Here is a 66,297-nt window from a genome sequence, read left to right on the forward strand (position 1 = left end):
CAAGTTTATTTCTGATAACCTCATTGAATCCATTATTGCCAATTACTAAGATTTCAGTTTTCTCTTTATTTAGTTTGAGAAAATTACTATTCATCCATTCAGAAATACCAGTAAGACATTGTGTTAGTGAATCGAAAGAGTCGGAGTCATCAGGTGCTATAGATAAGTACAGCTGTGTGTCATCAGCATAGCTGTGGTAGCTCACGTTGTAACCTGAGATAATCTGACCTAACGGAAGCATGTAGATAAGCATGTAGATAAGGACAGATAAGATTTTGAATGGAGAGAAACAGGCGATGAGAAGAGATGAGGTGAAATAAAAGGCAAGGGTCGTACCTGGAAAAGACAGACAAACAAAAATCGCGTTCAATATGCAAACCAAAAATCAAAGTCTATAAATCCAGAAAAATATTTGTTCATAACCAGGAATAAAGAAATCAAACTAAAGAAGTGCACATCAACAAAGGAATCCTAATATTGGATAGTCTGGGATAGAATATGCTGACCTTTATGCTGGTGCTCTGGATGACGTCCACTGGCACGTACTTCCGAGTGATTTGGGGAAGGATTGCCATGGTGACTATCTACATGAAACTAGCAATGGCCAACTCAGACAAACAAAATGGTGAATGCAAAAATCATATCCCCTGAGGTCCAAAACTGAATATTCCATGTAGATTATGTACTCAGAACTCATAGATCAAAGAAGGAAAAGAAACTTAAGTATATTTCAAACCACATGGTATAGAAAAAGAACCAATTTCAGCATCAAGTAGTTTGTTAAAAAATAGCATTTAGACACTGACTTGAACAAAGCCAAAATCATACAATTCAAAATGTCTGACATTGTATCTATTGTTACTGATGAATCCACATAGAGTCACATACTGAATAGTTTCATTTTGAACATTTATTTGCAAACATTAATTTGAAAGTCAAAGTATTTGAAACATTGCAGCTTCAGTTAGTGAGTTACTGCAGGGAGAATAAGGAACTCTTAAAGCTTACCCTGGCTGTTAAAGTTCTCAGTTAGTAGGCCATCAGTGATACCTGAGAACTTAAAAGAGACGACTCCTGTAACTGAATTGTTATAAAACATACCATCTAAAATAGAAGCAGTGCATTATTCAAATATATGTAACAAATCAAAACCTATGCAAGAGGCGTGAACAATCCAAATAAATTGTACCTTAGTAATTTAACTTGCATGAAATGAACATGACCCAACACTTCTAGAAAGTTCTACATTTCTTCCTCGAACATGTCATTTAATTAGACATGAAAGTCATGGAAGGTGCTATAGCCTATCCCAGCTAGAATAGGGCACAAGGAGCAAACAAACCCTGGGCAATGTGCCACTCCATCGCAGGTCGAACAGACACACCGAAAACACACACACTAGGGCCAATTTAGCAACGCCAAATCACCTAACCTGCATGTCTTTGGACTTTGGGAGGAAACCCACACAGTCGCAGGGAGAACTTGCAAACTCCACGCAGGGAATACCCGGGACAAGAACCCTTGTCTCCTTATTTCAAGACAGCAGTGCTACCACTGCACCTCTGTGCTGCTATCCTCAAACATTTGAAAAAATTAAATACATACAGCCAGTGACCCACACTTTTTGAAATGTGTTATGTTGCACTTCTGAGAACTATAGGCACATCCTTCAAAATTCACAGCTACTTTCCTTCCAAGATGATAAAAGGACACACGTACTCTGTCAGAGGTGTAGTGTGCTGCAACAACTGTGAATACATGTATGCTACTCAAATATCCAGTTGTTGTTGAAGTGAAGGATTAGCCTCCTATGCCAGATCTGAACCACAATACGCTGCACGAAAATTTCAAAGACAAACCCCTGGAAAGAATCAAGGAGATCCTCGTGACACCTGCATGCTGTAAATATCCAAAATCTTTCATGACCAAACTGTGCAAGCTATCTTTGATCTTACCAGACTGAAAAATGAAAGTAAAATTCTTCAGCATGCATGGATTGTTTTTGCTGACTACACAAGTAGGACACTTATTGGAAGATTGTGGGGTGATCTCCCCCTTCACCACAGTAACCCAGCTATCAGTGAAGCATTTCTTAGTATTTTCAAGCTCCAGACTACACAAATCATGAAAAATACCAAAGATACAATGCATATCACTATTATCATATGATATTATCTGAAAGCAGGGCCGGTGCTATCATTATGGTGAATTAGGCATTAGATCATAAGGGCTGGGGAAAACCTAGCCGCACGGTTTAACAGTCGGTTGGCACACTAATAAGCTTGACCTAGGACACAAAATAACCTAACATTGGCACTGCATGAAAGAATACGCCATGAACATGCATTTGGTAAATAAATTTTGTATTTCATAAAACTAATTTCTTTCATTTACCAGCAAATATACTGCATATCTGTATGTAAATGTATGTGTGTGTTTGTAAAGTATATATATATATATATTGTGGAACGGGACCTGGACACAGACAGGCGGACATCGTTGTTTCACCACACACACGTTTATTCACCGCAACTATATACAATATTTACAAGTTTTTAGTGCACATCCCAGTGCCTCCAGCACTGATCCCCCAAAAGTCCAGGCCTCACAGTCCTTTGTGCCTCTTTTTCTGGCCGCCTCCAGTCCTCTCTCCAACTCCGTCCTTCTTCCACCCGACTTCCGCTCTCGAATGCAGGGAGGCGGCCCCTTTTATTCCACCCCGGATGGGCTCCAGGTGTTTCCCGGCACTCCTCTTTGGACACGCCCCTGTGTGGTGTAAGTGCCGGCTACGCACCTGGAAGCACTCTGGGTGTCTCCTGTCTTCTTCTCCCCAGCACTTCTTTGTGTGGCGGAAGTGCTGGACTCCAGGATTCTTCAGGCACTGGGGTGCCGCCTGGCGGTGGCCACGGGCCCCCACAGGGTTGGGCTTCCAAGCCCCCTACCCGAGGCCACCAACAAAACCAAGGCGGTCGCCCCCTCGTGGTCGGGAGGAGGCACCAGCCCTCCTCCGGTCCCATCGGGCGTCCCGGCTGGGCTCCACCCCCAGCCGCCTGTGACAATATATATATATATATATATATATATATATATTGTGGAAGCTGGCCCGAACACAGACAGGCAGACACGTTCATGTCACTCACAACACGTTTATTATACAATATTTACAAGTCAAAGTGCCACACAAAACCCCAAAGTCACCAAAAGTCTTGGCCACAACACCAATGCCTTTCTTCAGACCGCCTCCTTCTCTCTTCTCCAGCTCTAGTCCACTCCTCACCCGACTCCAGTCTTGAATGAAGGGAGGCAGCCCCTTTTATAATCACCTGGATGTGCTCCAGGTGTTTCCCGGCAATCTTCCACCGACACGCCCCAGTGTGGCGAAGTGCCGGATGCATCCCCAGAAGCACTCCGGGTGTCCCTGCTCTTCTTCCCCCCAGCATTTCTGGGTGTGGTGGAAGTGCTGAGGTCCAGGGCTCCAAAGGCATAGGGGTGCCCCCTGGTGGTGACCACGGGCCCCCACAGGTTGGAGCTTCAAAGCTCTGTACCGGTGGCCCCCAAAGGTCTGGGGAAGGTGCAAGGCCTCCTCTGGTCCTCCTGGGCGTCCCAGCCGGGTCGCCACCCCAGCCATCTCTGACAATATATATATATGTATACCGTGTTTCCCTGAAAGTAAGACCTACCACAAAAGTAAGACCTAGCAGTAATTTCTGATGTACCGCTAATATAAGCCCTTCCCCGAAAATAAGACTTACTGCTAATCCGCCATTTTTACATCTGTCTTGAGAGCTGCTGTATTTAGCCTAAAAGCTGCCCTGAATACACTTGACATTGCAATAAACAAGCCATTCAAGGACCATTTGCAAATAGAAGTCAATGATTACATTGAAAACAGAATGGATAGAAATCAGCAGGGGAACTTTGTGAAGCCTAAGCTGCAAGTGGTGCTGGCTTGGGTGAAAAATTCATAGGATAAAATCATTGAAAGCTGTGTTGCCAATATACTATGAGCAGGCTACCTGGACAAGACGTTTTCATTTAAGGAGAGCAGTATTGCTGCACATGAGAGATTGGGGCCATTAATTCTAAAGGAATTAGAGTCAATAGAAATCCAGGAAGGAATTGCAGGTTCAGATATGGAGAGTTATGATGATATTCTAGAAGAAGATGACATGATTGTATTTGAATAAATGTAGAAGCAGTTAACATACAGTAGCTTGTATAACATGAATACATGTTGATTGTTAAACCCGAGTTAACATAGGAATGGGTGCCCAAGGGAGTCCGTGATACTGGTAGCGCTGCACTGGCCGGGGCTTTTGGGGTGCACATTTTTCCTGCTGCGGTGGGTAAGTGTAGAACAGCTTTCAACCTCCTTTTTTGCTTCTTCTCGTTTTTTGTGGTCAGCGTGCAGCTGTGGGCTTTTGTTTCCTGCTGGGGAGGGGTGCTGCATTTCACCTTTATTTAGGCGAGAAAAATCTTTTCTCGTTTGGGAAGGGGTGAGGTGCGGCATTTTTCCCCAGCGGGAAGTGGGGGTTCGCGGCCACGCACTGGCTGCAGGGATCGAGAACGGCAGGAGACGGGGTTGAAACTTGGGACACTACCACGGAGTAAGTTGTTCTGCGCTTGCCTGCCGTGGCGGGGGAGGTGTGTGCTCCGGGGGACTCCATCCAGTGCTCTTGCAGATTCTTTTGGGTACCCCCTCGTACAGTAGTTTCTAGAACACAAATATCATACATGTTAATTTGATTGTTGAACAGGCGTTAACATACCAGTAGTTTGTACCATATAATTGTTGAACAGGAATAAATGTACTTTACTTTTTTGAACTTCAAGAAAAAAAAGACCTACCTGAAATTAGGCCCTAGTGCATTTTTTGGACATAAAATTAATATAAGATACTGTCTTATTTTCGGGGAAACACAGTATATATATATATATATATATATATATATATATATATATATATATATATATATATATATATATATATATATATATATATATATATATATATACACACTAGGGGGCTGTGCCCCATACTCGCTTCTCTCACCCACCCCACAAACCCCACCCCCAGGAGCATGCTTCACGCTAGCCACTTCGCGTCTCTGCCGCTCGCGTTGTGAAGGGGGCGGGGGGCTGAATGCACACTAAAAACGGATCAGCTGCTGGCTTGCTGCTAGCTGCTACCGAGCTGTGTGATCTGCATGTTGCGCTGCACGTCGATCATTTAAAAGCCTGTGTATCAGCTGCTACTGCCGTGCTATGTGATCTGTACATCATGCTGCACGTCAGTCATTTAAAAGTCTGTACAGCAGCTGCTGCTGCCGTGCTGCTGTTATTTGCATGCTGTGCTGCGCAATGATCATTTAAAGGCCTGTAAAACAGCTGTCCTTTTGTCTCACTTCCTTGTCACGTGGGACATTAAAGTGTCTCAGAAAAATTGTTTGTAAGTAGGGTGTGATATGCAAGTGATAGTCTCGCGGGACTTCAAAGTGTCTCTCTGAGATGATCACATCTCGACCAAATGTATTTTATATAATAGATAGATATATCTACAGCATTATATAAAAAAATCTTGGGACGAGATGAGAGTTTTTCAGAGAGACGAGGCGTGACTTTCGGGAGTAAGGGAGTAAGAGGAGAGATTAATAATGTGGAGGTCAGAGGGTGTAGGTCTTAAAGTCTTATTTAACTGGCGGATGTTCATTTTTTTGAAGCTTGCATATGCTGGGTTCATGTTCAAGTGCCTGTTGATGGCATTTTCCTTTGATAGCCACGATTCAGCCAGCTCTCTGGCACCTTTAGTATTAGCCTTGAATTTCACTTGCACAGTGTCCCAGTTAAACATGTGGCTATTTGAACTTGTATGTGCGTAAATCAGAGACTGGGGTATTGTCATGCACAAGCTTAAGGACCCAACGTACATCACGACAAGTCATGCCAGGGAACAACGGCAGGGTACTAACCTCTCTCTTTTTGTTTCCTCAGAAAGAACGAAGCACCGCCACCATAATCTCGCCCAGACCACTAAAGAACCGTGGCACTTCCGGGTCTCTTTCTACTCTCTCGTCCCTGTTTGATGACATCAGTCACCATCCATCACCATGAATTTTGCCCAGCATCCCACTGTTTAACCCTATAAGTTGTCCGTCTGCCTGCCTCATGTGTCTGATGATTTTTGAGTTGAAAATATCTGACCTTGATTTACAGTATACAGGGCTAAAAACCCCCAATCTTTATGCTTGTTTTGTACTTTTGTACTCTCTTTTCTGTTTCTTTTTCCGGTTTCTTTGTGGTGGTGGCCTGCGCCACCACCACCTACTCAAAGCTTCATGATGCTCCAACAATGATGGACGGATTAAAAGGCAGAAGTCTACGTGACCATCATCATCATCAAGCCCTTCCGTGAGAATCCTAAATCCAAAGAGGACTGTTTCATTTATGTTAGGTAGAATGCCCAGAGGGGACTGAGCGGTCTCATGGTCTGGAATCCCTACAGATTTTATTTTTTCTCCAGCCGTCTGGAGTTTTTTTTGTTTTTTCTGTCCCCCCTGGCCATTGAACCTTACTCTTATTCGATGTTAATGTTGATTTATTTTGTTTTATAATTGTGTCCTTCATTTTTCTATTCTTTAATATGTAAAGCACTTTGAGCTACTGTTTGTATGAAAATGTGCTATATAAATAAATGTTGTTGATGTTGTTGTTCTTTATTACAGTGGCGTAGTCGGCAGGATAGAGGCCCGAGAAAATGTCAGAAGGGCAAGACTTGAACGCTGTTCTTATTGCTTTAGCAAACGATCTCCAGGCTGTCAAGCTGGACAAGGCAGCCACGAAGATGGAGTTGGTGGAGACCAAGAGACAGCTGGCGGCGGAAGCAGTAAAGCCGGAGCCCACACAGCCTCCACCAGCTCCTATTGTCCCGCTTTCTGAGTCGGACGATATTGAGTTCTACATGTCGATTTTTGAGAGGACTGCCTCTCCGAACCAGTGGCCGAGGGCAGAATGGGTGTCCATACTGGCACCATATTTGAAGGGCACTGCGCAGCAGGCCTATCATGATCTCCGAAGTTTTCAAATGCTACAGTGTAACCTCCGGCCAGCAGGTGAGGGAATGGTGGCAGTGGAAATTTGAACCGACCGCCTGGCTAGAGCCAAGGCGTTCAATTTCTGGGGCAAGCTCGGGCACTGGCTAAGGCCAGATGTCAACTAGGCTCGCCAGGTGGTTGAACAGGTAGTCTGTGAGGGGTTAGTCAATGCCATGCCGGACTATCTCACCCAGCAGGTCCGCAGACACCCTTTCAAAGATATGAATGGTCTTCTGAAGGTCCTAGAGCAACAACTGGCAGTGACCAAACTTAGGGGGTCAGAAAAGCTGGCTTGCGGGATCCAACAGGGACGTGTCACAACCCCTGAGCCCACCTGTCATGCTGCGGAGGATCCGGTGAAGCCAAAAGACAGGGTACCCGCCCCGCTGCGTTGTTTAAATACAGGAGTGGTGTTGATAAATGAGTACTTGGTTATGGCATTTTTTGACTCCGGGAGTAACATTACCATTGTTGCTCACCATTATGTTCTACTGCGACAGTGGGTGACTCAAAGAGCGAGCGTAACTTGTGTGCATGGGGAGACCAGGTCTTACAGGTCCACAAAGTGCTTCATAACCTGGAAGGGGAATCCAAAACAACTGCTCGTCACTGTGTTACCCGAGCCCCTCTTTTCGGTTATACTGGGAAAAGGCTGGTCGGAAAGTAAGTGCAGTAGAGAGCAGCGACTACTCCTAAACCTAGGTTGGGTCTGATTATGGATGGTCAAGGGGCCCTCCCAGCTGCTCCCACGACGTGCTTCTCAGTGACTATAGATGACATTGGGTGGTTAGGGGGAGCCCTCTTCAGCGATGGACCTTGACCCGGAAGTTCAACTGGATGAGGTTCCAGGTTGGATGGGTGCTACCCCAGGCCAGACACCTGACCCGGCATGGATTATCAGTTTTGGTCTATGCTGGCGTCCTTTAAAAGAGAACAGATTTTCTGAAGTTTGCCTGGAATGCCATCGTGTCTGTAGACGACATATTGTCAGTAGATTCCACACCACCAGGACCCTACTTTGTCATGGAAAATGATCTGCTATATCGAGTTACGGAACATGAAGGTAAGGTACGGAAGTTGATGTTAGTCCCACGGACCTACTGGTGGGAGGTCTGCGAACTAGCTCACGCCCACCTCTTAGGCATCCACCTCGGGGCTGAGAAGACATTGGAGAGACTGAAGCTTCGGTTCTATTGGCCCGGGATCAATGAGGAGGTCTGACATTGATGTCAGTCTTACCCAGTCTGTCAGCTATGTCAGATACCCAGAAGAGATCGCTCCTCTAGTCCTGATTCCCCTTATAGACGTGCCCATTGAGACGATCTGTGTCGATCTGGTAGGATCTTCGGTGCAAGGCCATAAATACATATTAGTTATGGTCGATTATGCAACTCGATATCCAGAAGCGGTTCCCCTGCGGGCCGCTAATACAAAAAATATTGCATGGGAATTAGTAGGGCTTTTTTCCCGAGTGGGCATACCCAAACAAGTCTTTACAGACCAATGTATACCCTTTACTTCGGATACGTTCAGGGAGGTTGCCAAGTTACTCCACATTAAGCATCTTAAAACGTCGTCTATCATCCTCAGATGGATGGGTTGGTGGAAAGGTTCAACCAGACCCTCAAACAGATGCTCCGCAAGGTAGTCAGCGCGGACGGTAGGAACTGGGATCAACTTTTACCCCTAGTGCTTTTCGCTTACCGGGAGGTGCCACAAGCCTCCACAGGGTTTTCCCCTTTTGAACTTCTCTATGGGCGCCAACCCCGGGGTGTTTTGGATGTGCTAAAAGAAGGTTGGGAAGGGGAGGCACTTCCCTCCTCTAACATCTAACAGTTATGCGATAGATTAGAGAAAATTCAACCCCTGCTTAAAGAACACGTCCAGGGCTCAAGCAGCGCAGGCCCGGAACTACAAAAGAAATTCCTCCCTGCGCGAATTTCAGCCAGGAGACCCTGTAATGGTGCCAGTGCCCACTTCTCATTTGAAATTGCTGACCCATTGGTAAGGTCTGCACGAGGTTAAAGAGAGAAAAGGGCTCGTTGACTATTTGGTGAGTGAACCAAATCATCGGCCGAGCAAGCGGGTATATCATATTAACTTATTGAAGCCATTGAGGGACAGGGAAGAATGCCCTCTTCCCAGCCCTACCCTTTCCCTTTTCTCAGATAAAGCCAAACTTAACCTTTGCCACAATTTAACCCCCCACCAGCGACAGGAGCTTGAAAGTGCGATCATGTCTGTCCCGGAAGTGGTCAGTCAAGCACCGGGCTGGACCTCGCTGATTCAGCACGACATAGTGACAGACCCGGGGGTAGTAGTCAAGGAACGGCCCTATTGTCTCCCAGAGGTGAAACGTGCTGAGGTGGAGCTAGAGGTTCAAAGGATGTTGGACATGGACATCATCGAAGAAAGTCATAGCCCCTGGTCCAGTCCCATCGTCCTGGTATCTAAACCAGATGGGTCGTGGAGATTCTGTAACGACTTTAGACGTCTTAATCAGGTCTCCAAATTTAATGCCTAGCCTATGCTCCTCAAGAGGCTGGGGACTTGACTACTCTTGACATGACGAAGGGATACTGGCAAATTCCCTTAACAGCATCCCCAACAGAAAAAACGGCATTTAGCACCCCTAGTGGACACTGACAATACAAGGTCCTTCCATTCGGGTTGCACGGGGCACCAGCAACCTTACAGCGATTGGTAGATAGAGTGCTAAGGCCCCACCAGTCCTATTGTACCGCCTACGTTGATGACGTTGGAAGGAACATGTACTTCAGGTTTACGCCATCCTCCTAATAAAAGCCGGGCTACATATCAATCCCTGGAAGTGTTACTTCGGTTTGAACAAGGCCAAATTTTTGGGCTCCCTGGTAGGAGGCGTACTGGTTAAACCACAGCACTCCAAAATAAAATCCTTGAATGGCCTAGTACGATAGTCAAGAATCAAGTGCATGCCTTTTTAGGAGTAATGAGTTACTACTGCCAGTTTGGATCTCGGTTTTCAGAGAGGGCCGCTCCCTTGACAGATTTGACAATGAAAAGAGCCCCTTTGCATGTGATATGGAACGATTTGACAGAATGGACATTCAGTGACTTGAAAATGGCCCTCACAACGGCACCTGTTTTGAGAACACCTAATTTTTCTCTTCATTTTCTTCTCCAGACTGATGCTTCGGACACAGGTCTAGGTGCCGTGCTGAGCCAAAGCATCAATGGTGTCGAGAACCCCATAATTTTCCTGAGCTGGAAACTGTTGGACTGTGAGACAAGGTATGCAGCGGTGGAACGTGAAACCTTGGCCATGAAGTGAGCGGTAACTCACCTGCGGTACTACCTGCTGGGCCCGGAGTTCATCCTGGTGACAGATCATGCTGCCCTCCAATGGATGGCACTTCACAGGGACTTGAATCCTCACGTCACTAGGTGGTTTTTGGACTTGCAACCATACAAGTTCACCGTCACTTATCGCCGAGGTAACCGCCATGCCAATGCTGACACTCTCTCATGGGTTCACGACCTCTCAGTTTGTGCTGCCTGACCCGATGGGTCTGGGCTGAAGGAGGGGCGGGGTCATGTCACACATGAGCGTATGGGGAGCAGTTTAAGGACCCGTCGTGCACCGCAACAAGTCGTGCTAACCTCTCTCTTTTTGTTTCCTCAGAAAGAACGAAGCACCGCCGCCATAATCTCGCCTAGATGACTAAAGAACCACAACACTTCCGGTCCCTTTCTACCCTCTGGTCCCTGTTTGATGACATCAGGTACCCATCCATCACCACGATTTTTCCCAGCATCCCACTATTTTCATTTCCGGTTCGACCCCATAAGTTGTCCGTCTGTCCCCCCTAATGTGTCTGATAACTTTTGAGTTGAAAATATCTGACCTTGATTTACAGTATACAGGGCTAAAAACCCCAAATCTTTATGCTTGTTTTGTGCTTTATTATGTATTATGTACTGTATATATATATATATATATATATATATATATATATATATATATATATATATATATATATATATATATATATATATATATATATATATATATATATATATATATATATATATATATATATATATACATATATAGGAAACAGGGGTATATACAGAGCTGCCCTTACCTGACACAAGCAGGCAGAGGCATAGACTTTTACCACACACCATGCAATTTTATTATTCATTCTTGTGGGAACCACTCCACTTTATTTCCCACTGTTACAACAGTGATCTAAATTACAGTTCAACACAACATAGGTTGTCTTCTGTCGCTATCCGCCACCACTCCCTTTCTGGACTCTCACTCCCAATTAGCAGTAGCTGACTCCTATTAAACAAGTCTTGGGAGTGTTCCAGGTGATTCATCAGCATTACCTGGAATCACTCCCAGGTGTAATGGAAATACTTTGCTGGACTCTGCAACTCCCCCAGCAGCCCTGATAGGAACCAACGGGTTGCATGAAAGTCTCACTCCCTGTATGCCCTGGAGGAACCCACGGTGATACCGCTGCCCAGGAGAGCTGTCCTCCATAATCCCAGGAGAGGTAACGCCCCACAGGTGCTCTCTCACCAGTCCTTCCATCTCACTCGTGTCTATATAATTTAATTTCTCTTTGGGAATAAATAAAGAATAATCTAATCTAATATCTGTGTATGCATTATAATGGTGTTGATTAATTGCATCAGCCTGAGGATATGTCTCCAACAGTATAAGATGGCATTTTTATCAAGCAAGTGACCAGTTTCAGAGCCAGCTGCAGAGCAGCCTAGAAAAACAACAATCTGCCAAGGTCGCATGCATGTTCTGACTAGATTGTCAGCAGCAAGCAGATCTTTAGGAAGAATAAGCTACCTAAAGCAGCAATATAAAACGGCAAGAATCCATTTGGACAGAAGTGGGGATCACTGGCACAGCACTACCATATCATACTATGCATATACTGCATACATTGGCATAGCAATGGATTGTGCAGATTTTGCAAAGCACAAGGGCCTACAAGCTTGGGGGGCCCACTTGGGGCCATATAGATTTAAAAAAAAATGTAATAACTGAACTAAAACAGCTATTTCACATTTTTGATGCAGTGTCTTTAAAGTTCAATGTCTTGTTCCCATCAACTCTGACCTGGATGGCTGACTACGAATTGTATGCTGCTGCCAATCTTTTCATTGAACGCTATAGTACCAACATTTCACCAGCATTTTGCACTCAATTGTTGTCATTTCGTGCATGTTTTCAATCCATTCTGTCAACCAAGTTGACTGTTTCTGGAGTCGCTGAACTGTTGCTCATAGACCACTATGCACTGTTGTCCACTTTCAGTGATGTTTGCATGGCTTGTACGTTATTGCTGACTATACCAGTGACTGTTGCTGCAAGTGAATGATCATTCTTTAAGTTAAAACCCATCAAAAAGACAGACTTAGTGCTTTGACTGTACTGTGAATCAAAAAGTGCCAGACAACTTGACATGTCAAATGTTGTTGAGACTGTTGCGCAATAGAAGGCACACAAGTGATATTTTAAAGTAGTAGTGATTTTAGAAGTACAGTAATCATTCGCTATATCGCGCCTCGACTTTCACGGCTTCACTCTATCACTTATTTTAAATGTAAGCATATCTAAATATATATCACGGATTTTTCGCTGGTTCGTGGATTTCTGCGGACAATGGGTCTTTTAATTTATGGTACATGCTTCTTCAGTTTGTTTGCCCAGTTGATTTCATACAAGGGACGCTATTGGCGGATGGCTTAGAAGCTACCCAATCAGAGCATGTATTACATATTAACTAAAACGCCTCAATGATATAAGATTTGCTTCCTGCGCGGTGCTTGATTGTTTGCTTTTCTCTGTCTCTCTCACTCTCTCTGATATTCTCTGCGCCTGACGGAGGGGGTGTGAGCAGAGGGTCTGTTTGCACAGAGGCTGTTTGCTTAGAAGATACAGACGCTCCTCTAAAAAATGCCGCTTTATCGAGGTGCTTCGGCATACTTAAAAGCCCAAAAGCATGTATTGATTTTTTGATTGTTTGCTTTTCTGTCTCGCGCGCTCTCTCTGACATTCTCTGCTCCTGAAACGCATTCTTTGAAGAAGAAGATATGTTTGCATTCTTTTAATTGTGAGAAAGAACTGTCATCTCTGTCTTGTCATGGAGCACAGTTTAAACTTTTGACTAAAGGGTGTTATTTCATGTCTAGAGGGCTCTAATAATGTTAACAGTGTGGGAGAGTTTATAACGGCTTAAAATATATAAAAATAACCATACAAACATATGGTTTCTACTTTGCGGATTTTCATCTATCGTGGGGGTTCTGGAACACAACCCCCGCGATCGAGGAGGGATTACTGTAATATGTTTAGTGACTTGTCAGTCAGTTCCATTTTTGTAAGCTTTAACAGTTTAGCAAATCTGTAATCTGTTTTATTGTGTACCTTAGTATGGCTTAAGTGTATTAGTGTCATCACCGTGAGGATTTGTGAGCGTGAACACTTTATGATGTCCATTTTCTCAGAACTTGTGTAAAACAGGTCGACTGTGTAGTAATATCCTCCCATTTTATTAATTTTATAGCACAGAATAGTTTCTACTTTTTAGCTTACATCATATTTTAATCATCTTCTTTCACAAAGTTGTCTTGGAAAAGTAAGCAGGTCAACATTTTACATATGTACTAGTACTACTACCCACACCTCTCATATTCCATTTCCACAATTTATTTTATGTTTGTTAACTTACAGCGGCTGTAATAAAGAGATTTAAAACGTTATTACAAAATTTCATTTAGAGAGCTGGTTTATTTGCCACCAGTATGTGATAGAAACACGGTCAAGGATGCCACTGCCCAGCCGGCCCCTAGGAAGTAGTTGCGAATAAATCACTAAGAGTTATACTAGACAGGAGGGGCCCACCTCAGAGCACTGTACAGGGGCCTTCAGCAAGCTAGCTACACCACTGCATATATATGATGTGAAACAGTTTAAGGATCCAACCAGAAGAAAACGTTTAATCACCAGATCTTGCTGCCAGGAACATTTTAACAATTTGTGGTTGAGTGCTGCAGTTTGTCACCAACAAGCCATGGGATGGGATATGATCTTCTCCTTTAAGAGTACCATTTGCTTGGGCTGAGGACTGATGCTTGAATGAGAACACTGTCAGATGACATGAAGCTTTCACTGTTTGTAGTCCATAAGGGATGAGTCAATGGTAGAGTGTCAGTGACAGCAGTCCTTTTCTGAGCAGTGTTCCTCCATTCTAGTGAAGAAAATGGAAAGTGTGCTAATAACAATTCCATGAGCAGGTGCTCAGTAAGAGACCCATCACTCTCTCATGTTTGTCCATTTATTTAATATGTAAATAACATATACGGTATCTGCGTAAACTATATTTATACATGTACAGTATGTACTGATAGTGTATAGTCTTATATATACAGTATATGTAGGGTGGCTTGAATAGAATAAGGGCACCAGGAGGAACAGACACTTAAACAGTCAAATGGCCAAATACTCACTTGAGCTGACTGAAATACATGATTTCTGCACTTGATGTGGGGTAAGTTCCTAAATTTGGGTCCTGGCTTTCCTGTGGTATATGTGTTGGGAAGTCCCTCTTATCAGCTAAGAGAACTGGATCACAAACACACACACACACACACAAACATATATACAGTAAATACAGTATATAATCACGACTAATTGCATATTCAGATCTGGCACAGACAAGCAAAAATACTGTATTATCAGGTGATACTTTGGAAAAGGACAATGGACAAACCTGGCCAGACTGGTTTGTGTCTTCTTGCATTGAGAGCTGATTTTTTTTCTTTCTCTCTGCTGCATACACCGTGTAGATTTTATCTGGTTCCGCATAAGCCGGATCCCACTTTCCAGGTAAGCTGTTGCACACGCACACACACACGCTCTGAAGGGGAGGGGCGCGCGACGCCGCCCCAAGTGACATGTGTCTCTTAGTTACTCAGCAGGCAGGTGTGATTTTTTTTTTGGATGGGGAGGAGGAGCACCGAGGCTTTTAGATGCAGACATCTAACCTTGATGCCATTGCTGTGATCATCCACCATACCACTTGCCAATAAGCTGCCTGCTCGAAGATGGACGGTGCGCGGAACTTCAGCAGCTTCTCTTACTCGTCCCCCTTAAATCGCGCCAGTCGCCTGTACAGGACGCCGTCTTCCGCAGGGATCCTCGTTTCTAACAGCCCCGCTCAACAGATTGACCCAGAGATCCACGAGATTAAAAAGCAGGAAAAAGAAGAAATTAAAGGATTGAATAACCGATTCGCCAATTACATTGACAAGGTCAGTTGATTAGTTGGCTTGTCACTTACATCGCATCATCGGTAGCTTGAATTGCTTGTTTAGTGCAGTCGGACAGGTGGGAAAGCAGGATGCTATGCTGTCGAACGAGTGTACGAAAGCAGATTTCTAGAAGCAGCCGAAAATTCAGTTTAAAAAAGTAGTCTCTGTTGATATGGGAAATTCTGTAGTGCGTCTGTAATTGCTTTTAAGGTGCAGTACATCCCTGACATCTGTGCATCGGGTTTTTTTTTATTTCGCTTGCGTCTAAGTAAAGTCCAATACGGTCACCTTGACTTGCCGGCTGTTCACAGTCAAGTAGCGAAGTGCGAAGGATAAGGGGCGGCGGAGGGGGGATTTGGAACCGGGCAGTTTCGCCTGATTTGTGTCATCAGAGCTACTTAATGTCGTGTTTACTGACATTTTTAAACACCTGATCGTCTAAGGAGCCATGAGTAATATTGGTTTCCTCCATCACTTTTTTTTAACACAAGTAAAATCTTTCGATTTTGCAAAGCAGCGTCTACTGGAGTTTAGGGTTACGGGCTATCTTAGGTGCACTTTGTGAATTACTTAATGTGTTATTTAAAAAAAATGTGCATGCTAAAAAGGCGCCTACGTGTTTATTCCCATTATAGTGTGATGTATGAGTAATTTAATTAATTTGCAAATAAATATGACTCTTTCTGTGTGGTTATCGAGCCACACCTTAACTGATTTAAATGGCACCTGAAAACATTATCTAATGTGGCAACTCGTCTCCCAATCCAGGGCACCTCCGTGGTTCAAAAGCTGGCAATAAGACCTTATTGCAGTGCGGAGTCATTTTTCTTCCTGCAAATTTAGAGCATTTTATCATATTAGAAAATATACAGGGAAACGCACTGGCACATTGCTCGGATCTTGTTGACTTGCTTTTCATTTGCATTTCTATGACCAGTTGTAATTTTGCCTTGCACTCTGCTTCTTGTGGCACAGTCGCCAAGTCGGTACGATTTCACATCGCGATTGTTAAGGTCTTTACTTAGCGGGTGACGTGACATAAAGAATTGTTCTCAATCCCCCTTTACATTAACCACGATCACGAGTGGCAGCACAGTGCAGCAGTCCAGCACTGGAAACCCACGCGATCACCGGGAGGACAACGTCGGTCTACACCAAAAATCACAGACACCATGGCGACTGGCCAAAAAAGCTCGTAAAAATGTTAGTTTTATTATCTTAATGGCATCGTCTTTATATTATTTTAAAGTGAACATTGAAAAACATCGGATATTAATTAAGTTACCACAGATCTCTGACGTGTGTCCGTGTGTTAGTAAAAACTAAATTACTAAGGATTTGAAAATACTAACGCTGTTCAGTTCATAAATGACCATAATATTAATCCAAAAATGATGTTATGCATAACATTACTTTTTAAATTACCGGCTCTTTGAAATATGAGAGTCTGTCTAAAGGTAAACTATTTACTTTTTAGCATTAAAGCGACTAAGTTTATACGAAAAAAGGACATGTGTTAGTAAATTTTGTTGCACATTTTTATTTGTATTTAAAATATGGTGTCAAAACTCTTAGACACTCGTGAGAGGAAGTTAAAGGGAGTTACCTAATATTATTTGTAATTATTGTTATATTATTAGATATTATTATTCATATTTAATATCAAGTATTGACTAGCTCTGAAAATCGGGCATTACTGCGAGTTTATTAAATGTATCGGTAATACAAGACATCTTAACATCAAGCTTTTTAAAATAATCGGGTTTGTTTGGAAAATAACTAATAAACAAATACAATGTGTAACACACAATAATTTTAACAAATCCGTTAGTTCCGATCATAAATTTATTAAATCTGTCATATAGAAAGTAAAATATTTTAATGAAAATGTTAAAGCCAAGCAAGTTTGCATAAAACAGTTTAGATTAAATGTAAGTTTAAAAGCGGGTCGTTTGATTTAGAAAGAAAGAAGAAGGAAGATAAACTGCTACTTCGGTTTTACCTTTTACAGTTTTTGCTTTTATTTTTTCTCTTTATCGGGACACATCAAAGCACTCCGATGAGCCATTCTTGAAACTTATTCCCAGTTTCTTGGGCACGTCGATATCTAGAAGATGGTTATTTAGCGCCATCTACTGTAAAAAATTGGGATTGAAATGTCGACGGGGATTAACGCTCAAATCTGAAGCAATTTGAAATACTGTACCAATGAACAAGAAGAGCTTCACCGTATATGCACTCACTGACCACTGTGTGTGTATATATATTTTTTATTTAGTTTTTATTCTATCTTAAATTCAATATAAGATATGTAACTCATTGTCCCCCTTTGTGGATTTCTAGCTACTAATATATTATATATAGTAACAAAAGGAAAAGAGAGGCAGAAGGTTTGAGGGGGACCACCCCATATACTTGAAAACAAAACTGCAAAGAAATAGGCTTTTTAACAAAATGAGTAGTCACAAGGACTGTGTCCAATACGAGTCTGTCAGGGAGAGGGGGCTGGCAGGTTTTTATAGGCAGGAAGGGGGAAGAGGTGTGTCCTCTGCTGGAAGTGATGTCAGAGGTTGTGGCCAGAGGTGGAGTCTGTAGAGGAACTGGAGGAGGAGGAGTTAGAGCGGTTTCCCTTCTGGGGATCTGTATGGGATCGAGAAAGAGCATTAGTGCACCCGATCAACCTCTTTCTTGGCATACAACACTCAGTTAAGCACACCGACTGCCACCCATATATATATATATATACACAGATTTTTTTTATATACTTTATTAATCCTCATGGATGCAATGAGAAGTCAAATAAAATGCCACTTTTTATTGACTAACTAAAAAGATTACAATATGCAATCTATCTATCTATCTATCTATCTATCTATCTATCTATCTATCTATCTATCTATCTATCTATCTACTGATGCCCCGTGTGGTAACTTTACTCTCATAAAACACATTTGAACCTCTTGTTAATCAGTTAGTGTTCCATTTAAACATCTACCGAAACAATATCATTATTAGCAAACTGCCCAACAGTCGTCTTTCTAAGGCTAAAGTGAAGGGATGCAGGACACACAGTTTCAATTCAGTTCAATTTGAACTACCTTCACCTTTTAAATACTAAATAATGAAACATTTTCTCAGTTGCCAGACCTGAATTTCAGGTATTTGCTTTCATTTACTAAATACCAAGAATGTGATCATTACAAGGATCTCTAAGATATACAAGTTTATGATCATATAGGAAATCATTTTATAAACACTGAGGGATCACAGGTAAATACAGTAAGTGATACATAAGCACACAGAAACGTGTGTATCAGGAAGCCCAGAGCACTTGGTCTTTAATTTATGTCAGTAGATGACTTGGTCCCTGAATTGTTTATCTAAACAAACCTACAGTCTCATTGATAATCTTCTTATAATTTCATCATTTTACATAATGCCACATTACTTAGTAAGTATTGAGAATTTAAAACAAATTTTCACAATGATTGTAAATGATGAGGTGTTAAGTGGTGGCCCCTTAGATAGAACTATTTGTTCCCAGGAGGAAATTTTGATTTTAAGTAAATTAGATAGACACACACACATACATGCACGCACGCACACACACACACTTTGACTTTGACTTTGACATACGCACACCAGAATGACTAAAAAGGAAGGAATTTAAAAGGAAAAGTTCTGACTTGGCTGTCAGTCTCAGTGAGGCATTATTCAGGTATTGTGCTGTTGCCATAAAAAATCCCCAGTAGTTTGGTAAACTTGAGCTGTATCATTTTTTGGCTGGAAGTCATCAGTGCTAGTGTGTCAGAGAGAGGAAGTGAAGCATTGTTCATGATGACACTCAGTTTTGTTTGAATTCCTTCCTTCTCAACTACGCCTAGTAGTTTGAAAGTACATTCCATAACTGAGCATGCCCTTTTAATCAGCTTGTTAATTTGGTAGGCCTCTGTTGCAGTGATGTGACCAGCATAGCTCATCACTGTGTAGAAAATCACACTGGCGAGTTACAGATGATGTAAAGGATGTCACTGCCCACATTAAAGGAACATAGTCTCCTAAAGAAAAACCACTCACTTTGCCCATTCTTATATAGTTCCTCTGTGGTATGAGCCCAGTCCAACCTGTCATTGATTTGGACCCCTAAGTACTTGTAGGAGTGGACCACCTCTACATCTTCTCCCTGAATAGGACCAGGCATAAAGGCTCTTTGGTGCACCAAAAGTAAATAATTTGTTCCTTGGTTTTGCTGATGTTAAGTTGCAGACATCTCACCCCCTTTATCAATACACCCCATAAGTGCAGAATCATCTGAGAATTTCTGCAGGTGGCATGACTTGGTATTATATTTATAGTCGGAGGTGTACAGACTGAAGAGAAAAGGAGACAAGACCTTTCCTTGTTGTGCTCCAGTGTTGCTCTCGTCCACATAAAAAAACCCAGTCCTTAAGTCTCACAAACTGTGGTCTACCTGACAGATAGTCCATTATCCAGGACAGCAGAGGCTCATCCACTTGAAAATCTCTGAGGTTAGCATTTAACAGGGATGGCTGGATGGTATTTGCTGGAGAAATCAAAAAACAAAATCCTCACAGTGCTGCCAGCTTTGTCCAGGTAAGTATAATCCTTGTGGAGCAGGTGGATAATTGCATCCTCCACACTGATCTTTGTCTGATAGTCAAAGTGCAGAGAGTCCTGGTGGTCTACCACAAGGGGACTCGTATAATTCTTGCAATGCTGCCAGCTTTGTCACGATGAGAAGTTACAGTCAAACAGAAACCTATTATAGCAAATTAAAGCCAAGAACTATAAAACTGATGCATGATTAAACATGACAAGCCCAATACTTTGTTGACAGCTCAAATAATGAATATAAACAGAAAAATCTTTATATAGCATCTTTCACAAGGCAGATTCTGTAACATACAAAAGCATTGCCTGTACTTTGCTGTATTAATATAGTGTAAATAAAATATTGCTCTTCATAACATTACGTCAGATAACCAGGTTAACATAAATGCCTAACTATTCAGAAACAAACTGTCCTTTGTGGGCTTGACAGGAATTACTGTCAGAGGAGCCGTACTTTTGATAAACTGCACAAGTGAAGGCAGGATAAAAGTGGTGCCTTCAGGGTGCTGGCCCTTACATATATACGCTATGTGGACCAGGCATTGTGCTATTCAAAAGGTATTGACTCTGCCAGACCTAACAACCCTAAACTGGATTTAGCTGGTTTGATAAGAGCCTATTGATGGTTACATTACATTGGGCCATATATGGACCCTTTTTCAACTCGAAGATAGAAGTAAAGTAATAGGCAGGCCTTTTTGAAAATAACATCAGATGGGAGAACTTAATATGTGACCACCATTTTAAAAGAAAGACAGACAGGCATTAGTGAGCTTTGGGTGGGGGGGTTTTGGAAGGGAAATATATAAGTGTAGGCTTGCTGTCCCTTAAAGAGAATCTGACCCAGAAGAAATCCCTCTATGCAAGGTATAAATGGCTTCAAGTGCCATAGTTCACTAGCAGGGACACACCATGTAGGTGATAAGGTAGTATTTGGCATCCCAGATGGAAATTTGTTTGAGCAAATATGGACAAACAGAAAGCATCATTCCAGACATGCAGGAAATAAGCCAAAAGACAAGAAATGTTTACACTCAGAACACACACCTAGGATTTCTTTTAGATAACAATATTGAATCCTAACAGTACAATGCAAAAAAACTAATCAAAGTTCATCTGAGCCTTGACAGCCATTAGAGTCCAAAATACCTTTGATACTGGGAATAAATTATAATGACCTGCGGATGCAAGAGATGGAGGAATTAAATTAGCCTCTTAATGCCAATTTTAAAGGAGGTGGCCCTAAAAAAGACCATTGGCATCTTCAGCACTGTTTCTGCCACCACTCAGGCCTTCAGCAATGCCACACTCTTCCAAATGTTTGTCCCTTTGTTCCTGCATTCACACCACCCAGCTCTCCTTCACCTGGGGCCAGATGTAACCCATATGCCATACCATCCCACCACAAGCCAACCCAAGTCCAGGGTCAATTCCAAGGATCGTCGGGTTGATCCAAGCTGATGCATTCCAGGAACCTGGACACGATGTCCAATCAAAGTGCTCTTCTAAGTGCTGTGTCTGCTCCCCCTTACCTGCCGCTCTTGGGCTTCTTCTCCAGTTATTGCCCCTCGACAGACAGTCTGCCATCACAGAGGAGCATGACCCTCTGAGGGTGTGACAAAATTTATTTTTAATTTGTTTATTTTGAGCCTTGGGACAAAAATCTGCAGGATGATGGCAACTGTTGAAGCTTTGTAAGCTGATGATGGCTATTGTCTGGCTATATCATGTGATACCATTGAGTGAGGAAGGATAGCCTTTTAACGACTAATTCTGACAATTCTGTTGAAACAGTTGAACCATCTGTATTCCAATCCCACTTATCCTGAGTTGGGTTGCAGGTAAGCTGCAGCCTTTCTCAGAAAGCATAGGTTGCAAGGCAGGAACAATCACTGGACAGGGTGCTAGTCCACCTCAGGATACACACACACACAGACCAATTTCACAATTACAGTTCACCTAACTTGTATGTCTTTAGACTGTGGGAGGAAACCAGAACACCCAGAAGAAAACCATGTGGACATTGGGAGAAGATGTAAACTCCGTGCAGGGAGCATTAAAGATGTGAACCCTGGTCTACATGGTGTGAGGTAATAGCACTACCACTGTGTCACACATTTTAATAACATTCCCAAATCAAATCATGTTGCATAAAAATTTCAATATAAGACTTTATAACACAGTAACATTGCAGTTTTTTCTGCTTTAACGCATTTTAGTTTCCTTAGAAACAACAGGTGATGGTTTCTGCCCCTTTTTACTAATTTGCTCTTTGCTCTGATCAAAGGTCAGCTTATTATTAACGATTGTTTAAAAATATGTGCCATTTGGTTATTTTAAGGGTGTTTAAATTGTTTCTTGCTTTACATTCCGTGCCATTCAGCCCAGACTAGAGGTCTTTGTTTTATATTTGCATTGCGCAGATTTCCTCTGCGATGTTCTCCACACCTTGCTGGGTGTGTGTGATACATACAAGCTTTTACTTCTCTGCCTATTTGCCCACCTCTTTTAGTATTTTATAATTTTTTAATGCTGAATTCATCTCCTCCATTCCTACAGGTCAGATCAGTAGGCTGAGTACCGAGGCTCTGCTGCTGATTAGCGGCTTCAGAGCAGCTTAACTAATGGTGTATTCAAATAAGCGGCATGCAAGCTTTCAAGGCAGCTCAGGCCCCTTCTTCAGGCAATGTGTAATCATTTTGCCTGAAGAATGGGCCTGCCCAGCCTTGAAAGCTTGCATATTGTAATCTGGGTTAAAAATGGATCAAAGATAAAAAAAACAAACTAGTTTAGTGTTAGTTACATGAAACATGCCAGTTTTAGGACCATTGCTTAACATTATTTTGACTATACTTTTAATTTAAGTAGTTTTGTTTGGTTAGTTCTTCTGGTATTTTTGACCCCATCCTGTTTAAAGAAAATGCACTTGCCAGCTCCTTTTTTGTTTCATCCATTTTCAGGTTAACACTTTGAACTCGAGGTACGAGTTAAATCATATCTCATTGAGCCTGCCAAGGCATGACGTACGATATAACTTGTATTTCAGTATACTATAGCGACATCTCTGTTATCTGTTATATTTTTGGTGCCACAGACTATGCAAAATAGTGTTATAAATAGATAGCAAAAAAGGTATAAAGCTTCTGATATTTTGAAACAACTTTCAAAATGAATATTTTGATGATAATGACAGGGGTCGAGATAGTGACAATTAATTGGATGATGAGGAACCTATAGGCACTGATGCAGATTGCTACCCAGGAGACATTTCTTCGTCATAAGGCAACTGACTTGTCAAGACTGTCAGGAGACATTCTGCCATCCACTGCAAACAGTCACCAACTACCAAATGTGTTGTGTGCAACAAGCGTGAACAGTTCAAAGAAACACGCTATATTTGCTAAGCCTGCACTTTGCAAGGTGCCATGCTTCAAGGACTATCATTCAAATAGAGACTTTTAGTTGTGCTGCTGGTGAAACTAAAGTAAATACGTTTCTTTACATTTTTGACAGTTACTGTTGATCATAAAACTGTTCTCTAATACATTCCTTTACATTTGTTTCTGAATTTTATAACAGTTCATTATCATATACAGTATGCATAGACCTATACTGCAGCATCCTAGTCCAGCAGTCAATTAAACTCTATCTTTTTCACCTTTTCCTGTTTCCCTCCCTCACAGCTCACTACTCCTTCTTCCACTGAGTCATCACCACAGCTATTGAGTCATTGTAGACTTGACCAGAAACAGGTTAAAACCCCATACCTTGTGGATCAGTCAACAAAATAATTTACAGTGCATCCAGAAAGTATTCACAGCACATCACTTTTTGCACATTTTGTTATGTTACAGCCTTATTCCAAAATGGATTAATTTCATTTTTTTCCTCAGAATTCTACACACAACACCCCATAATGACAATGTGAAAAATGTTTACTTGAGGTTTTTGCAAATTCATTAAAAATAAAAAAACACAGAAATCACATGTACATAAGTATTCACAGCCTTTGCCATAAAGCTCAAAATTGAGCTCAGGTGTATCCTGTTTCCCCTGATCATCCTTGAGATGTTTCTGCAGCTTAATTGGAGTCCACCTGTGGTAAATTCAGTTGATTGGACATGATTTGGAAAGGCACACACCTGCCTATATAAGGTCCCACAGTTGACAGTTCATGTCAGAGCACAAACCAAGCATGAAGTCAAAGGAACTGTCTGTAGATCTCCGAGACAGGATTGTCTCGAGGCACAAATCTGGGGAAGGTTACAGAAAAATTTCGGCTGCTTTGAAGGTCCCAATGAGAACAGTGGCCTCCATCATCCGTAAGTGGAAGAAGTTCGAAACCACCAGGACCCTTCCTAGAGCTGGTTGGCCATCTAAACTGAGCGATCGGGGGAGAAGGGCCTTAGTCAGGGAGGTGACCAAGGACCCGATGGTCACTCTGTCAGAGCTCCAAAGGTCCTCTGTGGAGAGAGAAGAGCCTTCCAGAAGGACAACCATCTCTGCAGCAATCCACCAATCAGGCCTGTATGGTAGAGTGGCCAGACGGAAGCTGCTCCTTAGTAAAAGGCACATGGCAGCCTGCCTGGAGTTTGCAAAAAGGCACCTGAAGGACTCTCAGACCATGAGAAACAAAATTCTCTGGTCTGATGAGACAAAGATTGAACTCTTTGGTGTGAATGCCAGGCGTCACATTTGAAGGAAACCAGGCACCGCTCATCACCAGGCCAATCCCATCCCTACAGTGAAGCATGATTGTGGCAGCATCATGCTGCGGGGATGTTTTTCAGCGGCAGAAACTGAGAGACTAGTCAGGATAAAGGGAAAGATGACAGCAGCAATGTACAGAAACATCCTGGATGAAAACCTGCTCCAGAGCGCTCCTGACCTCTGGCTGGGGCGATGGTTCATCTTTCAGCAGGACAACGACCCTAAGCACACAGCCAAGATATCAAAGTAGTGGCTTCAGGACAACTCTGTGAATGTCCTTGAGTGGCCCAGCCAGAGCCCAGACTTGAATCTGATCGAACATCTCTGGAGAGATCTTAAAATGGCTGTGCACCGACGCTTCCCATCCAACCTGATGGAGCTTGAGAGGTGCTGCAAAGAGGAATGGGCGGAACTGGCTAAGGATAGGTGTGCCAGGCTTGTGGCATCATATTCAAAAAGATTTCAGGCTGTAATTGCTGCCAAAGGTGCATCGACAGAGTATTGAGCAAAGGCTGTGAATACTTATGTACATGTGATTTCTCAGTTTTTTTATTTTTAATAAATTTGCAAAAATCTCAAGTAAACTTTTTTCATGTTGTCATTATGGGGTGTTGTGTGTAGAATTCTGAGGAAAAAAATGAATTGAATCCATTTTGGAATAAGGCTGTAACATAACAAAATGTGGAAAAAGTGATGCACTATGAATACTTTCCAGATGCACTGTATGATGTTAAGGGTGGTCTACTTTGGCTACAGAAACACCAAGCTGAATTTTCATCTATTTCAAATGCTGTTCTCCAGCTGAGTATTTCAAAAGGCAAAATGGTAATTCTGGTCTCCACTTGGGAACCAGGCTCTGACTTCAACAGCTGGTCAGGAAAGTACATTCAAAGGGTCCTCTGTGCATCTCACACTTAAACAGGTGACATTGTCCTGGCAAACCTGAATATGGAACACCTGCTGCCAGCTACTGATCAGGATCCATTGTGGCCATCCTTCCATGGCTTGTCTGTTGCTCTGTGTAAGTAGAGGGTCTTCTAGTGTCAGTTTCACTGAAGTTGAAGTTGAGTTCCCTCTAGTGTTTTGGGGGTTTTCACCCCTGAATTCTTTTTCTCATTCTGGTATCTAGTGAAGTTTTCCTCCTAGCATTCAGATTAGCGGTGTCTCTTACCTCCTAGCAGCCCCTGTCATTCCATATCATTATGCTCTGTTCCTCTGTCATTGTCAGTCTGAGTCTTTTTTTTTTAGTTTTGAATTTTCCTGTGGAGCTTTGCCCAGTTCCTTGTCAGCTATGCATTTTATTGCAGTATTAACAATTAATTAATATTAATTTTGATCTTATATTCATTTATTTTAGGTTAGGTCACTGGAGAAGCAAAACAAGGTTTTGGAGACCCAGCTCAAAATATTACAGGAGAAAGAGGATTACAAGTCCAACATTGATCAGATCGTAGCTGCTTTTAGCAGCAATTTGAAGCAACAGATACATATTCTGGATAATGAAAAGGAGAAGTTACAACAGGAACTGGACCGTGTACAAGACTTAGTAGAGGAAAACAAGAACAAGTAAGTGGCTGCCAATTAAAAAAATAAATGTAACCTCTGATATAATATGAACATATAGATTAGAGTAAACTGCAAACTTCAAAAAATGTGACTCCTGTACTGCAAAAAATATTCATATTGTAAGATATGGCCGGCCATGTACGCCGGCCAATACCCCCAAGCCGCCAGGTGGAGCCCTCCTTGCAGCATGGAGGTCTCCAGAAGACCAGCAGGGCATCATGGACAATGGAGTTTTTATGCACCGCCCTGCTGGATGCCATGGGGGCCACGAGAGGGAGCTGCAGGGTGGACCGAAGAGTTCTTCGTGCCCTATGACCCGGAAGTTCGTCAAAGGAAGAGCGACGGGCTTCCAGGGTGAGAAAAAGCATTGTTTACCCTGACCCGGAAGGAATAAGGACTTGTGGACTGTTGGATTGGGAACACTTCCGGGTCGGGGGATATAAAAGGACTGTGGGAGCTCCCAGACAGACGAGCTGAGTTGGGAGGCAGGGTGGCTAAGCGTCTGGGAGATTAGAGGATTTGGTTTATTGGTTATTGTTTATTGAGTATTTGGGAGTGGAGGGTGCTTTGTGCACTTTATTATTATAATAAATATCATTATTGGACTTTTACCTGGTGTCTGACGTGGTGTCTGAGGGTGCAAGGGTGCGAGAAAAACCCCTAATCTGTCACAATATATATATTGTCACAAACTCGACTCAGAATCATAGAAAGGTTTGGGACAGCCACCCATATAATTAATTTCCTAGCTGCAAAGTCATTTAAATAAATACATCACTGATGTGCTCAAAACCAAGTCCAAAACAGAACTGAGGGAATAGGGAAAAAGTGGAGGCTTTTAAAGGGGAAGACAGGAAGTGAGATCAAAGGGGTCGGGCTCATGAAGGTCTTCAGCCATAGGTTCAAGCCCGGATGTCACATCACAGGGGATCCGGAGCCGGCTAGGTCTCTTTCCATAGCCTCGGTCCCGGAAGTGACGTCAAGAGTGCCAGGTGGGATTTCCCGTGAAGGGTCTTCAGGAAAGGGAAAAAAAGAATCAGTGCACTCTGCCACATCTCAGTATGGCTCGGAATTGCCCTTACTCAAGCCCTTTAGCTGCCTCCCATGTGCTGTGTGACAAGGTTCCCCCACCCCCATCAGCCCAGACCCATAGGGTTGGGTTACCCTGACTGAGAGGTCATGAACCCGAGAAAGGGCATCAGCGTTGGTGTGAAGAGTGCTAGATGATGAACAAGCGAAAACTTGTATGGCTGGAGGTCAAGTAACCACCTGGTGACCCGCAGATTCGACTCCTTGTGTAGGGCCATCCACTGTAAAGGTGCATAGTCCATGACAAGGGTGAATTCCCAGCCCAACAGGTAGTACCTCAGCTAAGTAATCGCCCATACCTGGTCTCCCAGTCCAACAATTTCTGGCTCAGGAACATGATGGGGTGTTCCACACCTTTGACACTTTGGCTCAGCACAGCCCCCAGGCCTGTGTTCGAAGCGTCCGTCTGGAGGATGAAAGGTAAAGAAAAGTTAGGTGCTTTCAATATAGATGCGGACGTAAGGGCCTGCTTCAAGTCACTAAATGCAGTGCCTGTTTTTTTCAGTCCATACCAGAATGTTTGGGGCCCTCATCTTTGTCAAATCAGTCAAGGGTGCCACTCTCTCCAAGAACCGGGGCACACACCTGCAGTAGTACCCCACTAACCCAAGAAAGGCTTGGACCTGCCGCTTGGTTCGTGGACAGGGTCATTTCAAAATGGTATCTACTTTGGAGCACTGTGGCTTCATGGTACCCCGACCCACCAGGTAGCCTAAATACCTGGCTTCGCTCAATCCAAAGAAGCATTTCTTGGGATTAATCCGAAGCCCGGCCTCACCAAGTGTCCACAATACCGCTTTTACCTGCTGTAGGTGTTCCATCCACATGCTGGAATAGATGACCACGTCATCCAGGTAGGCAGCACTGTATGAGTTATAAGGCCTGAGCACTTTGTCCACCAGACAATGGAAGGTTGCTGGAGCCTCGTGTAACCCAAATGAAAGGACACAATGCTGCTAGTGTCCGCTAGGGGTGCTAAACGTGGTCTTAACCTTTGGGAGTCCATTGAAGGAACCTGCCAGTACCCCTCTGTCATGTCCAGTGTGGTCAAATATTGAGCCTGTCCAAGCATCTCGAGGAGGTTGTCCACTCGTGGCATTAGATAAGCATCGAATTGGGAGACTTGATTAAGCCGACGGAAGTCATTGCAAAACCTCCAACTCCCGTCAGGCGTAGAGACCAATACAATGGGGCAGGACCAAGGGCTATGACTTTCCTTGATTACACCTAGTTCCAGCATGTGTCTGATCTCCAGCTCCACTTCTGCCTTTTTTGCCTCAGGAATTCTGTACAGGCGGTCTCGGACTATAACCCCAGGTTTCGTCACAATGTCATGCGCAACCAGGGAGGTCCGTCCTGGATTTTCACTGACTACCTCAGTGATAGACAGGATAACTGCTTCGAGCTCCTGTCATTGTTGGTGAGTCAGATTATCTCCGAAATTAAGGTGTATGTGATGAGCGAAGAGAGGGCAGAGCTGTCCGGAGGAGGGCTCGGAATCCCTGTCTATCCACGGATTTAGCAAATTGTTATGATACATCCGCTTGCTGGGTCAACGATTTGGTTGTTTCACCAAATAATCGACCATCCCCTTCCTCTCCTTAATTTCATAGGGGCCTTGTCAATGAGCCAATAATTTGGATTGGGAGGTAGGAACTAAGACAATGGCCCGATCTCCTGGGCAGAACTCCAGCAAAGACATACCACGGTTATAGCATTGGACCTGGGCTGCTTGCGAGTTTTCCATGTGCGTTTTCAATATGGGTCTAATCTTCTCCAATCTATCATGTAACTGTGTGATATATTCTAATATATTTGTTGACGGGAGGGCCTCTTCCTCCCAGCCTTCTTTTAAAACGTCTAATATGCCCTGGGGTTGTCGTCCATATAGCAACTCAAAAAGTGAGAACCCCGTGGAGGCCTGTGGGACTTCCTGATATGAAAAAGGATAAGGGGGAGGAGCTGATCCCGGTTCCTTCCGTCCTCGTTGACTACTTTATGCAACATCTGTTTGAGAGTTTTATTGAACCTCTCTACAAGACCATCGGTTTGAGGATGATACACTGATGTCTTTATATGCTTTATTTGAAGTAAATTAGCAGTCTCCCTGAATGTCTGCGAAGTGAAAGGAGTCCTTTGATCCATCAGAATTTCTTTAGGGATTCTGACTCATGCAAAGACCTGAACTAATTCCTGTGCGATAGCTTTTGAAGCAGCTGAGTGCAACAGAACAGCTTGTGGTAACCGAGTAGCATAATCTACCAGGACCATTATATATTTATTACCTCTGGCTGAGGGTTCTAGGGGTCCCTCTAAATCGACCCCAATACGTTCAAAAGGGATATCTATTAAGTGTAAGGGCACTAGAGGAGCACGGTCCCTCCTTGGAATCCGCCTCAATTGACATTATGGACAAGATGTACAAAAGCGGCGGACTTCCTCGTTAATCCCTGGCCAAAAAAATCAGAGCTTAATTTGCTCAAGTGTTTTTTCGGGGCACAAATGGGCTCCCAGCAGATGGGTATGTGCTAGTACACAGACTTGTCGCCGGTAAGTCCATGGTACTAACAACAGTGACCTCATCTGTCCCTCATGTTCTGCCACCCGGAAGAACAGGTCATTATTTAATACAAAGTGAGGACCCTGTGGCATTGGATGTGAGGTGCGTTGGCCGTCTATCAGAACGACTGCAATTTTTGCAAACTTAAGGGAGTTGTCGTTCCACTGCTCCCTTTTAAATGAAGCGGGGGTCTGCCAGAATTGAACTTGCAGGCTTGTGAGTGGATCAGATTCAACCTCAAGGGGCAGGGTTTCATCCTGATCCATCTGGGCGCTTGTTGATGATGTGCCTTGTTGCGATGTCCCAGGGTTTTCCTCGTCATCACAAGAGGCTGAGGTCTGCTCCCCAGCCAGCTGTATACACGACGTGGAGGAAGATGAGGGCGCTGATTAAGCGTCTTTGACTAGGCCTAGTTTTCGGGGGGAAGAAGCAACTGTATTACCACTATTTATGTCGGCCCAATCTCTGCCTAGAATTACAGGGAACGGAGGATTTTGCATCACCGCTACCATCAGCCTTTTTACTATGCCGTCCTGACATATGTAGCAGACAGCGGTTCTATAATATCAGACATCCCCGTGAATACAGATAATGCGTTTTTTATTTTTACGCCACTGTCGCTGTAATACTAAATGGCGAGCAACAATGGAAATGTTACTGCCGGAGTCAAACAAAGATATGACTTTAATCCCATTAATTAGCACTTCTCTCGTATGCGAACAGGCCAGTGGATTAACGAGTGCACACCTCACCTCCCCACATATCACTCTGCAGACCCCTTCGTCACTTTGCAGGGCCTTATTACACACCTCAGGGTCCACTCGAGTACACTTCACAATATAGCCACAGGACTGTGTAGTAGGGATGCAAGCACGTCCGGGTTCACACGAGTCCCGTTCTGATATTCCCAAGCTGGTTTCTGTCCTTCAGGGTTCAATTGTCTTGGCTAGTACGACAAAATCTGTATATCCCCAAGCTGGCTGGGCAATTTTTTCTGGTAGGCTTCGGAGCAGTAAAGCGCAGGCCACCTGCTCCGCTATTTGATGGATGGATCTTTCATGGGGTTGTAGCCAACCAACCACCTTAGCCTATAAAGCCATGGTCTGTTTCTTAGTTGCCTTAGCAGGTTGAAATGTCCAGGCCATTATGTTTTTTCGCCTGCCAGCCTGGGTTTCTTCCACCTTTATTAAAGGGCTTGCCCTTTGTGGGATATGTAGGGGCAGTCCCCACACCCAGGAAGCCATAGTAAGTCCTCAATGCGTTCCCTGGCACACTTGGCTCTACCCTGTGGGTCCCGGGGCTATTTTTCCCCGGACCTTTAACAGAGTAATGGGTCGAAGCATACTCAAGCTTTCCCCGACATGCCCCAACTGACGCCCACTCGGCAACTCGGGAGCGGTACTTACTCATTTGATACTTTGTTGGTTTAGTAGCGTGTGTCGGAACCAGAAGCGACGTTCTTCTGAGCGCCGTAACCGGAAGTGACACTCTTCTGGGTGCCGGAACCGGAAGTGTCATTCCTGACTCAGAGATAAAAAGAGAAGGTTTAGTGCCCCCCGCCCGCCCCTGGCCTGGCGTGGAATTATTTTTATTTGGTCCACACAATGTCCCCCTACTCGCACATGTGTGACAAGGTATAAAATATACATATACAGTATATCTATTCAGGCACAAAATTGAAATTTCAGGGTGAGCTGGGTTCAGTGCATAGATCTGTATTGATACAAAAATAGTTTGCTCTTTTTTGCTGATATTATGACATGGAGGTCCTAATGCAGGACTGTGCTTAAGTGTTGTTATTAGTTTCTAAGGAAGGTTCCACATATATAAAGCATTAACACAGACTGAAGTTGTGGCTAATATACCCTTTTTTTTAAAAGGTATGAAGAAGAGATCAATAAGCGCAATGACTTGGAAAATGATTTTGTATTCAACAAGAAGGTAATTATTTCTTATTAATTTAGTCTAATATAAATATGAATGAAAGCATAATTTCTTTTTCTTCAGACTTTCAAACAGGCAATATAAGGATTTCTAAATGTCTAATATAAATTGGTTGGCATTTTAAAGCTAAAATGATTCATGAGGTTGTCTATGAAGTAAAAAATCTTACACTTAATCTGTTGGGTCCTTTTTTGGCCAAGTGATGAACTAGCTTTTATTCTTGCTAATTTCAAATTTAAAAATGAATTATAATGACCCTGCACTGAAAGTCATTATAGGCTGGGCATTTGCTTGTTATGGTAGCATATAATGCAGGCATATCTGTTATTGTATCTCACTAATTATGTAATTTATTAGCTCAACCAAACATTAGACTTGGAAAAGGTTCTAAGCTTAAATCAGGACCCAAAAGATTTGAACAGACATAAAATCATCAGATGCCTTGCAGTATTCGTTCATTTTCAAGCAGGCTTATTCCAGATCTAGATGCTGGGGAGCCAGTGCCAATCCTGGAAGCATTGAGCACAAAAGCAAGGTGAGACCAACCCTAGACTGGGCACAGAATATTGCAGGATTAAACAGCTCACAGACCCACACTTTCTCATATCGTGCCAATTTAGTCAACTTAGCATGCACGTCTGTGGGATGTGATAGCAGATGAAAGTATCTGTAGAAAATCAATAGGGAGAAAATAGGAACACAAACGCATGGAGTTTGTGGTAAAGTTTAATGCCAGGACTCTGCTGCCATGAATTAAGAAGATGAAATGTTTTTGGTATTTATTAAGATACAGCATTGACATATTTTAAAATTAATACTTGAAGGCATACTCTGATTGATGATTGACATTTCCTACTGAACAGATGTTACACCAAGCAGCAGAGATTTTAAATCCTCTTTTTTAGGAGCAAAGCAGAAAAGTTGTTGTAATTGTTAATAGAGTTGTTGCACTTGATAATTCCAACAATAATGTGTACATTGCCTCTGCCCAGGCTATTAACTATGGAAATACACTGGAGAGTTATCAATGTTTTTATACCACAATCTAATCTGTTTTGATTTTCCTCATTTAAGGATGTAGATGAGGGATTCCTTCAGAGGGTGGAGCTGGAATCGAAGCTAGACAGTCTAATGGATGAGCTGGACCTCCTGAAGAAACTCTACAATGAAGTAAGGAGCAGGTGGAGGACTTGTTAACTGCATTGTTTAGTTGCCAGCTTGAGAAGCCATGTTTGGCCAGCTTCATTCAACATGTCAGCATGGGATCAGCATTTCATCTGGATCATGAAAAACAGAGCCTACAACACATACTAATCTAGTGTGCTCTTTCCCTCTCTTCTTCTATTTCCGCTGCACCTTTTTCTAATTCTATGTGGGGTTCAAGTGTTTCATCAACCTTCTTCAAACAACTTGATCCTGCACACCCTTGCCAGTCAAGCCCTTTTCCTTCAAATCTTCTTTTACTTCATCCATCCATCTCCACTTTGGCCTCCCTCACTTTCTCTTCCCCTGCACTTCCACTCCTATCACTCTTTTGCCCATGTATTTATGGTCTCTCTGCATCACATGTCCATACTGCTGCTACCTATTTTCATGTACTATCTTAGATATCTCCCCCACTTGTGTTGTACCTCAGATTGGCTCATTTCTTATTCTGTCCTTCATTGTAACTCCACATATATATCTCAACATTCTCATTTCTGCCACATTTAACTTCTCCTGCCCCCCTTTACTGCCCATGTCTCAGCTCCATGCATCAATGCTGGTCTTATCATTGTCTTAAAAACCTTACCTTTAACCTTCACCTTAATTCTTTGATCACACAATACTCCTGATACTTTCTTCCAATTGCTCTATGGGGTCTCTCTGCATCTAATTTTCCATCTTGGGCTACCACTGATCCTAGATATTTAACTTTATCCACCTTCTTCAATAGCACTCCCTGACGACTAACTTCTTAATTCTGATTATCATTCAAAATTAATATATTCTGTCTTCATCCTATTTATCTTCAGCTCTCTATCTTCAAAAGTCCTTCTTCATTCTCCAAACTTCCTCTCCACACTCATAAAAATAAGGGTTCTTTAAAGGCACTTTATGGTTCTTTAGTGGGTTGTGTGGTTCCTCATAGAACTATTGCTTATCAAAGAACCATTTCATTCTGGGAAAGGTTCTTGGCATGTTAAGTTGGTTCTTTGTAATTTGAAAAATATTCTACTGCACGAAAAAAGCAAAATATTTAAAGTATGGTATGCTACCTGGCAGTACACCAACAGATTTGGAAAACATGGACTTAGTCTGTGTTTTTGTATGCAGTGAGGGCCCTTTTAAAATCATGACCCAGTGGTGTTTTACAAATCTGCTACCTTCAATTCATGGTTATTTCCTATATCAAGCCTGTTGCAGATCTACATAAATAAAGGTTCCTTTTGGAACCTTTGTGTGGATGTATCTTTTGGGAGCTTAAAATGGTTCCTCTATGACACTGCTCTAAAGGACCACCCTGACACCTTTATTTTTAAAAGTGCATGTCCTTTTTTCTGGCATTACACCACACAATGTCATCAGCAGAAAGCATTCACTAGAGGGATTGGTCTTTTATCCCACGACTCAACAAATCCATAACCAGATCAAAAAGATGAGGACTTAAAGAAGACCCCTGGTTCAGTCCCACTTTAACTGAGATCTTGACTTTTACCCCAACACTACTTTTAACTAGAGATCTCACTCCATCATACATATCCTGGACAATCTTCACATACTTCTCTGGCACTCCTTTCTCTCTCATGCATCTCTAGACCTCCTGATGTGGCACTCCATCATAAGCCTTCTCCAAATCAACAAACACCATATGCAAACCTTTCTGTTTTTCTCGATGCTTCTCTATCAGCTGTCTCAATGCAAAGTCTGCATCATGGCTAGATTAGTATTTTCTCTCCTCTTATACATGCAAAAATGTGGTTTTACACTTGATGAGTTGATTTCTGACAAACTACCAACTAAGCTGTTTGCATTAGGAGCCATAACTTTGTTTAGCTGTGTTTCAACTGAACTTAATCTAATCATTGATCATGCAACCTAAAAGAGAGTGATGTGCAATCAAACATGTTGGTTGTCAATGACCTAATGAAAATATTGACAGCTGTTTACGAATGCAGAAGAGTTCTATCAAGATGACTTAACAATTGACATTCCAAACCTGGAACAAATATCAATGTCAATGTCAATGTACCTGAAACCTAAGCAATACAATTAACTTAACCATAAAGCTGGGTAACTTTCCAGATGCAATGTTAATATAGCCATTTGAATGGTTTGTGGAACATTTTTGTGAAACTTCTTTAAAAATTGCCTTTCAAATAGCCTTCCTAATTTAAAACTGATTCAATGTTAATAACTTGATGAAATGCTGTTTTATGTGTTTATTCTATCTATCTATCTATCTATCTATCTATCTATCTATCTATCTATCTATCTATCTATCTATCTATCTATCTATTATACTATTCCATTATTTCCTCCTAAGGAAATTCAAGAGATGCAGTCCCATATGAATAACATTCCAGTCACTGTGGAAATGGACAACAGCAGGGGCCTTGATATGGACCATATCATTCAGCAGGTTAAGGCTCAGTATGAGAGGATTGCCTCCCGTAGTCGTGAAGAGGCTGAGCAATGGAATAAAGTGAAGGTAAGGGCTGACAATATTCAATTTCAGTTAAGATCATACTTAACAAATACATTCTGACTTTTTTATTCCAAGAAATCACTGACATAAATACATTGATATTATATTCAGATCGCAAACTCTATTATTCGCACATATTTATTTTGAATAGCAGGCCTTGTCCTACATATAGGATCTGAGGAACTTCCTATTGTTTAAATTCAGTTATGTTGAGGTAATTTAATACGCAACTCCTAATAAATTAAAATAGTGTCACACCTCCAGAGCCCAAATCCTGGCATAGTAATTAAATGGAGTCTTGATCAGCTTTCTTATGCCTTCTTGGGGGTTAGGAGGTGGGGGGGTTGTATGAGTTTTCAGGAGATGTCCAACATCTTCTCTAAATAACGTCTCATACGAGCGAGTATGAGTTGGTGGGTAAGTAAGTCCTCTGTTGGACTACTGTCCCATCTAGGGCTGATTTTTGCCTTTAAAAGCTATTAATACACATTATGTTAACTTTCTGAAGCAAAAAATCCAAAATCCATCCATTCATTCCATTTATTATTCTAATAATCAGTGGATTTAGAAGGTATTCAAACTTTTTACACATTTTGCTGTGTTACAGCCTTATGCTAAAATCATTTAAATTGATTTTTTGTTCCTCTTATTAAATAACACAGTACACCAGAATATGAAAGCAAAAACGGATTTGAGGAATTTTGGCGGAATTTGGCAGTACTTTACTCAGTACTTAATTGAAACCCCTTTGGCAGCAACTCCAGCCTGGAGTCTTGATTATGGCAAGACAAGCTTTATACAGCTGAATTTTGGGATTTTCTGTCATTCTTCTCTGCACATCCTCTTAAACCCTGTCAGGCTGGATGGAGACTTTACTTGTTTCCACTCCCGTAAGACAGTTATTTCTTTTGTGCACCTTTTTAATTCTACTCATATTTTATTGCAATGAGAGCACGAATAAAACTAGAAATTACTATTACCTTACAATATACCTGTCTCTTTCTCTCTTTCTTTAGTTAAATGTTTACCATGGGTTAAATATATATTGGGCAATGTGACAATAAATAAATAATTGCTTCATGAATTTTTAATCTAATTATTTAACCATGTATGTATTTTAATGATAGCACATCTTTTAGGCTGCTGAGCAGTCAAAATAAGATCAGCTAGTGTTACATAACATATCGAATATCAATTCATCCCATTTATCCATTTTGTAAAACCGCTTTATCCTGAGCCTCTGACTATTGTTCGGATCATTCTCAGAGTTGTGAGTACAGCCCACCCTCTCAACTTTGATATATGAAAGCTGAAATTTTAGGGCTTATTTCATGTTGTACGGTGTGTCATTGAAATAAATAAACAATTAAATAATTAAAAAAAAAATAAACAAAAATAACTTCATATATACATGTGCAGCAGGGGATCACCTTCCAGGCGTTGAAACGGTAAGTACCATGGTGTTTACCACTTCTTCTGTTTCCATTACAGTTTCAGCAAGGTGTCTGAGGATAGTGACTAGCTCCACCCAACAGGCCTTGTGAAGGCTCCACCCCTTCCACCTGTGATGTCAAAATATCAGGTGGTTCCCATAAGGAGGCATTTAGTAGACCAGGAACTTGGTGGAGACAGAGCTCCTGCTGAAGTGCCAATTGCATGAGTCTTTAAGTTTTTCTTTCCTCACATTAAACGGGGCTGCCTGGTTGGTACCCCAAACTTTCTTTTGACGTTCTCAGTCTGTTTACTTGGTTCACCGACAAAAGCGCGATAGACATATGCGCCCCGGCAAAACCGCGACAGACAAATGAGCGCCAACAAACCCGCTAACTGATTTCCGACAAATGTGCGCCGACAAAATCACCACGACAGAATCGCGAGAGAGGCCAAGAGAGTGGGACGCGTACGTGCGCATTATGTACACATTATGTGCTAGCTTATAGCTGTTATAACTGCTGATGGCATGCCGCGAACAAATAACTCAGTCGAGGGTTGGCATAATGCATCGTATACAAAGCGGAATTACCAGCAGTCAGGCAGCCAAGTCTAAATACGCTCAACTATCAAGACGTCTTGCTGCAATTCTTCCTACATATGCAGGGCGTGATCTTAAGGACTATCTGCATGCCGTCATAATATTGAATTCTAAAATAAACATTATTATATATGCTTTAAACTAGTAATTCATATTTAATTAAACTTTCGCGATTTTGTCAGCGCGATTTTGACGCAGCGTTTTAATTGGTGCTATTTTGTCTGCGCTCATATGTCTATCGCGCAAATGTCAGGTCACAGTTTACTCAGTCATAGCTTATTCATACATATATATTTTCTGACACATTTAATCATTTCTACTCACATTTAATTTTATTATTATTTATTTACTGCCACATTGCACCATATATGTATTTATTTTAAAATAGTCTGAAATATTTCTCCATAAACAATGAATAAGCCTGTAGTAACTACATAAAATACAAGTGTACTGACATTACAGTTAAGGATTAAAATGGTGGTAAAAACTTTAGTTGAGTTATATTTGTGACAGTGATAACTGTACATGTGAAAATTATCCAAACCAACACTTGTTCGGACAGAAGCAGGAAATTATTTTGGAAAAGATGATAAGACATTAAGCAGAAGACAGCCAACGACTCAAATGATTGTCAAAAGAAAATAAATCAAAACCAAAACTTTTATTCTAACTAGGGAAACACTAGATTTGTTTGTCAGGAACACTCAAATAAATATGCGCAGACTAACTCTTTGTGTTTTTGTGTGTAAACTTGGACGATCTCAGAAGAGTATGCAATGGTATAAAAGGCCAAACAGTATTCTTCTGGATCATTTCCTAAGCAATGACCATTCCAGAAAATGGCAGCACCCACAATAAATAAAATGCTGTCAACAAAGATACAAAAATAATTCAACTAACTTAAATTCTAAATAGAAAACTGTTAAGAAAATTAGACTCTACTGTACATGTCCCGAAACCTAATATGGACATGAGAAAATCCACGTAATTACCACAGGGAAGCTCTCCAAAAATTTTAATTGAATCCAAATCATAGCAGTGCTGGGAAAATTTTGTATGCAGGAGGAAAAAAAATAATAATATTTGGGTAAAATCAGTGATGGATAAAATGGATGAATTGCTTTGCCTACGAATATAATTAAAGCAACCTGCAATTCTTCACAATGCACCTACCATTTGATGTGAATCCGCAGCAAGACTAAAACCACATGCTTGTCAAACTACTGTATGCTGATTAGGACTTTTTATAATTAAAAGAGAGTAAGGTGTCAGTATCCTGATCGCCATAACGGTTATGACATTTTGAGTGATTTATCTTTCATTTTTTATTTTCTTCTTTAATTTGTTATTTTCAGTTGTTTTTCCAGTGATATTTGAGCAAATCAATCAATTTCAAAGTAAATAGTCAACTGTGTTAATTTTTGCTGTATTTCTCTATCCAAAGTGCTCCAGTTTAAGAGAAACCAGAATAACCAAATCAATAAAATGTCACCTCCTTTTTGATAAACATGCTGTTTTACAAAGGATTTGGTTGTTCATTGAGTATTAAAACTTATCCACACTTAGTAACATTTAAAATGGGCATGCAAAACTCAGATATCTGAGATCAAATCATACCAATGATATTTAGACTGCTTTCAATATTTACTCTACGTGCATCCAGTTACACCACAAATGATTTCACATAGGAGAGCATCTTCATGTGAATTATCTAAGTCAACAAAACAACTCAATTTAAAATCATTCACTAGATTTACAGGGGTACCCAGAAATAAAATTAACCTCGCCATTAAGTGCATAACTCCTCCAGTGCGTGGTCTAAATTTATTAAAAGGTCTTATAGATTCAACTACGATACATGACACCACATGTGCTTTAAAATATGATATGATGCTCAAAAGAGTTTAGAATTTACTCTCAAAATGATAAACCACTTTCTAATAATTCTTTTTTCATGTGTTGTTGGGTTTTCTTCTCATAGTTTGATGACATGAAGCAGCAAGCAAACCAATATGACAAGGAGCTGAGGGAGACCAAAAAAGAGATTGCAGACATTACTCGTCTGATACAAAGACTGAGCTCTGATGCTGAAGCCCTAAGGAATCAGGTAGGTCCTAAAAAGTCAATTGGGCACTATTTCATTGACATTAAAGAATAAGAGGCAATGAATCATGTCTCTCCTTGTGAAGGGTCTAAGCAGCTCAGATTTTTATATAAAAAATATCGGCAGACAAATTTGAGTTTCGAGGAATTTTAACTTAGTATACACAGATGTTTTTCATTTTAAAGCAATGACAAAGCATCCAACTCAAGATATTCAAGGTTATATATCTAAGTTTTAGATCTGAACCATCTACTGAATAAGCTTGTTGCAATATGAGTGTAACCTAGTAAAATATTAGAAATAGTGTGTTTCAAAAATGCATAGGGTGGTAAAGTGTTGCCTCTGAGTTTAAATCCAATGTCAAACATTGTGCAAGGAGATTTTTCATGTTCTCTTCACATCTGCATGTTTTTCATCATATACAGTATTTCCAGTGGCATGCATGTTAGGTTTAATTGACAACTCTTAGTTGATACTGTGTGGGTGGATGCTGAGATGGAACTGGTGTCCTGTGCAAGGCAGTTTCTTGTCTTTCATCCTGTGCTTCTGGAATAGGCTCCAGCTCCTATGACCCTGAACTGCAATATGTGGGTTTTTGAACTAAAAGAGACAATGGGTTCATGAATATTTGGACTTGTTTGCTCAGAAGTCTGTCATCAGGGGCCTCATGCATAACGCCGTGCGTAGAATTTGCACTAGTATAACATGACGTAAACACAAAAGCAGAAATGTGCTTACGCACAGAAAAATCCAGATGCAGGAATCTGTGCGCACTCCAACTTCCACGTTCTTCCGCTCCATAAATCCCGGTCAGTGTGAAAAGTAATGCTTGTGCACTGTACCGCCCAAACTCCTCCCAGAATTACACCTCTTTGAATATGCAAATCAATATAAATAGACCTTAAGTTCAGCGTTCTGTGAAAAGACAATGGGAAAAGCATGGGGGAAAATATAAGAATTTCAGCGAATACTAAGTGGAGGCAAAAAAAACGTACTATTTGTTGATTTAAACAGTGGAATAATCAACAAAAGGAAGTTGATTGAGTTTCACAGCGTGCCAGAGAAACTCGAAAGCTCAAGTTTACAAAGTCATACAGTGCCAAAATAAAAAAGAAGTCACATATCAAAGTTGCTATGAAAAGGCGAGTTGTAGCTCACCGTCTGAGCTTATTAGGGTACAGACAAAAAAAAATAGGCACACAGTGGGGAAAAAAGCATGAACTGTCAACTTTAATCTCGAAATTTCCACTTTAATCATGTAGTTTATTTTGTCATTAAAGTAGAACATCATAAACGTCATCTTAAATTCATTTAATTTACTAGTTTCTCAAATCCCATCGTAACTAAAGTAGCACATTAAAGGCTTTGTTTTGTATTTGATCTTCTATGTGCTCTATGTGTGTGAATCACTACGTGCTTCCGTTCTTTTTGTTTCTCCGACAGGACACAGAATCCATTACATTCGTGATATTACAGCTGTCTGAATAATTAAAATACTGAAAAGTATACGTGATATCATTTTCATGATAATTGGAATGGAAGCATGTTATTAAACATGGGAACACAATGGCGCAGTGATTGTCTCACACAAGATGCAGCTGCGGCATGCGCAATCTTCAATGAAATAATTTATTGTAGCAGTACTGTCTCTTTCAAACGTACTACCCTCTAATTCCTGTCCTTACTTTTCTTTCCCCAAATACCCAATCACCACACAATCAGCTCTGTAATAGACATTAAGCCATCTATAAGCTTACAACAACGATTATTCAAAACCTTTAAGGAATATTGAAATATCTTCATAGTACGTGTTTAATTATTCTATCCCTCTGTCCTTCCAGTGTTGCGCCAGCCTCAGCAAATATACAGCGCGAGGCAGGAACAATACCTGAACTTGCTAGCTCTGCGGCACCGTGTCCTCACATGTTTAATTATTAACAATACAGATTATGTAAATGAAGTTACAGTGTTATCTGTATAATATAATCAACATATTTTGCTACATTTCATCTTAAAAATGAAATCGTCCTCATATGTAAATACGTGCTTTATAAAGTGGCGCAGGTTGTGTAATATTATAACTGTAGTGCAGGTTTACAGTGGGGTAATTGTACTTATAAGTACAAACAGTTCTACAAGGAGCAATTGATTGAGTACGTTTATAGTTCTTGGGATGAAACTGTTTATGAACCGCGAGGTCCGTACAGGAAAAGCTTTGAAACGTTTTGCCGTGGCTTCGGCAGCGTGTGCTTGATGCTGTATACCGATAATTCTCTTTCCGATCAGCTGCTGCTATGATTCCCCACTCAGATATAGTGATATAAATACTACGAGTGGTGCAGTGAGAGTAATATGGAAAAAGATGATCTGCTGTGGCAACCCTTAAAGGGAGGAGCTGACAGAAGAAAAAGAAGAATAAGATGGTGCAATGAGAGTAACAATGCTAAAGCAGTTATGGTATTTGGAATACTATGGCTATTCCCTGGGCCATTATATTGTTACAGGTAATTTACAATCAGATGCATTACACTAATAAACAATATGTGGTTAGTTTCAGTGTATTTATAAAGCCGCGTCAGAAATGTGGTTCTAAGAAAGAAAGGGTAACCACACAGGAACAGTAGCACTGCTTTGATGCTGGGTGCCGCCAGTCTGCAAAACCGAGCGGAAAACTTGCATACAAAAGGGTATGAGGTACCGTGGAATAGTGCGTGGCTTTACACCAAGTGTAGGTTTTATACATTGCGATTTGAACGTGGAAATGTTGTTACGCAACATTTCTGTGTGTACGCACCGTTTATGCATGAGGCCCCAGGAGTGGGCTATTTTGTCCTGTCTAGAGCCGGACAAAGTGTTCAATAGACCTTAAACATGCCAGTTACGAATCTTGATACTGGAAAAAGTGTGCAAAAAAGTTTAAACATGCTATTTACGATTCTATTCATTCATCAATTCATTCATTCATTGGTTGAACCCAGTCCTTATTACATATTGATATTAGTTTTAATAAATACAGACCAAAAACTTCCAATATGTTTAGCATACCACATGCTATGATCTTGGTCCAGTAGTTCAGTAATTCATTCTTCCATGAGAAGTGACTGCAACCAACACTGGACCAGATCTGCCTTGGTGGTCCAGCTTCTTATACTGTGTCTTACTTTATAGAATCATCTTTTACATCACATGTTGCAGTAGTTGAGGCTTATGAATGGAAAGGGATACAGTGAGATTAACATAAGAAATTGGCTAAACAAGAGGAGACAATTTTGGCCATCAAGCCTGTTTGTTTAGCTAATAGCTAACTAGTCTCAGTATCTCCTCCAGATTCTTCTTAACTCTTTCAGGGTGGATGTCGACTTTTGTCAAAAGGAGGGTAAAGAACTGTAAACAGTGACAAACTCCACTGTTATGGTTTAGTTGGACTCTGTTTGCTAGAAGGAAAGTTAGCTTCATTGATTTGCACTCTCATGGGTAGTGAGTAGCAAACAATGGCAAAAATGGTATCGACATCTGGTGAGAGATCGAAGTAAATGAGTAAAGAAAACTACTCCGTGGACGATGTTTTGCATATTATCGCTGAATTGGTCTCTGACTTGTTGGACTCTAATTTTGATACAAGTAAAAGAAAACAAATGTGAGGTATTTGCACCAGGTGATTGGTACCCAAGTGATTGATCCCCATCTGGTAGTGAACAGGTTCTTTTAGCTGACTTGCCTACGGCAATGTTCGCCTGGGAGGAGCACCACATACAATGACAACAGGTACAAACCAGATTGCGATGCACTGCGATTGCGACTGTTACCATGCAGACAGCCTGGTGGCCACACCATGCTGCAAGAACTATTTTATGCGGATTTCTGTGTGAAACTATTCCTGTGTGTGTTTTTCAGAAAACTGTGTTTTTTGGAAAAAAATATTCAGCTCTCAGAGTTAAAGGTTGTCAAGGTTACTGCTTCAACTACATGCCTTGGTAGTTTGTTATTTGCTATCATGTTGACTGATGCCTCTACAAGGTGTAATTGTGCCCTATAATGGAATGGTAACCCATAAGAACATAAGAAATTTGACAAACAAAAGGAAACCGTTTAGTCCATCAGGTCTATTTGTTTAGCTAATAGCTAAACTGTCTGATCCAGATTCTTCGTAAAAGTGGTCAAGGTTTCTGCTTAAACTACATGTCTCAGTAGTTTGTGCCAGAGACCCACAACTCTTTGCATAAGAAGTGCTTCCTGGCTTTACTCTTAAATGCAAAGATAAGGAATATTCTGCCATTGTAAACTTGGTTGACCGGAAGTTGGGCTTCATTCAGAGTTCAACTAGTGTGGTCACATTACCAAGTTAAAGTTTTTCCAAAATGTTGCTGGGGTTCTTCGCAGCTGGCTTTATGTTTCCATGCAGTTTTCACTTTGGCATCTGTTGAATATGTCTTGCATGATGATAGGTTTACAAACAAAATACAGTAAGTATGCAATTTTTTACTAACCACATTCCTCACACATATAGTATTTTAGTTTTTAAGAGGAAAACATTATGTCAGGATCATTTCTCACTACAAAAAATAATTATCAAAGAAAGTTAGAGACAAGACACCACATTTCAGCTGTGTACCCTGCCACCACCTGATGAAGCTTCTACTGCCAATAATATTCTTTCTCTGATAACTAAGGATGTAACCTTTACCTATTTTTCCTTATGTAGATGTTTGCTGACATAACCCTTCACTAACTCCATTGTTTTTTAATTCCATTAGAGAACTAACCTGGAAAATTCTTTTGCTGAAGTTGAGGAGCGTGGACAAGCTATGGTGAATGATGCCAAAATTCAAATCACTGAGTTGGAGGAAGCCCTTAAGAGAGCTAAACAAGACATGGCACAGCAAGTGAAAGACTATCAAGATCTTATGAACCTTAAGCTGGCACTAGATATTGAGATTGCCACCTACACAAAACTCTTGGAAGGAGAAGAGAGCAGGTAACATGATGTAATAATTCTTTTACTTCATCTCACCATAGATGCTGCAAGGCTAAAACATCTATCAATGGACAGACTCTTTCATACTGCAGTGTTTTAAGATAATTTAGAGCCAGCGGTTAATGAAAGGAACGTGGACTGCCTGGACAAACTCCTATATGAAATTAGGGAGAATGTGTCAGACAGTAGTCACACCAGTTATCAGGTGGAAGCACTAACCATAGCACCACTTTGCCACTCTCCCCTATTGTTTATTGTTTTAATAGACCTCAAAGTGTGGGCATAACTCAAATAGTTGCAAATTTGCTTTTATATTATTGCTGAGGAGAAAAGGAGCGAGACATACAACCAGTAGTTAATCAGAATTTCATGGATTAATTACATTGAGTTCATGAAACTTTAATGATAAGTATAACATTTACAATATAATTTATTAAACTAAACATCTGTCTATATGAAGTGGTAGACTCATCATTCTTCTTTACCATTCTGATGAATCAAAGACTGAATCAACTAAGAAAGCAAGTACTCATTGTAATGTTCTTACAGGCGTTTTGTGATATGATTTATTTCACAAAGTGGCCAAAGTGGTGTTAAGCCCTTTAAAATAGCCAGGGAGGCAGGTATGAATCTCCTTATTTTGCCCGGAGGAGGTACAGCAGATTGCAGCCTAGCTTCCACTAGGCCAAAATGAGCTTCAAAATCAAAGTTAAAAAATATACTATAAAATTTCCCTTAAAACATTTAAAATTCCCCACAAACGAGGGGATCAACATCAACCTCTGGCTTGTACAGAGCAAGGCAATGAATACACTTTATAAAAGAAGGGCTTATTGGAGAAATAGGAGAAATACAACAAAGTACTTCACAGGAGCAAATAAATTAGCAAAAAAGAATTTGCTTAACAGGCAATCCAAAGAAATAAGTTTCAACGTGAAATCCACAAGAAAATCCATGTAACACAAGCAAAAAATAGTTGACAGCTAGGAATCAAAAGTAAAGAGAGAGCGATACTCACCAAAATCTACCTGAGCGCATTCAAAATGAACCACCCTAGACCTCAATTCCCAGCCCGCCTTTATAGGGCTGAAGGTGGTCCCTAACAGTGATGGATGGGTGGCCCCACCCCTTGAGAATCCACTCTCAAAATGCAAGGACCATAAGAGACCATAGAACACACACAGATACTATATAATCTATAATATAATAAATAAATAATAATCTATAATAATAATATAATAAAATTAAAAGATAATACATAAATAGACAAATAATAAATTAAAAGAACGATATTACAAAAAGTAATTGAAAACAATGAACAATAATGAAAAGCAAATAAGGCAAAAAGAAGCAATTTAACTTACTTGGGATTAAACCCAAGCGTGACTTGGGCTCAGAATTCTAAGTAATTTTAGTTAACCACAAGTCAGATTCAGGGTGTTATTTAATGATTCACTTTACATTTTTATGCCAGAATGACGCTCAGGTCAGTATTATGCTTTCATCTTATGAATGAAATAACATTATGCTTCAAAAACCATAAATATTTCTATGCATTTTGCCACTCTAAGGTAACTCATCAGTCTTCATGTGTGGGGCAGAATATTGACCAAAACACAATGGTGTGTAAACAAGAGGCTGTAAAGTCAGTTTTACAACAAACTGAAACCGAACCATTAGTTAAATCTAACAATAGTGAGGGCAAAGTTAATTGGTCATCAGACATTGACATGGACAGAGAAACTGACGCCTATGGTACCATCTGACCATATCATGATATGCCTGGTGACTTCAGTCACGTGCAGCATCTTCATGGCAAAAAGGCCAAATGATTACACTGAGGTAGAACAACAAGAAAGATGTTAGCCTTCTAAGCACTGTTCACAATGCAGCAACTGTTAGTGTTCATGAGACGGAAAATGCGGAAGTCACTAATCCTTGCACTGCAGTAGACTACAATAACACAAGGGGTGCATCAATTGTGTGAATCTGCCACTGAAATTTAACTTGTACAAGCAACAGAGAAAATATTGTAAGAAAAGTGATTCTAATGTCCCGAGTGCAACATCAGGCTATGCTTTGGTGACAGTTTCAAAATGTATCATGTGAATGGCATGAAATAAAGTTGCATCAATACAGTAGTGGACATTAGGCATACCTTTCCTACTGTTTTTATGTTGACATTTTGGTATCTACAGTACATATTTCTGTTAACACAATAACATTTTTTATTGTTGAAAAAAGAATTCAATATTTTTGACTCTGGAGGAAAATACAATGCTAAAGAAGTTAAATATAAACTAGGGCAGAACTCATAAAACTTTGTTGAACTGGAAAATGAACAATGTCCCTACTGCAAGGAAAGATGGCTTGAAGTGAATCCCTGGAAATGAATATGTTATGATAAGTAAAAAAAATTCTGTCACTGATAAAGTAGTTGACCAAATGATGGGTTGGATTCGGAGCCCACCAAGTGGGGTCATGTTACCACACAGCCCAATCAGCACTGGATAATTCTAAACTCTTTACATTTTCTGATCTTTACATGATCTTCAGAACTGGCCCTATATTTCAATGCATTTATCACTTTTATTTCTGTTGCATATGCCCATATGTGAATTTAGATATTCAAAAAAGATGCACCTAGTCTATCGGAATTTGTAACCCTAAAGACAAAACATTCTTATTCCCCTTTAAATCAAGGTGGTTGCCTGCATTTACTCCAATGCCTACTTTTTCATTTTATAGTTTTCCTTCTACTTTTATGTATAAAAATGCTAAGATGTACACAGGAGATATGTGAAGTTCTGAGTAGTATGTAACACCTCATCATGATATGTTATCCAACATCCACGTTCTATTTTCTTTTGCAGAATTGGAAACCAAGGAGTGGTCAGATTCATCCCACGACCAACTGTGCCCAACAGGTTTAACCCTCCTAGTCCAGAAACTTCTCCTAAGAATCCTGAGTCTAATGCAATTGACCAGTTAGGTAGGAGTCCACGTTTTTTGAACATACATGAGGTTTTATTTTTCTATTTAATATAGAAATATCTTTTTTGCTATAACACATTCCACTTTGTTAGAACAGTACCAAACTTCTCACCATTCCTCCATCTTCATTATTAGCTGAGCTGGATCACAGTGCACAGTTTTTCAGGTAAAGGACAAAACTAGATTCAACTGTTGCGGGACATACACAATATGTGAAGGCATGAATATATCCACATGAACTGAAGTATGAACATATCCGGTCTCCATAAGAGGAAGCCACCACGTGATCAGTCTTCACACCAGATAGCCTTTATTTTGGTTTAGAACATTCTCAGAACATTCTGTTGGCTAATTTACCATATCAACAGTGTGGGATTGAAAAAACCAGGAGCCAGATAGGCAAGGAAACAGACATGCCCTGCCTTGTTTATCCTGTACTATGACCATGGCAAAATTCAAACTGGTCCAATCAGTGGTCATAACTTTCCAAGGACCAACGTTCCACATTCATGTCGGGTCTCCTCCTAGAGTTCCTGTAGTCAGAAAACAAATTTGCAGTCATTGCCAAACAAAACTCTTATTCTTAGATTTTTAAAATGCTAAATCACTACTCTTACACAAGTCTTTTTTGTATGTTGTAAAAAGTTTGCACAATTTGCTGAGTGTGCTGCTGTTTTGGTTATGGAGGCGTTCAATGGTGACCCTATCCTCACCTGTGTAGACACAAGTATCTCCAAACCTTAAACTCTTTCTCTATTAAGTCACACTTCCCAGCTTATTGTTGGAATACAGACCCCAGCTTCACTTATAGTCACCGTCACCATGAACTTGGGTCAACTCAGTCTGTGCTTAAATATTTCCTCCCTTCTCTTTTCTCTATAGATACCAGATAGTTTATTAGAAACAGTTCAAGACAAATAGAGAAACAAGTTCAAAAGTTCATCTGCTCAAAATTTGCAATAACATTCCCTACATTGTGCTTCTTAATGTGCCAAAAGCAAACTCAACTCAAAGATATTACAATTTATAACAGTATAACCAGGATGGATAGTGGTTTAAGCACCCAAAACACCCACTCTTTCATTCTTATGTTGCACTTTGGTTTAGCATGGTCTCTGGATTGATGTTGGTACAAGGTTAGAGACACAAGCTGATAGTGTGCACCACTATTTTAAATCAACTTTGCTATTCCTTACTGTACAATTTGGACCATTTGGACATGGCAGTTTAAGAGCGTCTCCCATCCTATGCTCTAGCCATATGCTTCTGGACCAGTCTTGGTTAGGCACTGCCTACTGTATGTTCTCAAACCCTCTACCAATCAGCATTTCACTCATTGTTCTGGGCAGGGGTAAAATGTTTCGTGCTAGTGTAGTTGCTAATGAGGCTTTGGTTTTGTTTTTTTTTTCTTTTTTCTAGTACAGTACTTTATCACTACAGATACAGTATACTATATAGCCCTTACTTGTATATATGTAGTACTAGCAAAATACCCGCGCTTCGCAGCGGAGAAGTAGTGTGTTAAAGAAGCAATGAAAAAGAAAAGGAAACATTTTGAAAATAACGTAACATGATTGTCAATGTTATTGTTTTGTCACTGTTGTGACTGATGAGTGTTGTTGTCATATATATATATATATATATATAAATATAAATATAAATATATATATATATTTACACACACACACAAACATATATATATACATATCTATACATATACACATACATATACATACACACATACATACACACACATATATACACACACACATATATAAACATATATATACATATACATACATATCTACATATATACACACACAGCTATTTCGTATCAGTGCAATACGCTGTTTGTTAAAACGGATAACTCCGCTCTTACGTGCAAGTCTGCGTGGATATTATGAACTATCGTATTTGTTCAAGTTCTATTTAAATTTTAAATAGAAGGAATTTTTATTTAGTCGACAGAAATATCTTTGGTAGGAATGGTAAAAACAGACAGGAATATTATTCCTGAATAAATCAAGTCAAACCTTAAACAACTTATAATATTTTGCTCTAAATTATACAAGTTAGAAATAAAGTAAACATTAAAAGAACAAACATTCAAATTTCTTTACTCTTATGTAATTTTATATTTTATAAAAAATAAACTTAGATTTTAAATATCCCAAAAGATTTTGCTCTCCATAAAAATATATCCTGTCAAAATTATACAAATTCAAATATGAACATGCTGCATAACAAAACCTGGAAATATAAATAAAATGTGTTCCTTTCAGCAATAACAAATCAAATCATTCAGTTGTCTTTGCTCATATGTCATTTTAGAGCTGGACGCCTGGCATCTTTTTGGCAACAGGTTCGTTTCTGTTTGGTGTGAGGTTCTGTGTTGTGGAGATTCTCAGGATGGATTGCAGGTGCTCATCAGTGAGGCGACTCCTGTGTGCTGTTTTGTTAGTCTTTATCACTGAGAAGAGCTTCTCACACAGATATGTGCTACCAAACATGCACAAGGTTCGAGCCGCATGTAGACGGACTTTTTGTTCTTCAAAGTCACCAAAGCGCCGTGCAAACTCAGTGCGCGCTCAGTTTATCAGCAAAGTGCGTGTTTGGGAACACCGTAGTGACGACTTGGTTTAACATTACTTGGTAACAGGGAAAGTGGGGCAAGTGGTTGTGTCTCCCATAAAAGCAGCTCAATTGAAATCACTTTGTGATTGTGCACGGTAAAACGTCCGCTGAAGTGTCAGATTCTTATTTAATTCTTCTGCTTTCTGTATCTTCTGCATTGCATTCAGGTCTTTCAGGTTACCCTGATGTTTTGTTTTATAGTGCCGTCTTAGATTAAATTCTGTAATTACAGCCACATTAGCTCCACAAATGAGACACACGGGTTCAGTAAACATATACTCAGCCTCCCATCGGTTTTTAAAGGCTCTATTTTCAGAATCAACTTTTCTCTTCAGCATCGTGTGAGCTAGCTTCGCAATAACTTGCAGCATCTTAAGGTAGACTTGATTAACGCGGTAACTGTTCGGCAAGGCAGCTGAAGCGCTGCATTATGGGATCTGTAGTTTATTGTGTTACCAGCGCTTCATATACCGGGCTTTAATAACAATAATACAGTATATAAAATGATCTCGGGCGGATATAATTACGCCGGGCGGATGTGGCCCGACCCTTGAGTTTGACACATATGGACTAAATAGAACTTGAAAAGATATATTTTTCAAATGTGATCGCGCAATTCAGATAGAGTTGACGCGACTACAGCCTGCATGCCTCAATAAGTCATCCTCCCCTCGCTCTTACTTTTTTACCGTTCATCTAATGAATACACTGAGTATGGCTTTACCAAAACAATCATTGATGGCGAATAAAGTATCCATTATTCGAGTATGTAGATCGGGTTATATATATATACATATATATATACCCGCGTATCATAGCGAGAAGTAGTGTGTTAAAAAGCTAGAAAAGAAAAGGGAACATTTTAAAAATAACGTAACATGACTGTCAATATACAGTATTTGTTTTGTGAGTGTTACTGAGTGTTGCTGTCATCAAGGATTTGATTATCATTATTTCTTTCAATCAGGTTCGTATTTGTAGGATGTGTTGTGTTCAAGTTACATTCCGTGTTTGTCAATCGTTGTAAAGATGACAGGTTTCATTCATCGATTCGTTTCTTACTGCATCAATAAACAGCTCGTCTTCTTCTTTATCTGAGACCTGACACACTGCATGCACGGGTTTTTACACTGTCTTCCTTTAGCGGGACATTGACTTTTCCAACGTGTGCTTTGTTTCCGCAGTAGTTGGATTTATGAATATGCTTGTATGTATGAGGCGCTTCATATTTTTGCTGCCTTTTCAATTGTGTAATTCGGTTTTGTTCAGCGCTCTTTGGAACTGTTGCCTTTTATCTGTGCACTGCGTCAGTTCCGTGAGCCACTCGGTGTACATGCATCGAAGGTTCCCAGCTGTGCTGGTGCCATCTCGTGCTATGTCCATGGCTGTATTTAATGTTACCTTAGTCCTGGCACTTAAAACTTTCTCTTGCAGTTTCACTGAGTTTGTGTCAAACACCACCCTGACCATCTCATCTTCCTCTCCATAAGCACAGTCCTTCACCCGTGAATATTTACCCGTGGCAGTTTGCTATTGGATTGCCGCTGACGGACGGCCTTATATGGGCAGGCACTAAATTACAAGCGCCAGCGGCAGCCTGTCTATGAACTTAATTTAAAGTGTAGGTTTACATCGTGCTTTGTTTCCGAAGTAGCAGAACTCATGATTATGGTTGTATATGTCACTCGCTCGCTTCTTATTGTTTCGCTGCCTTCTCAATTATATAATGCATGTTTTCTTCAGCGCTTTTTGAGGTCTTCCTGGTTTTCTATGTACTGCGTGATTACGTGGGAGGCGTGATGATGTCACACGAAACTCCGCGCCCACGTCGTTGAAGCTCATCTCCATTACATTAAATAGAGAAAAACATCTTCCAGTTATGACCATTACGCGTAGAATTTCGATATAAAACCTGCCCAACTTTTGTAAGGAAGCTGTAAGGAATGAACCTGCCAAATTTCAGCCTTCCACCCACACGGGAAGTTGGAGAATTAGTGATGAGTCAGTGAGTGAGTGAGTGAGTGAGTGAGTGAGTGAGTGAGTGAGTGAGTGAGTGAGTGAGGGCTTTGCCTTTTATTAGTATAGATAAAATAGAAAACAGAAAATAACACTCCATGTAATTGTTCAAAGTCCATTCTCATATCAGCTGCTATCTGTTATAGGAGTGGGTGAGAGGACATCGGAGATTCCAAACCAGCAATATGGTGGAACTTATAGAAAAACAACAAACCAGGTCTCACAGAAATAATGATAAATAAACAATACAAATAACAGCAATTTTATATAAAGAAAAAGTATTAAAGAAAGCAAAGCAGCACAGGAATTAACAGGCTTGGGATTATACTAGATTTGTGAAGATATTATCTGAAAATCTAAGTGTTGCTATCATATTTAGGTACACTGTATATGCAAAAAATGTGTAGCAGCTACTGACATTATCATGTCTGTCTGTCTGTCTGTCCTCAACAGCTTGAACCCAACGGATCGATTTCTTCTAAGTTTACTACTCTTCTTCTTTAAGGAAATTTGGAACGTTCAATGTTCATTAAAAAGCATTGGCAAATGTTTGAAATTGTTGTTATTAAACTAGCTTGTAGACAGCACCTACAAAAATGTGGATCTTCTTTAGGTGCATTTGCATAAAATTCCAAGCACCTATTGTTGTCATCATTTAAACAGCATTATCTAATTTTCAAAATTGTCTATCTTAAAATAAAGAAATATCCTGTGCCACTTCACTTAGTAACTAATTTGCTGTTTCAAATTTACCTTGAGAGAAGTTGCTTCAACTTGTACATTGTCCTCTTTTATATCTCCGATATCCACTCCTGATGACAAAACAGATTCCCAGTACAGGTTATTAAAACTACAGTAGAGTTTCATGTGCAAGTGGGTACTGGTCATCCCGTCAATACCTTGTGCAAATCTTTACAAATCAAACGCAGTGCACCTACTGCTTGAAGTCATACCAGGTAAGTTCTTTAATCTTTGTAACTGTTAAATTAAAAGCTAAAAATGCAAACAAGAAAAAAAATCCACTTGACTTACCTAGAAATATATGGAAGAGGAAAGATGTTGCTTAAGTGTGGCTCTGTAAGCCGTTACACACAAAGTGAACAAGCGTTACTTACTCAATACTTACGTTACACAAAAAAACAACATCAAGAACTGGAGATCATTTTACTGAATATTCAAATCTCTCTAAACGTAGATGAATGTATGCCATGCATGCATTGTCTAAGTTGTTTTACCAAGGGAAGATTTTAAGTCAAGTTTCCTATGAACCTGTTAGAAGTTTGTTTCTGTTTCTGACTTTTTATTAAGGAGTCCCTGTATCAGTTTTTTTTTTTTTTATGGATTGTTGAATCTAATTCTAGGGTGCACATTTTTTGTATTTCTTTTTGTTTTGATTATGAATTTTTTTTTTGACCATTTCATCCAACATTTTGTATTTTCGCAGCTGCCATCATTTGGGTTTACTATTGTTAGGGCTAACATGCTGGTTGTTGGGGGTGTGTCCTCGGAGGTCATGACCTTTGATCATGATGCAACAGGATAAAAGATCACCCGTGAAAACTGTGAAGGCTGTGGATTCAGCTTTCTGTCTTTCATTCCTGTCATTCTTGACCTTTTAAATTAGATTTTGACCAAAGATTTGTGTGACATTTAGGTACAGTATAGTCACTCATTATTTTTGATTTGTCAGTTTTCTAGCTTGCGTTTATCTCCTGGCTTGCTTCTCAAACCCTTGACTGCTTATAGAATTAACCCTTTATTGAATCAGATTAATCCAGTTAAGGGTCACTCTGTTGAGAACATAGTCTTAGAAACATTGAAAAAAAAAGGAAGCCAACCCAAGACAAGGTGCCACTTGTGATCATTTATTTTTTTAACTTTATAATGCAAGTCAGTGATCCATGAAAGGAAATAGCAACCTCCATGCAAACCTTACAAGTCAAGTCATTCAAAAGTTATCATTTCAGAGGCCCAAAGCAGAAAGAGGCATGGCTGTACCCAACTTCCAGCTTCCATTATTGTGTGGAAAATGTCCACACTTTGAGAGTTTGGAAAGAGTTGGATATCCCTGGACCCACACCCACAAGATTAAGTTAGAAATAATATCATCTACTACTTTTTCCATATATTCCAACATTCTTCATTACATGTGAGCATCCTGTAGTTGTCACAAATACATACTGAAAAATGAGTGCAAGTGCAGATCAGTGTTCTCCCTAGCATCTTTTAGCCGGGCACTCCGCTCGGCTAATTTACGTGAGCACCTGGCTGTCATCTCACATGATATTGTGAGATGACAGCTGCAGATCTACAGGCATAGAGATCGAGGAATGAGCAGGTAGGTGGGCAAATATTTTAGAAGCAGGATTGCAAGTGGCAAGGGGAGAGGTACGGGGCGGGATGTTGCTAATCACTGAATGCTAATCCCGCTAAAAGCGGGGACGAGGCAGAGCGGAGTTCCCAAGCAAAGAGTATGGGGAGGATTCGGCGGGGATCGAGAGGGGGCTGCTAAGCATACAGCTGCTCTCTTCTTGTTCAGTACATTGCAAACCAATATACAGTAATATACAGTTGTTTAAGCATTAGGTGTGTTCTGTGTACAAAAATCCTTGTAGCACTCACTGTGGTTTCTGTTAAAGTGACTCCCTCTGCTGTTTTTTATATTTTATCATACTGAGGGTTTTGTTAAAGTGACTCCCCATGCCGTTCTTATATTTGTTCATATTTGGACCTGCATCTATATTGCAAAAAGTGTGCAGAAGCCCTTGCAGCGCACACTGCGTCCTGAGCAAAAGTTTCGTCACTGAATTGCTGAGGGTTTTGTTAAAGTGACCCATCTGACGTTCCTTTTTTTGTTCATATCTTGCCCTGCTGTAGTGCAAGTATGCATTGAATATCCAACAGGCTCCCACTTTCCCACTCATAAGTCTTATTCATAGGTACTTTTAATTTTTTTCAAACATTTTACCAACATGAGTAAAAAAAGTTTTCAGAAAACAACACTGCTCAGTTATTTCAGAAGAGACGCCACAAAGTAATGAAGGTGCAACGTCAACTCCTGATGTGACAATTTCAGACAAAGACATTGCAGAGGCTGGTCCATCAGGGGAAATCTCTTCAGCACACACTCTGCCAATTGATAAATCTAAGCACCGCTTATCTGGCATAAACAAACAATGGTTTAAAGATTTCGATTGGCTAATGGTCAAAGAAAATGATATGTGGTGCTCATTGTGCATGAAATATTCAAACACAAACCCCCCAAGGAGGGAGTTACCTTAGGTAAATGTACCATGTACAAGAATTTGAAAAGAAAGCTTGCTGGACCATGAAAAAAGTAAAATACACATTCAGTCTTCTGCAGACCGTTTAGGAGAGCGTGTACCAGAGCAAACTGAAATCTGTCAAATTAAAAGATCTGTCTCTGTTAAATAGCTTACAGAGAGATGCCTTTGTAGGAGCTTTAAGATCAACGTATTGGTTGGCAAAAAATGAGTTGCCACATACAGCATTGTTTGAAAAGCTGTTGGAACACTGTAAAGAAATGGGTTGTTCCTTTTTACAACATCTCAGTGTTGGTAAAAATGCACATTACACCTCTGAAAGAATAATGCAAGAGCTGCTGGATGTCTTAGCATCAGAAATAAAGTCTAATATACTGAAAAATATACATGCTGAAAATTTCAGTATTTTGTGTGATGAAACCACAGACATCTCAGTTGTAAAACAATTAATTATTTACATTAAATATATTTGCCAGGTCACTAAAGAGGTTTAGTGAGAATTAGTTTTGTATCAACCTGCAATATGATTAATGGCAAAGCGGAGACTATAACCAACACACTGAGTGAGACTATGGACAGTCTAGGCTTTGAAAACTGGTTGGACTAGGGTCAGATGGAGCTGCTGTTAAGATTGGAAAGCAGAAAGTTGTGGCAAAGCTGCTTAAAGATAAGACATCTGCACTCTTGGTCAACTGCTACTGTGTAAACCACAGAGTGGCCCTTGCAAGTGCCCAAGCAGCAGCTGCTGTACTTTATTTAACAAAACTGAATGACATCTTAAGGCAGCTGTTCTATTCCTTACAAAATTCTTTATTTAGGATGGCTGAGGAGTGTCATAGCTGCGCTGGAAAGAGAGACCATTGAACGAAATGACATCACAGCTGAAAGATTAAGCAGATGTATTTTGTTTCCTCTCTGATGATGCTTTCAGACTTATTACCTTTGTTGTCCAACTTATCTAAGTCTTGGTAAAGGCAAGATGTCAATCTTACTGAAAATGAGCCAATTTTGCTTGCCACAAAATTGTCCATCATGGAGTTGAAAGACACTCCTAGGAAATATTTTCAAAGTCTTCATCATTGTCTGGCAGAAGAATGGTCAGATCTCTGCATTGCTTACACACTTAGTGATGTAATGTTATTCAAAACTGCAATATATGATAAATGCATAGAGACAGTTGTCAAGCACCTAGATGCATGATTCCCGGACATGCCAATTATTTCCAGCTTTTCAAAAGTTTTCAATGCAGAAACTCACATTTCAAATGAGTCTGCTGAAATTATATTCGATCATTACTCCACAAATGGTAGCCCTCAAATTTTAAAATATGAAAGTAGCAGGCAAGAATAGACAGTTGCATCAAAAATGATCAAAAGTCAATCAAACAAAGACTTTAGTCCAAAACAGATTTTACTAAAAATGGCAATGACATCATAGCTCAAAGAGTCGTTTCCAAATTTAGCCAAACTAGCTCATATTGGGGTAGTGATCCCAGTTAGCACAGCTGAATGTGAAAGGGGGTTTTCTGCCCTTACAATACAATACAATACAGTTTATTTTTGTACAGCCCAAAATCACACAAGAAGTGTCGCAATGGGTTTTAACAGGCACTGCCTCTTGACAGCCCCAGCCTTGACTCTCTAAGAAGACAAGGAAAAACTCCAAAAAAAACCCCAGCAGGGAAAAAATGGAAGAAACCTTGGGAAAGGCAGTTTAAAGAGAGACCCCTTTCCAGGTAGGTAGGGCCTGCAGTGGGTGTCAAAAAGAAGGGGCTCAATACAATACAATTCAATACAATACACAGAACAAATCCTCAATACAGTATACAAATAAAAATTTTAGAAGTACGTAGCAGAATTTAACAGTAGATGATATCACATAATATGATTTGGATTTGTTTAGAATCCTGGAGACCTCATCCATCAAGTTGCCTCCCCCATTTGGCCATTCCACGGCTAAAATAGTGCTGAGCCAGCCAATCCGATGAAAGGACCCCTCTTTCCCACGATTCCTGCGATCCTTCATCAGGGATGACTTTACCTTAGGCAGGCAAAACAACTTGGCAGGTGTGTCGTGGCACCAAGTGCCACATTTGAGTACCAAGAAGACAAACAGAATAGGTGAGGGTTAGTATCCGATTATAACTATTATGTTACTTATGTTTCAGTGCTAATGACTAACAACAGAGATGCAGTCTGTACAGTTATTCAGCAGCTCTAGTCAGGATATGCTAAACTGAAGTAGTTAGTCTTCAGCGAGGATTTAAAAGCTGAGACCGAAGGGGCATCTATTATGGTAGCAGGCAGACCATTCCACAGTTTAGGGGCCCTGTAACTAAATGCTTGACCTCCCACTGTTATTTTATTAATCCTTGGAATACTAAGCAGACTGGCATCTTGAGATCTTAATGTGCACTCTGGTTTGTAAGTCATGATAAGTCCAGACAAGTAAGCCGGACCTCGGCCATTTAGTGCTTTATATGTTAAAGGGAGGATTTTGAAATCTGCCCTAAACTTAACCGGGAACCAGTGTAAGGATTTAAGAACTGGAGTTACGTGTTCGTATTTTCTTGTTCTTGTAATACTTCTTGCAGCAGCATTTTGGATTCAGTGAACACCGCATTGCAGTAGTCAATCCTACTAGAAATAAATGCATTAATTAATTTCTCAGAATCCTGTTTATTTAGTAAGAACCTTAATTTCCTAACATTTTTAAGATGGAAGAAACATGATTTGGACCACTTTGTAATATGTACTTTAAATGACATGCTAGAGTCAAAGATCCATCCCTTAAATGGATCAAGACATGTCTGAGAAATCATATGAATCAAAGCATGCTAAATAATGTCATGCTGATCTGCTTGGAGGGCCCAGATCCTGGGAACTTTGATTATGGAAAAACTACAGACAACTGGGCCTCTAGGAAGAAAAGAAGAATAAATAACTGAAGACACCTTCTGCATACGCTAGTTGACTTTGAAGAATATTTTTTTATATTTCTTCATTAGGTTTCCCATACTTTTTATTTAATGTTTTCACTTTTCTTCCCAACAGTGGCAGTACTTGTGCCTCTTGATTTATGTCATAACAATTGTTATTTAAAATTTTTGTTAGGGTTGCAGGATCCTGAATTGGATGCAAGTGTCAAACTTTAAAAAAGGAAGTCATATTGAGAATTGGAAAATAATTAATAATAATTAACTAATAAAAATAGTGCATATTTAATTTTCCCCACCACCAAATTTCCTCATCCTGCCCCACCCAGCTACTTTTTCATGCCACCCAGCTGGAAAAAACTTCTGAGAAGATGACAGAATTGCACAAATTAACAATGGGGTATCATCACAGGGTAAGAGCTGTAATAAGCTTATATGTCAAAAAAAGTTGAGTTCCCCCTTTCTAAATGTTTTTATCTTCAGCATAAGCAAACAATTTCCTTGGTATGTTAAATTACTAACCACATATTTTTCTCAGTGCAGAAGCAACCAAATCAATCCTTTTTCTTATTTTCACAGATTTCTAAAAACCCTAACCCTGTGTGTGTCACTTACGGAGTTCAGTAGCCATCGCAGACTACATCCATGACCTACTGTCTCTCAGAAGAGTGTGACATTCCTCAAAAGTCAAGAAAAAGCAAAAAGGAGTTTGTCAAATCAGTGGCAGCCACTTGTGTGATTACTAAATGTATAACAGAATGCTATTGTGCTCAAAAATAGTAAACTGCTTGCTACTAACCATTGGTTATGTAAACCAGGTGAAAGGTGGTGGAAGCATTAAAAAACTTTAAACTGCCAGTTATATTTGTCTGGTTTTATTGTTTGCTGGTGGACTTCTAGTAAAGAACAAATTAATAATGCACACTTACATAGACATTTAACAGAAACAGAGTCCTTAAATTTAGAATTGTTTAAGATTCTATATGGCCCGATGACAAGTTCAGATGGCCAGGGAGGACAGAAAAAAGTTAAGAATAAGAATAAAGTTAAGGTGGGGGGAGTATTTTTTATGCAAACGACCACATAGCTCAAAACTAGTCATTCTGCCTAACAGAAATCGTCTTAAGTTGTTACTTATTGGTTTTTAGGCTTCGTCTTTAAGGATTCAATGCAGGGGGGGGCTCAGGGCAGGTTGGGGTATCTGCTTTCATTCAGTCGTTAGAGGTGGCTGCACTGGACTTGAATCAAGTGGTATTGGCACAAACCAACACCACAGAAGAACTGGAAAAGAAAACAGAAAAGATCAATAAAGACTGCGGATTCATTTAAGAGTATTAATTCTATGCAGATCTACTTTATTAAAGGTTGAACTAAAATGTAGGTACAAACACCCTAAATGTGAGAATTTTTTATTTATATATATATATATATATATATATATATATATATATATATATATATATATATATATAATTAATAATGATCTTATCCTGGCATTTCTATATTTGTAAAGTGTTCCAGAATGTTGATGTAAAAAATAAAAGGTCACTTCACCACTTTTTATACTTGACTCTTGGAATAATCAGCTGACAACTATTAGAAGATCTAAGGGTACAAGTGAGAATGCAGGGGGGCAGGCACGCCAAAGTATAAGGAGATTTCTTAAGGCTTTATATATTATTATATTTTAAAGTCAATTCTAAAAGACATGGATAACCAATTAAATGATGATAACACTGGTAAGATGTGCTCAGATTTTTCATCTTCTCTGGATAAGATTCATGTTGCTGCATTCTGAATTTACTGAACTGTCAATTTCTGTCTATTAAGTAGACTATTTAGGAGTGCATTACTGCAATCTAGCTGACAAAGAACAAAAACTTGAATTAATTTAAGTATCTTACAAGGTTCTAAGAGGCCTAACCTTTGCAATATTCCTTAAATAGAAAAATGCAGTCCTGTTAATTTGATTAATAAGCAATTTAAAATTTAGGTCAAAGTCATTACACCTAAATATTTCACTTGTGCCTTGACTTTTCATTCTATGGGATCAAGTTTATTTCTAACACCCTCATTATTACCATTTTAAAAGCTACTAAGATTTCTGTTTTTTCATTTAGTTTAAGGAAAGAAATACTGAACCAATCAGAAACATCAGACCGACATTAAGTGAGCGAGCATCAGGGTTATGTGCAACAGAGAAGTAAACATGTGGGTCATCTGTATAGCTGTGGCAGCTCACCTAATGTTTTGAGACAATTTGCACTAAAGGGAGCATTACGATTAGAGGCCCATCCTTTGACTAAGATGATTTAGAAGAATACAGTGGTCTATGGAGACAAATGCTGCGCTCAGGTAGAACAAGAACAGATCCATGGTCTCCATCCTCAAAATCTGCAGGTCATTTATGATTTTAACCAGTGCAGCTCCTCTACTAGGACTTGCTCTAAAAATCTTATGTTTTGTGTATCAAACTTATTATGTTTGTTCAAATAGTCCTTTAATTGTAAAGACTATCGTAATTAGTTCTTATGGATACCCAGTTCAAGGAAAGAGCAATGAAAGATGCATTATAGATCTCTGAAATGTTAACAGTAAATACAAGAGACTATGTCACTCCTTAAAATACTAAGCCAAGATCCTCTAAGAACACAAAACAGAAAGCAGGCATCCTATGTTTAAATGGCTTGAGAAAACATTCACTACAGCACTGCCTTTATATCAGAAAACAGAACGAGTAAAACTAATTTGTAGGCACTACTTCATTTAACATTGCTTCACAGTCACTACTCAGCCACATTTCACCCAATGTAACAGAGTCGGTTTTCTAAACACTTATAAGATTGTTAATGTAACAAGTCTAAGTGGTTAACGTTCCAATATTTAGTAAAGCCACATTTAATGGCTCAGAAAAGTACAGCATGTATAGGAGTGTTAATTGGTCAAAGTCATTCACACTAATCCTGCTGAATGCAGACCATGCAGACCACAGGTCACCAACACCGGTCTTGGAGGACCACCGTGGATACAGGTCTTCATTCTAACCCTTTTTTTAATGAGTGCCCTGTTTGTGCTGTTAATTAACTTCTTGTGAATTCATTTAAATTTATTTGTTCTTTAAGATTAGTTCCCCTGAATTTCATCATCATTCTTCTGAATTGCTTAATTTCTTTCCTTGAATGGCACCCAAACAGAAATAAAATGTGCAGTGAGGGAGCCAACAGAATACCAACTAAGTCAGGGCCTCAAACTCCAACCAATTTCACTCCAATCAGCTGCTTAATCAGGCGCAAGGTCTTGTTGTTAATTAAACATGTTAATTCATTCCGTGGCTTGTTGCTGCTCTCATTGTGCAATTGAAATATTTCTGAAATTGTTGACTTTCTCTTTTCTAAGAGCTCTGGTAAACTCTTTTGTGGACTAGAGCAGACCAGAGCTAAATGAACTCATTCCTGCTATTGAACAACACGTCTCCTCTCAATTAAAGGCTTAGTTTTAACTGTGAAGTTGATTGCAGAAGCGGAGCCTTCATTGAAGTGTTTAAGGAATAAGTGCTGTGAGCTGTGAAATGCGAGTGTTGATTGCTATTTCGCGGAGTCTAGAACTGCCCACAAAACACTGGGGATGACTCAATTGGTTTTATTTTGAAGCCAGCCATGCCTGCTATAAATCAAACCCAAAGACTGGTTTATGGCTGTTTCGGTTTACCAGCGGGATGAGACTATATTGGGCTATTTTGTTTTGCACTTCCATCACATGCTGCACTGTTTTAAGCATTACTGTCCGCATTTAATGAGCTAGAACCCAAAGCTAAACGAACCCATTCCTGCTGTTGAGAAACATGTCTCATTTCAATTAAAGGCTTAGTTTTAACTGTGAATTTGATTACAGAAGCGGAGCCTTCTTGAAGTGTTTAAGGGATAAGTGATGTGAGCTGTGAAACGCAAGTGTCTATTGCTCTTTCGCGGAGTCTAGAATGGCTCACAAAACACCCGGTATGACGCGTTTGGTTTCATTTGGTAGCCAGTGCTGCCTGCTCTAAATTGAACCCAAAGACAGATTTGTGACTGTTTCAGTTCACCAGCAGGATGAGACTATATTGATCTATTTTGTTTTGCACTCCCGTCACAAGTTGTCCTGTTTTAAGCATTAATGTCCGCGTTTACTCTAAAGGGCCAGAACCCAGATCTAAACAAATCCATTCATGCTGTTGAGCAACTCCTTTCCTCGCAACTAAAGGCTTAATTTTAACTGTGAAGTCGATTACAGAAGCAGAACCTTCCTAGAAGTGTTTAAGGGATAAGTGTGGTAATAAGTGAAACGCGAGTGTCTATTGCTCTTTCGCTGAGTTTAGAACTGCCCACATAACACCAGGGATGATGAGTCTGTTTTTTTTTTAAGCCAGTCATGCCTGCTTTAAATCGAACCCAAAGATAGGTTTGTGGCTGTTTCGGTTCTCCAGCAGGATAAGACTATTTAGGGTTGTGTGGCTTTGGCCATTTTTCTCTTACTTTCCTTTTTAAGAGTTAATGGACGCATTCACTCAAGATTTTGAACCCAGAAGTAAGTGAACCATCTCCTCTTAATTTCGTGCCCTGTTTTAACTGTGGAGTCCTTTACGGAAGCTTTGTGTTCCTTAACATGTTTAAGGGATAAATGCAGTGAGACTTGAAACATGCGTCTCAATTTCTATTTCACGGAGGCTGGAAATTCCCATGACACAGCAAGGATGACAAATTTCAGTTTATTTCGAAGCCAGTTGTGCCTGCATTCAAGTGAACCTAAAGATTCGTGTCTGTTTGTTTCGTTGTACCAGGAGGAGCACACCATTTTGGGCTGTGTGGCTTTACACTCTCTTTGCTGTCTTGTGTTTTGTCGCGTTTACTCTAAAGAGCTTAAACCCAGAGCTACGTGGACCTTTTACTATTGTTGAACAACATTTCTTCTCTTATTTAAGTGTTTAATTGTAACTTTTATGGCGATTACACAAGCAGAGGGTACCTTAACATTTTTTAGAGATGGGTATTATGAGAGTTGAAGTGTGCCTCACCTTTGCTTTCTTTGCGACACTGGCAGTGAACACGAAACACATGGGATGACAGCTGTGAAAGAAAAATTAACTCCTTTCAAGCTACTTAGGGTTAATAGCTTACAAAGCCTTTTTGCTGTAATGGCAGGTTATTCATACAGGCGTTTGTCATCATACTGTGCAGTAAGCTGACCCAGGAAAATTTGTAGTTTCTTTAGGAACGCGTCTATTTGACACAGGAAAGATGATCTTACTTCTTTAAGGTATAAGTGAAAAAAATAAGAACAGATAGCCCAATAGCATAACAAAATGAAATGCTTAAGTAAATGATATTATGTTTTTTGTTAAAAATAAGGGGAAGGGGGAGGAAGAAGAAATTATAAAAAGCCAATAGAAAAAAATGTAACTTTGCTCTTCTGCCTTGCAACATAGAATCCAGGTACTCATCTGTGACTGAATAAAAATCTAATTGATTGAACTTGTCCTGTCTTCCTGGGGGGGTTTTCTTCCACACAGCTTTGGTTTCATTTTGAAGCCAGTCGTGCCTCCTTTGAAGGGGACCTAAAGAAACTTATCTGGCTGTTTCATTTTATCAGCAGGAGAGAGCAATTTAGGGCTGTGTGGCTTTTTAGTCTCATCACGTTCTGTCTTCTTTAACAGTTAATGGTCGTGTTTCTTCTAGGTCAGGGGTGCCCACACTTTTTCAGCTTGTGAGCTACTTTTAAAATGACCAGGATGATCTACTTACATTAAAAATTATATATATATATATATATATATATATATATATATATATATATATATGAATATACTGAGTGTACTGAGTATACTTTATACATAAAATGTATGTTGTCGTACCTTGCATAACTGAATAACCTTTATGCCACAATAACAATTCAATACATTTATGGTCACTACAGTATTTGGATTTAATAATCGTTATGTGGGAAAGGCTGACTCGCATAAATAAGTAGAGCCGAATAATGCGGTCAAGGAGCTTTTGAATTCAGCCGAGTGAAAAATGACAGCTGTCCGATTAACTGTGATTTTAGTTCCCTCTCTTTTCTCTTTCTCAGATCGCTTTTCGGAATGACATCAGTTTTGTAGTTTTTATGAACAGTTCAAAAGTGCCATTCCACATTTTCCTTCTTTAGAATAGAAATGACAGATTGACAGATCAGACAAATGTACTTCAATTGTGACATTGTGAGAAAAAAATCCCCTTCCAATTCCACATCCAGTCCATACCCTCCCCACACATTTTTTTTTTAAATCCCTTCTTTAGTCGATATAAATTGGAAGGCTAACTAGATCACAGCTGGAGTTTTGCAGTAGCTTGCGCATTTGATCATGCGTGCGGGATGACCAGTGTCTTAGAATAAAAGAGATCTCAGACTGGCCGCCCTGTATGTCAATCAAGTGGCAAATGCCATAGGGAGGATATATGATAGACTAATGTTTACATTTTTTTTTTAATGCAACGCGATCTACCAGCACTACCTTTGCGATCTACCAGTCGATCGCAATCGACGCAATTGGGCACCCCTGCTCTAAGTGGATTAAACCCATGGGTAACTTAACCCTTTTCTGGTGTTGACCAATGTGTCTGCTGTCAATTACATGCTTAAGTTTAACTTAAGGTAATAATGGAAGCAGATCTTTGCCAGACATATTTAGAGTTAGGTATTGTGAGACTTGAAACCCATGTCTCAATTGTTTTGTTTTTATGGATATTAAAAGTCACTACTACGAAACACCAGGGATGACAAGTCTAACTGTATTTTGAAGCCAGTCATTCCTCCATTGAAGGGAACCTAAAGTGATTTGTCTGGTTGTTAAATTACACCAGCAAGAGGGTTATGTGGCTTTGGGGTATCGTCACACACGGCCTTGTTTAACAGGTAATAGTTTTGTTTCCTCTAAAGGCATTAAACCCAAAACTAAATGAACCCTTTTCTGGTGTTGACCAGCATGTCTTCTTTGAAATTAATGCCTCTTTTTAAGCTGTGCTGATGATATCAGAAGCATTTTGATGCTAGACATGTTTATTTTACAGCCACACTTACATTGGAGCCTCAGATACAACTTCATGCTGAAATGGATAATGAATAAACAGATTCAGATGATGATTGGATTGATATATTTGTGTCCATTTTTATATATTTGTAATTAGACTTCATAACTATAAGACTGTGCCATTTAAGCACAATTCTGTATTATGTTGTCATCTTTAATCACACTGATTTGTTTGAAGTCATCCATTTTTTTTATTGTTCCTTGTGTCACATCTTGAACTCTGTTCATGGATTAATCTTATTATTGTCTCTACTGTAACCCAGCCACAGGGGATGCAAAAACCAGTTTGTTTCTTCATGCTGGTCCCAAGCCTGGATAAACGGGGAGGGTTACATCAGGAAAGCCATCCGGTGTAAAAGTTTGCCAGGTTAATATGCTGCCAACAATAAAGATCTTTCGAGGCCTGGGTTAACTATGGCCACCACCACTACTGTTAGCCAACAGGGTGCTGGCCGAAATTGAGCTACTGTTTGCTGAAGAAGAATGGGGGGATATTTCTGTAGGCCAGAGAAGTAGAGGAAGGTAAAGGGAGTGGAACTGAGGATTGGAACTTTGAATGTTGGCAGTATGACTGGTAAGGGGAGAGGGTTAGTTGATGTGATGAAGAGAAGGA

At 40.2% G+C, this 66,297-nt stretch overlaps 1 protein-coding gene across 1 annotated transcript; it reads left to right on the forward strand.

Annotated features, from left to right (window-relative positions):
* The first annotated feature begins 15,097 nt into the window (after positions 1–15,097).
* On the forward strand, positions 15,098–59,441 carry LOC120531211 (keratin, type II cytoskeletal 8-like). The gene is made up of 9 exons (XM_039756420.1): positions 15,098–15,416; positions 26,116–26,324; positions 31,854–31,914; positions 32,992–33,087; positions 35,444–35,608; positions 39,619–39,744; positions 44,496–44,716; positions 47,590–47,708; positions 59,159–59,441. Exons 1-9 carry the CDS (start codon positions 15,210–15,212, stop codon positions 59,164–59,166), a joined length of 1,212 nt encoding a protein of 403 aa, XP_039612354.1. The 5' UTR covers positions 15,098–15,209; the 3' UTR covers positions 59,167–59,441.
* Positions 59,442–66,297: the final 6,856 nt, after the last annotated feature.

The sequence above is a fragment of the Polypterus senegalus genome, chromosome 6 (assembly GCF_016835505.1).
Source record: "Polypterus senegalus isolate Bchr_013 chromosome 6, ASM1683550v1, whole genome shotgun sequence".
NCBI classification, from domain to species: domain Eukaryota; kingdom Metazoa; phylum Chordata; class Cladistia; order Polypteriformes; family Polypteridae; genus Polypterus; species Polypterus senegalus.

Coding starts and splice junctions, on each gene's coding strand:
- LOC120531211 (XM_039756420.1), top strand. CDS start 15,210: ATGGACGGTGCGCGGAACTTCAGCAGCTTCTCTTACTCGTCCCCCTTA. Junction 15,417..26,115: donor TCGCCAATTACATTGACAAG/GTCAGTTGATTA, acceptor CATTTATTTTAG/GTTAGGTCACTGGAGAAGCA. Junction 26,325..31,853: donor GTAGAGGAAAACAAGAACAA/GTAAGTGGCTGC, acceptor TTTTTTTAAAAG/GTATGAAGAAGAGATCAATA.